Here is a 72,089-nt window from a genome sequence, read left to right as displayed (position 1 = left end):
TCTGTATTAATGGGATAGTCTGGCCTGAGGTCTATAGTAAGAGAATAGTCTGATCTGGGGTCTGTAGTTAGGGGAGTCTGGTTTGGGGTCTTTATTTGGGGGAGTGTTCTCTGCAGTCTATAGTAAGAAAATAGTCCGGTCTGGGGGTCTGTAGTTAGGGGAGTCTGGTTTGGGGTCTTTATTTAGGGAAGTCTCCTCTGTGGTCTATAGTAAGAGGATAGTCTGGTCTGAGGTCTGTAGTAAGAGAATAGTCAGGTCTGGGGTCTGTATTTAGTGGTAGTTTGGTCTGGGGTCTGTAGTAAGAGGATAGTCTGGCCTGAGGTCTATAGTAAGAGAATAGTCTGGTCTGGGGTCTGTAGTTAGGGGAGTCTGGTTTGGGGTCTTTATTTGGGGGAGTGTTCGTTGCTGTCTATAGTAAGAGAATAGTCTGGTCTGGGGGTCTTTAGTTAGGGTAGTCTGGTTTGGTGTCTTTATATGGGGGTGTCCTCTGCAGTCTATAGTAAGAAAATAGTCTGGTCTGGGGTCTGTAGTTAGGGGAGTCTGGTTTGGGGGTCTTTATTTAGGGGAGTGCTCTCTTCGGTCTATAGTAAGAGAATAGTCTGTACTGGGGCTCTGTAGTTAGGGTAGTCTGGTTTATGGTCTTTATTTGGGGGAGGGTTCTCTGCGGTCTATATTAAGAGGATAGTCTGGTCTGGGGTCTGTAGTTAGGGGAGTCTGGTTTGGGGTCTTTATTTAGGGGAGTCTCCTCTGCGGTCTATAGTAAGAGAATAGTCTGGTCTGGTGTCTGTAGTTAGGGGAGTCTGGTTTGGGGTCTTTTGTATGGGGGTGTCATTTGCGGTCTATAGTAAGAAAATAGTCTGGTCTGGGTTCTGTAGTTAGGGGAGTCTGGTTTGGGGGTCTTTATTTAGGGGAGTGCTCTCTTCGGTCTATAGTAAGAGAATTGTCTGTACTGGGGGTCTGTAGTTAGGGTAGTCTGGTTTGGGGTCTTTATTTAGGGGAGTGTTCTCTGCAGTCTATAGTAGGAGAATAGTCTGGTCTGGGGTCTGTAGTTAGGGGAGTCTGGTGTGGGGTCTGTATTTAGGGTAGTGTTCTCTGCGATCTATAGCAAGAGGATAGTCTGGTCTGGGGTCTGTAGTTAGGGGAGTCTGGTTTGGGGTCTTTATTTAGGGGAGTCTCCTCTGCGGTCTATAGTAAGAGAATAGTCAGGTCTGGGGTCTGTATTTAGTGGTAGTTTGGTTTGGGATCTGTATTAATGGGATAGTCTGGCCTGAGGTCTATAGTAAGAGAATAGTCTGGTCTGGGGGTCTGTAGTTAGGGGAGTCTGGTTTGGCGTCTTTATTTGGGGGAGTGTTCTCTGCAGTCTATAGTTGGAGAATAGTCTGGTCTGGGGGTCTGTAGTTAGGTGAGTCTGGTTTGGGCTCTTTATTTAGGGGGATTGTTCTCTGCGGTCTATAGTAAGAAAATAGTCCGGTCTGGGGGTCTGTAGTTAGGGGAGTCTGGTCTGGGGTCTGTTGTTAGGGGAGTGTTCTCTCTGGTCTATAGTAAGAGGATAGTCTTTTCTGGGGGTCTGTAGTTAGGGGTAGTTTGGTTTGGGATCTGTATTTAATGGGAAAGTCTGGCCTAAGGTCTGTAGTAAAAGAATAGTCTGGTCTGGGGTCTGTAGTTAGGGGGGAGTATGATTTGGGGTCTTTATTTAGGGGAGTGTTCTCTGCGGTCTATAGTAAGAGGATAGTCTGGTCTGCGGTCTATAGTAAGAGGATAGTCTGGTCTGGGGTCTGTAGTAAGAGGATGGTCTGGTCTGGGGTCTATAGTAAGAGGATAGTCTGGGGTCTGTATTAAGAGGATAGTCTGGTCTGGGGTCTGTAGTAAGAGGATAGTCTGGTCTGAGGTCTGTAGTAAGAGGATAGTCTGGTCTGAGGTCTGTAGTAAGAGGATAGTCTGGTCTGGGGTCTGTAGTAAGAGGATAGTCTGGTCTGGGGTCTGTAGTAAGAGGATAGTCTGGCCTGGGGTCTGTAGTAAGAGGATAGTCTGGCAGTGTTCATATATGTTGTATGTGGGGTGTTCGTGTTATTCTACCTAATGTTGATACAATAAAGTGCGGCTCCTCCTTCTGCGCCGGCGGCTGTGAATAATGGACGTTCAGGGAGGCGGAGCTTAATATATTCGGTCTTGATTCCTCGGCAAATATGAAAATATGTTGATCGGAGCCGAACTGTAAACAACACAAAGCATGAAAAATCACCCCAGATGCATTGTGATGTCACACTGGGGCCCAGGAGAATTGTGGGAAACAAAATGGCTGTGTTGCCTGTAGCAACCAATCACATTCATGTTTCCAGTGCAGTGTAGGACATGAAAGCTGTACTCTGATTGGTTGCTGTGCTTAACTCCACCCCCTTTTTGCCAGCACTAGTCCCAGTATGTTATAATAATAACAGCCATATTAATGATGATGATGATGAGGATGGTGATGATGATAAAATATACATATTTACTGGTGTAACAGGAGCTTCTCTATATCGGTCGTGGGAAGTGCAGGAGAAAAGCGTTGGGTGCCATGGCAACTAATTAGCTCTTATTTTCTCACAGACTCTTGGAAATTGAATGCAGCATCCTGATTGGTTTCTGCAGGTCACATGTCCACTTTTCCATTGCACTACTTCTGTGGAATCTCCCTATAAATGAGTGCCGACAAAAAGTGTGGGTTGTCCATAGCAATCAAGTGCTGGATTGCTATTGTTTGCTATGTTAACAGCAGTGCTGGATTGCTATTTGTTGCTATGGTAATAGCAGTGCTGGATTGCTGTTGGATGCTATGGTAACACCAGTGCTGTATTGCTGTGGGTTGCTATGGTAACACCAGTGCTGAATTTCTGTTGGTTGCTATGGTAAAAGCAGTGCTGGGTTGCTATTGGTTGCTATGGTAACAGCAGTGCTGGACTGCTATTGGTTGCTATGCTAACAGCAGTGCTGGATTGCTATCGGTTGCTATGGGAACACCAGCGCTGGATTCCTATTGGTTGCTATGTTAATCACCAGTGCTGGATTTCTGTTGGTTGCTATGGTAACACCAGTGCTGGGCTCCTATTGATTGCTATGGTAAAAGCAGTGCTGGGTTGCTATTGGTTGCTATGGTAACAGCAGTGCTGGACTGCTATTGGTTGCTATGGTAACAGCAGTGCTGGACTGCTATTGGTTGCTATGGTAACAGCAGTGCTGGACTGCTATTGGTTGCTATGGTAACAGCAGTGCTGCACTCCTATTGGTTGCTATGGTGACAGCAGTGCTGCACTCCTATTGGTTGCTATGGTAACAGCAGTGTTTGTCGTCCACACTGTATAATATATGATATAATGTATCTATGCGCTGATCATACAGATTCTATAATATATGACGGGATTATTACATATTAATAACATACAGCCCGTTATTCAAAGAGGGGATTCATTTACTACATGTTGTTCTATGTAATAAGCCCCTGTTATGTCCTTGGTGGGCACTATAGGGCAGCAATGCCCCCGACTATATGATACATATATCTTCTATACTACTGCGTCATGCTACAAGTCATGACATGGAGACAAGTGATACATAAAGCTGTGTTCACACCTGGCAGGACTTGTAATCGGCTCCATTGTGTTGTCTATCGTTTTCCTCTCAATAAATTTGGCGCATTTCATGCCGACCTGCTTCAGTTTACACCTGGCGTATGAAACCTACATGTATTTGGTCTTGTTTTTCTCAGAACATGTTGGGCTTTCATATTGTGAAAAAAAGGAGTGATATATTTAACTTTTTCAAAAAATTAAAAGGAAAAAAGGCAAATAAATTGAAAAAAAATGTGAATATGTGATTTTAGGTGACGTTTTCTGACATCTGGTGCAGCCACTGGGTAAACACCTGAATACAGATTTTCCTATGTAGTGCCCCCGACTGCATCACATTATGTCCTCCTATCCATAGATTTTCATCTCTTGGTATCTCAGTGACCACAGAGCCTTGTCTCCTAACCGATCTAACTGATGTGTTCACAAGCAATAATTCAAGTAGAGACCTTCTAAAGAACAAGGTGGAAAAGTTCCATCCATGTCTATCTTCAGTACATAAAAATCGATGTAATACCAACAGAAGGTCCCCAACCCGGTGAAAGTAATAAACTTATCAATTCGATTCCACCAGATCGGCAGTAGGTAGTGGGATCTTCCCTTATGGAGAGTTCGAAGGAGCAGTAAACCCAGAAAAGTGTGATAACCGTGAAGTGAAGAAAACCTTTCCCACCTTGTTTGTCAGTCTGTAGGATTTTCTGCCGCTCTTAGAACAGTCCTAAGAGCAATCTAAGTTCCTCCTGATCCTTGCAATTGTTGGTTGGCAAAATGAGTGACGTAGTCGAGCTTATCTTGTTCTATCAGAAAAACACTGTCCAAATCCCCGATTAGAGCATATGGACTTCATAGTGGGCACTATGGGCACCCTACTTTATGAGCCAAAGCGAATAGCCCTTAAGATACATTCACTCTCACTCTAGGAGACATTAGTTCTCTATTAAGGGCGGTCATATAGCCTGTGCAGTCTGGTCCATAGGGGTGAGAGGCTCAATCTTGCCATAGGGGGTACCCTAGACCACCAGGGATGTGATTATTAATCCATTCACTGCCCTAATCCACCAGGGATGTTACCTATCACTGAAAAAGACATGAAGACTATCTGGTGGTTTTCCAGAGGGACAGAGAATTAACAACTGTATGTTGTGCTATTCTTACCCTCAAAATGACAAACACCATGACCGATCCCTCACATACCGCTTTGTCAGTGAACGATGTCTATCGGGCGCCGGTGGTATTTCTCAGATGACAGATCCGGCACTGCGTTATGTGTTCTGTTATAAGCCGAAGTCATGACACACTTTTGAACAGTGCTATAGTTGTAGGTATGTTGGCGGAAGAGGGTCCTCATGCAGTTTTTTAACAGGATCCCTCAACTGTTGGTGCCCGCCCCTACCCTCTATGTATTACACGGCCAGCCGTTCATCTGCAGTGACTGTAAAGTAAATGCGTGGCTGGCCACGGATTCCCCCTGGCAAAATCATCTGTTTGCCAAGGATGCAGTGGCTCCCATTTTAAAGGGGTTGTCGGTGGTGAGACAACCCCTTTAAAGTGCTCCTATAGTTAGAAGTCAACATTTACAGTCATAGGGGCCCAGAAGAACAAAAAAGAGAAATATCACATCACAATATACAGTGATTAACTCATGGTGAGGCTCCTCCGGTGGGCCCAGCCTCTGACACAATAATGGCCCCTAATACAACAGGTCCGCAGAGCTCCAGGAGAAGACAACCCCATTTGAAGTCAATCACTTGCCACTAGGGTCTATTTTTTGGGGATTATTCACAAATGACCTATTACACCATCGTGTTCTGTGTGTACAATGATAACAGCACAGATTACGGTGAAATTAAAAGTGGACGGGCACATGTTCTGTATAGATGGAGGGTGGGTCATCTGAATAATTTCCTCTGCTGGGTTCAAGGTACCCCAGTTCAATAATGAGTTCACTGATTATATAATACACTATAGTTGTTATATAGTAAGTAAAAAAAAGTTTCTCACATTTACTTGTAATGTATCTGTCCAGGTTCCTCGATCAGTTTGTAGTGACTGCTGCCAACCTGGATTCAGGATCACTGCTAGAAGAGGACAACCTGCTTGCTGTTATGAATGTGTTTCCTGTTCTCCTTGAGAGATATTGAATCAGACAGGTACATAACAGACAGGAAAACAACTGATATCAACCATCAATCACTTTTGTGGTAATTCGCAAATTAGAAGATACCAATAATGAGAATGACCAAATGCCACCCCCTAGGTCAATCTCACTACGAGAGGCGGTATTTGGCAATCAGCACTCTATTGTCATGTTCTTATAAGCCGACCTTATTAACATGTTTGACTATTCCTAATGTCCCATATCATGGGCACAATATAAAAATGATCTTAGGTAACTCCCAGTCATACATTCTCTCACTGATCACTTTAAGATAACAGAGGTTACATCACGGGAATTCCCAAGGTCAATGACAGAAGAGTCAAGGACTGTAGCCCCTGCTTCTTATGCCTCTCTGCTCTAGAATTTGGTACAATCATATCAGGGAGATTAAAGGGGTCATCTCATCAAGACAACTTTATTACCAAAACTAGCCTTGTAATCAGCTAAAGAAACTCGAGGCGATCTGCTACTATGATCGGGTCAAGCTGCAGCCAGCCATACACTTCGGTTTAGGGGAAAATTAGTAGTACATGCCAGGCAATTTAAATGGACAACCACGTAATATATTGATGTGATGGGTCAACCAGAATGAGAGCCACTCGTTATGAGCACTGGTTAGTAAATTAGAGTGAGGGATCTCCCTCTATGACGTTCATATGCCCTAATAGGGTCTATGGAAGGGGTAACAACCCCTTTAACGGCAGCATGAGAATTTTAGCCCTGGCAAATAAACATATTTGAACAAATGAGTTTCATTCACCGTGAACTGAGAAAATATGTCAAAATATCAATCCTTTTTTTTTTAATTAGAGGAATCCTTTAAAAAAGTTTGGTATTTGTTGAAGTCTAGCTTAACTTTCTCAGAAATGACTGAGATTAAAAACAGGATCTTAATGACTCTCACTTTTTAGATTTTGTAAATTGCTTCAAGTGTCCTTGGGATCAGTGGCCAAACTTGCCAAAACCGAAATGTCTTCAAAAGGCCGTAGAGTATCTCTCCTATGAAGAACCACTTGGAGCAACATCCCATTCATATTCTGAAACTTTTGCCCAGTATAAAACAACACTGATAGTAAAAGCCAATAACTACTCTTTAAGTTGTCTTCTACAGATGTCCTTAGTCTTGTGTTTTGTCTGTACTTTGGCTTTTATCGGTTATCCACAAACTGAGACTCGTCTTTTACATTAAGTAGCATTTGGCCAAAACCATCATGGTTGTTTTTGCTTTCATGATGTCACTATCTGTGGGTATGTGGGATAGCAGGTGGCCAAACAGTGTACCAAGTAAAACAACAACCTAAAAAATGGAGTCAATACAGAGCTTTGACTGATAAAAAATAATTTTTATTGATACAAAACATAAAACATGAAGACAATCACATATTAAAATCAGAGATGACTGCCACAGTGTGGAAAAAATGGAAGCCAGACAGGTATGTATAACTATATAAATAGCAGTGTATAAATATAGGAGTATAGTACTCAGAAGGAAAACACCAGGAAGGACTTAGAAAACTACTCTAAATTATGTATGAAGTCCTGGGTCATGGTACACAGTTGTAAACATGAGGGCATAAAGAAGTGCCTAACCTACCCACATGATGATGTGGGAAGATACATAAGAGTAACATGTTAATGCCTTACCCATGGTGTATTATCCTGCTGTCTGGCGTCACACCCGACGCGCGTTTCGGCGGAAGAGCCTGAAACGGAGGAGAACCGTGGATTAAACCCAAAATTACAGAAAAAGGGGGAGACCCCTGACGAGTTACTGACCCGGTTATTAAGGGAAAATTCGGCGAGGGGAATGAATGAGACCCAATCATATTCACAGTCAGAGATAAAACACCTTAAATATTGTTCTAGAGACTGATTAGTCCTCTCAGTTTGGCCATTAGTTTCAGGATGGAAGGCAGAGGAGAAGGACAGATCAATCTCCAACTTTTTACAGAAGGCTCTCCAAAACAATGAAACAAATTGTACCCCTCTGTCCGAAACAATATTGACAGGGACCCCATGGAGACGCAGGATGTTTTTGACAAACAAGGTAGCTAACGTCTTAGCATTGGGTAGTTTCTTGAGGGGCACAAAGTGGCACATCTTACTGAAGCGGTCTACTACAACCCACACCACCGACTTGCCTTGAGATGGAGGCAAATCGGTGATAAAATCCATGGAGATATGGGTCCAAGGTCTCTGGGGAATGGGCAAAGAACGTAGTAAGCCCGCTGGTCGGGACCTGGGAGTCTTGGACCTAGCACAAACCTCACAAGTGGCGACGTAGGCCTTCTACCCTACGAAGAAGAAGCCAGCACCTACCGGAGAAGTAGAGGGGCGAATGTAACCCTTGGCCAGGCATTCCTGGATATACTCTCTCATGGCTTCACGTTCGGGACAAGAGAGATTAAATATCCTACCCTTAGGGAGCTTAGCTCCTGGTACCAAATCGATAGCGCAATCGTATTGTCTATGAGGAGGTAACACTTCGGAGGCCTCCTTAGAGAAAACATCAGCGAAGTCCTGAACAAACTCAGGTAGCGTGTTCACCTCCTCAGGGGGAGAAATAGAATTAACAGAAAAACATGACGTCAAGCATTTATTACCCCATTTGGTAAGCTCCCCAGTATTCCAGTCAAACGTGGGATTATGCAACTGCAACCAGGGAAGGCCTAAAACCAAATCGGACGATAATCCCTGCATCAACAGTACAGAGCACTGCTCCAAATGCATGGAGCCAACAAGGAGTTCAAAAACAGGGGTATGCTGTGTAAAATAACCATTAGCAATAGGAGTGGAGTCGATACCCACTACCGGGACAGGTTTAGGCAAATCAATCAAAGGCATAGCTAGAGACATAGCAAATTCCACAGACATGATATTAGCAGAAGACCCTGAATCCACGAAGGCACTGCCGGTAGCAGACCTACCACCAAAAGAGACCTGAAAGGGAAGCAAGATTTTATTACGTTTCATATTTACGGGAAATACCTGTGCGCCCATGTGACCTCCCCGATGATCACTTAGGCGCGGAAGTTTTCCGGCTGCTTATTCTTACGCCTAGGACAGGTGTTCACTTGATGCTTGTCATCCCCACAATAGAAGCAGAGACCATTCTTCCTGCGGAACTCTCTACGTTGTCGGGGGGACACGGAGGCCCCGAGTTGCATAGGTACCTCCGAGTCTTCCGTGGAAGAGCGAAGCAACGGGACCTCGGGAGGCATCATGGGGGAGTCAGAAGGTAAAAATCAAAAACGTTCAACTTGTCGTTCCCTGAGAAGTCGGTCAAGTCGTACCGCTAAAGCCATAACCTGGTCTAGGGAGTCAGAAGAGGGATAGCTAACTAGCAGGTCTTTCAGGGCGTTCGACAGACCCAACCTAAACTGGCAGCTTAAGGCAGGGTCATTCCACCGAGAAGCTACGCACCACTTCCTAAAGTCAGAACAATACTCCTCAACAGGTCTCTAACCCTGACGTAAGGTCACCAGCTGACTCTCGGCAAAGGCAGTCCTGTCAGTCTCGTCATAAATGAGTCCGAGAGCAGAAAAGAAAAGATCAACGGAGGAAAGTTCAGGGGCGTCAGGAGCCAAGGAGAAGGCCCATTCTTGGGGCCCTTCCTGGAGCCGGAACATAATTATACCCACCCGCTGGTTCTCAGAACCTGAGGAGTGAGGCTTTAAGCGAAAATAGAGCCTACAACTCTCCCGAAAGGAGAAAAAAGTCTTCCGGTCCCCTGAGAACCCGTGAGGTAACTTGAGGTGGGGTTCGAGAGGTGAGGTGAGGGGCACTACCATGGTAGCGTCAGGCTGGTTGACCCTCTGAGCCAGGGCCTGGACCTGTAGGGAGAGACCCTGCATTTGCTGAGCCAGGGTCTCAAGGGGGTCCATAGTAGTGTGAGGGACCAGGGTAGACTAGGTATATGGGCTTGTGATTATGTAATGATGGGGGTAGGGAAACAGACAAGTGAGCCCTAATCTACCCGCCACTCAGTCCCTGCCTACTTGCAACGACCCGCCCTAGGTGACAGGGTACAACTGGGCGACGTTCCCTACGCTCAGTAAGTGCACGACAGACAAACAGACAAGGGTACACAAAGCTAAGGGAAATGGGGCAGTTGCCCACGGCAACACCGTGAGCAACAAGAGTGGTGAACGAGCCGAGTCAAACCAGGAGTGTACGAGGTACCAAACGCAGAGCAGGAGAGTAGTGAACAAGCCGAGTCAAACCAGGAGTGTACGAGGTACCAAACGCAGAGCAGGAGAGTAGTCAGTAAGCCAGGGTCAGTATGAAGCAGGGTCAAATAGTTCAGAAGCTGCAGCAGGGCCAGGAAACCAAACGAGAAGAATCACAAGCAAGGAGGAAAATGAAAGGCAGGTATAAATAGACAGAGGGCGGGAGCTAGCTCCGTCTGGCCAGGCTGTGATAGGCTCTCCCACTCCTAAGCCTGCCATCCTGAGTGGTGGAAGATGGAGTCAGTCTCACAGACATAGAAGCAGGTGCAGACTGATTACCTATGGGCGTTGACACAGAAGCTGTGCCTGGCAGATCCTTTATACCTGGCCACGGGGTGGGGACGCGTCTGAAACCAGTTCAATGGGGCAGTCATAAGCCCAGTGTGGTGGGAGCGTCTCAGCCTTCTTCTTGCTGAAGACATCCGCAAATTGAGAGTACTGAAGAGACAATCCTGCTAATGACTGAGGCAAAGGAGATTACTTGTCAAAAGAACTGTGATAAGCTCCAACCTCACAGTTGAAATTGAAAGCATTACGAAACAACTCCTACCATACTGCAACCACCCAGATTTTTCTAAACTGGATATATCCACAAAAAATTCGACTGGATTGGTTTGACCATGACCTATTGTCCAAAAAAGCCCAAAAATTTAGAAGAGATAGATCAGATTATTTATCTAATAGAATAGGTGATTGGAGAGCAGGTGTTCGCTCCCTGGCTCCGTTGCCTTATCTTGCAGCTGGATCTGTTCCATCCGAACACTCTGAACCTTCCAACATTACCCAGACCTCCAGATGGCATTCACCGTTGCTTACCGCTAGCAAATTGGGACCTATTAGAAGAAACACTATCTTTAGAAGGAACATCAGTTCCATTAACTTGCACCAGCGCAAATATTCTATCTCTAATCCTGCCATCAGGTCAGACATTACCAAGTTTTCCTTTCCCTTCGACTGACACACACAATTCCCACAATAAGAAACCATCTATCTCTAGTTCTAAACCCTTAGGCTTAGTTCCAGCCAACACTTTCAAATCTTCTGAACTCAACACCCATCTCCAACGTTTAAACCTTCACATCACTTCCCCACCCATTCATTCTACAACATCGCCTCTCTTCAATGATTCCATAGAGATTACCAATTCCCAACATCCCTTCTTCTTTACTCCAGCTTTCTCTCCATGAGATACCTGATTCCATCCCAGACATTGACCAATCTATAATGAATACCTATTCAAGTATAGACCATGGGCATACGCCAAAGAATTATGCATTCACAAAACCAAAACTGAATACCTATGACGAAATGTGAGGACATATAATATATCCACAACTAGATAAACGACACACAGCACAAAATTTGTACCATGAAAATATAAAACAAACTTTATTGAAATGCACATAACAGCATATTGCCGATCAAAAGATAAAATCAATGATACAAGCAATTAAAAGGATAGTGTGGAGATACAACGAGGACATATCCAAATAACATGCTAATAAAATGTAAACATCATGTGATGTGGTAAGGTACAGAAATCTACATCCAAAAAAAGAGATATATCACAGGCAGTATTGTGAAAAGAAAGGTCATGAATGTACTATACACCTGACCAAAAGCACATAGAAATGTGCACAGATGTAACAATAAATAATCATAAGGAAGAGCCGAAGTCAAAGGCTCAGAGAACTGTACCAACCCGTGGATTGCATGGTACGTCACACAAAAGGTATCTCCACACTAAACGGATTGCACGTTCTTCTCATACTTTACATATTTGCAGTATCGGAACAGCGATTTCTAGAATTAGTGAACACATAACCAAAACAGGGTTATATCCCTTATGCAATACCTGTGCAGTCCATTTAATAGATTTGAGTTGAACAGACAGCCACTAGATCACTGCACAGCCATTAAGGGACTAGGGCACATTCATGTTGTTCACCAGCAATTTTGGTTTCCTCACACAACAGGCTCTTGATATACTCGGACTTTTTAGTCCGTAGTGCAGAAATAGGGGACATCTGCACTTCAAGGTTATATAACATTGGATTTTTAATTAAGTTAATTCATAAAAAATAAATTATTTTGTTTTTGTCAGAACTCCTCATCAGTCACATAATTTTTCCTCCTCTCTTTTCTCTCTCCCTCATATTTGTTAGGTCCGATTACACCAATGAATCTCTTAGGTTGTTAGCAGACACCTAGTTCTACGAAAAATTGGAAATAAACCCCCTTTCTTCATACACCATTACATATAAATCCCTTATAAAATTGGCCTTTAGTGATAACATCATTACCAAAAAAGAAAGGAATTTTTGGTCAGTTTCCTTTCCGACAATGCCTTTTATGTATCATTTGGCCAAACTACAGAAATACCGAAAAAGGCCATACTTACAAATGGACACAGCCAGGTCAGAAACGCTGATGAAGGAATGAGCAGGTGCTTTAAATAATAATAGCCACTCCCACTAGTCTTGAGGGGAGTGGTGTGTGGTGCATGGGATGTGTAGTAAGAAATAATAAATATCCCTCCATGTTTCACACACTTGCACCCCATTATCCATTTATTTCTATTGAGGCACTTCACTCATTACTGCCCCCTATATTTCACTTATAGTATTACTTATAGTATTACACTTGCACACACACTATTCATTTATTATTTCTTACTACACATCCCATGCACCACACACCACTCCCCTCAAGACTAGTGGGAGTGGCTATTATTATTTAAAGCACCTGCTCATTCCTTCATCAGCGTTTCTGACCTGGCTGTGTCCATTTGTAAGTATGGCCTTTTTCTGTGTTTTTGTATATATGTCCCCTTGTTTTTATCGGTTCTGTCAAAGTACAGAAATCACTAACCTCACCCTTTGGGCGCCCCATAATTGCAGGCGTAGGATCCCTCACTAGTAACCTCTACCACTTTGTAGATCTACACCTCCAACCGTTTGTCTTAAAGCTACCGTCTTATATAAAGGATTCAATGCAATTAGAGACTTGCATATACTCAACTCCGTACACAATTTGTCATCCCTCAGTTTTCTCACAGCGGATGTGTCTGCCTTGTACACCAACATCCCACATGACAAAGGCTTAAAGAGGCTCTGTCACCAGATTTTGCAACCCCTATCTGCTATTGCAGCAGATAGGCGCTGCAATGTAGATTACAGTAACGTTTTTATTTTTAAAAAACGAGCATTTTTGGCCAAGTTATGACCATTTTTGTATTTATTCAAATGAGGCTTGCAAAAGTATAACTGGGCGTGTTTAAAAGTAAAAGTACAACTGGGCGTGTATTATGTGCGTACATCGGGGCGTTTTTACTTCTTTTACTAGCTGGGCATTCTGACGAGAAATATCATCCACTTCTCTTCACAACGCCCAGCTTCTGGCAGTGCAGATCTGTGACGTCACTCACAGGTCCTGCATCGTGTCGGACGAGCGAGGACACATCGGCACCAGAGGCTACAGTTGATTCTGCAGCAGCATCGGTGTTTGCAGGTAAGTCGATGTAGCTACTTACCTGCAAACGCTGATGCTGCTGCAGAATCAACTGTAGCCTCTGGTGCCGATGTGGCCGACACGATGCAGGAAGTGAGTGACGTCACAGATCTGCACTGCCAGAAGCTGGGCGTTCTGAAGAGAAGTGGATGATACTTCTCGTCAGAACGCCCAGCTAGTAAAAGAAGTAAAAATGCCCCGATGTACGCACATAATACACACCCAGTTGTACTTTTACTTTTAAACACGCCCAGTTGTACTTTTGCAAGCCTCATTTGCATAAATACAAAAATGGTCATAACTTGGCCAAAAATGCTCGTTTTGAAAAAATAAAAACGTTACTGTAATCTACATTGCAGCGCCGATCTGCTGCAATAGCAGATAGGGGCTGCAAAATCTGGTGACAGAGCCTCTTTAAAGACCATTGAATTCTACTTACACTCCAATCGGAACATTCCTGAGAAACAAGCCTACTTTTTAACCAATTATATTGAATTTATATTGCATCATGATAATTTTACTTTTGACAAGAAATTTTACAAACAGATCAGGGGTTGTGCTATGGGGTCACGATTCTCTCCCTCTTATGCCAACCTCTACATGGGCGCTTTATATTTATGGAAATCACCTTTTTAAAGATATTTTATTCTTCAGACGCTGCATTGACGATTTATTTTTTTATTTGGGAAGGGGACGCGACCCTGGCCTGCCTCTTCATGGAATTTTTAAACTGTAACCAATTTGGATTAAACTTTACACATAACTTTTCAGCCACATCAATTGACTTTTTAGATCTCATTATCAGCAAGGATACCAATGGAAATCTGGTCACCAACACACATTTTAAGACAGTTGACGTGAATAGTTAACTGGATTTCAATAGCGCCCATTACCCTCCCTGGCTGAGAAACATTCCTTTCAGTCAATTCAGAAGAATTAGAAAATTAGTTCCAACCCAAAAATCTTTTTAATTCAGAATGTGATATTTAAAAAAAAAAAAATGATTCAAATAAATTTTTTTTTCCCAGTAGTTTGATTAAAGGGGTTCACATGACAGCTGCTAGCCTAACCCAAGAGGATTGTATACGACCAGTGGTTAGGACTATTGACACTGAAGAAACCAACCACAATTTTATCATGACTTTATGGGAAGTAAACGTATAACCTCTGTTTTGTGTAACCCCTCGAACATATTAAGAAAGGATCCATACCTGAAAGACATTTTACCAGACCTGCCAAAGATCACCTATAGAATATCTCATTATTCAGTAATAGTATGGGGGTATTATTCATTCACTATGTGGTTATAGTGTGGAGGTATTATTCAGTAACTGTTAAGGATCTGCCAGGCACAGCTTCTGTATCCACGCCCATAGGTAATCAGTCTGCACCTGCTTCTATGTCTGTGAGACTGACTCCATCTTCCACCACTCAGGATGGCAGGCTTAGGAGTGGGAGAGCCTTTCACAGCCTGGCCAGACGGAGCTAGCTCCAGCCCTCTGTCTATTTATACCTGCCTTTCCTGTTCCTCCTTGCTTGTGATTCTTCTCGTTTTGTTTCCTGGCCCTGCTGCAGCTTCTTGAACCATTTGACCCTGCTTCATATTGACCCTGCTTACTGACTACTCTCCAGCTCTGCGTTTGGTACCTCGTACACTCCTGGTTTGACTCGGCTTGTTCACTACTCTCCTGCTCTGCGTTTGGTACCTCGTACACTCCTGGTTTGACTCGGCTTGTTCACCACTCTTGTTGCTCACGGTGTTGCCGTGGGCAACTGCCCCTTTTCCCTTGCTTCTGTGTACCCTTGTCTGTTTGTCTGTCGTGCACTTATTGAGCGTAGGGACCGTCGCCCAGTTGTATCCCGTCGCCTAGGGCGGGTCGTTGCAAGTAGGCAGGGACTGAGTGGCGCGTAGATTAGGGCTCACTTGTCTGTTTCCTTACCCCCATCATTACAGTAACAGAAAGGGTGTATTATTCAGTCACTATGTGGTTATGGTGTGGCGGTATTATTCAGTAACTGTATGGGAGTATTATTCAGTCACTATGTGGTTATGGTGTGGTGGTATTATTCAGTAACAGTATGGGGGTATTATTCAGTCATGATGTGGTTATGGTGTGGCAGTATTATTCAGTAACAGTATGGGGGCATTAATCAGTAACAGTATGGGGGTATTATTCAGTCACTATATGGTTATTGTGTGGCAGCATTATTCAGTAATAGTATGTGGGTATTATTCAGTCAATATGTGGTTATAGTGTGGTGGTATTATTTAGTAACAGTATGGGGGTATTATTCAGTCATTATGTGGTTATGGTGTGGCAGTATTATTCAGTCAATATGTGGTTATAGTGTGGCGGTATTATTCAGTAACAGAATGGGGGTGCTATTCAGTCACTATGTGGTTATGGTGTGGAGGTATTATTCAGTAACAGTATGGGGGTATTATTCAGTCACTATGTGGTTATGGTGTGGAGGTATTATTCAGTAACAGTATGGGGATATTATTCAGTCACTATGTGGTTATGGTGTGGTGGTATTATTCAGTAACCGTATGGTGACATTATTCAGTCAATGTGGTTATTGTGTGGAGGTATTATTCAGGAACAGTATGGGTGTATTATTAATTTACTATGTGGTTATGGTGTGGTCTTATTATTCAGTAACAGTATGGAGGCATCATTCAGTAACTGTAAGGTGGTATTATTCAGTCACTGTGGTTATTGTATGGAGTTATTATTCACTAACATTATGGGGCTATTATTAATTTACTATGTGGTAATTGTGTGGCAGTATTATTCAGTAACAGTATGGGGGTTTTATTCAGTAACAGTATGAGGGTATTATTTAGTCACTATGTTGTTATGGTGTGGCAGTATTATTCAATAACATATTGGGGGTATTATTCAGTCACTATGTAGTTATGGTGTGGTGGTATTATTCAGTAACAGAATGGGAGTATTATTCAGTCACTATGTGTTTATGGTTTGGCAGTATTATTCAGTCACTATGGGGTTATTGTGTGGTACTATTTATTCAGTATCAGTATGGGGTATTTTTCAGTCACTATGTGTCTTTGGTGTGGCGGTATTATTCAGTTTCAGTTTGGGGGTATTATTCAGTCATTATGTGGTTACGGTGTGCAGTATTAATCAGTAACAGTATGGAAGTATTATTTAGAAACTATGTTGTTATGGTGTGGCGGTATTATTCAGTAACAGAATGGGGGTATTAATCAGTAACAGTATGGTGGTAGTATTCAGTCACTGTGGTTATAGTGTGGAGGTATTATTCACTAACAGTATTGGGGTATTATTCAGTCACTGTGTGGTTATGGTGTGGCAGTAATATTCACTTACAGTATAGAGGTATTATTCAGTCAATATGTGGTTATGGTGTGGCGGTATTATTTAGTAACAGTATGGGGGTATTATTAAGTCACTGTAGTTATTGTGTGGAGGTATTATTCACTAACAGTATAGGGGTATTATTCAGTCACCATGTGGCTATGCTGTCGCTGTAATATTCAGTAACAGTATGGTGTTATTATTTAGTCATTATGTGGTTATGGTGTGCGGTTTTATTCAGTAACAGTATGGGGTATTAATCAGTAACAGTATGGTGGTATTATTCAGTTACCTATTGTGTGGAGGTATTGTTCACTTACAGTATGCAGGTTTAATTAATTTACTATGTGGTAATAGTGTGGCAGTATTATTCCGTTTCAGAATGGGGGTATTCTTCAGTCACAATGTGGTTATGGTGTGGCAGTATTATTCACTAACAGTGTGGGGGTATTGTTCATTAACAGTATGTGGGTATTATTCAGTCACTATGGGGTTATTGTGTAGCTGTATTATTCAGTCACTTTGTGGTTATGGTGTGGCAGTATTATTCACTAACAGTGTGGGGGTATTGTTCATTAACAGTATGTGGGTATTATTCAGTCACTATGGGGTTATTGTGTAGCTGTATTATTCAGTCACAATGTGGTTATGGTGTGGCAGTATTATTCACTAACAGTGTGGGGGTATTGTTCATTAACAGTATGGGGGTATTATTCAGTCACTATGTGATTATGGTGTAGCTGTATTATTCAGTCACTATGTGGATATGGTGTGGCAGTATTATTCAGTAACAGCATGGGGTATTATTCAGTCACTATGTGGATATGTTGTTGCGGTATTATTCAGTCACTATGTGGTTATGGTGTGGCGATATTATCCAGTAACAGTATGCGGGTATTATTTAGTCACTATGTGGTTATGGTGTGGCAGTATTTTTTCAGTAAATGTATGTTGGTATTATTCAGTCACTATGTGGTTATGGTTTGGAGTTATTATTTAGTTATAGTATTGGGTTATTATTTAGTCACTATGTCATTATGGTGTGGTGGTATTATTCAGTAACATCATTGGGGTACTATTCAATCACTCTGTGGTTATTGTGCGGAGGTGTTATTCAGTAACAGTATGGAAGTATTATTCATTTACTATGTGGTTATGGTGTGGCGGTATTATTCAGTAATAGTATGGGTGTATTATTCAGCTACTATGTGGTTATGGTGTGGTGATAATATTTAGTAAAAATATGGGGGTATTATTCAGTTACTATATGGTTATGGTGTGTTGGTATTATTCGGTAACAGCATGGGGGTATTATTAAGTCACTATGTGGTTTTGGTGTGACTGTATTATTTGGTAACAGTATGGGGGTATTAATCAGTAACAGTATGTGGCTATTATTCAGTCACTATATGGTTATAGTGTGGGGTTATTATTCAGTAACAGTATGTGGGTGTTATTCAGTCACTATGTGGTTATGGTGTGGCAGTATAATTCAGTAAAAGTATGGGGATATCATTCAGTCACCATGTGGCTATGGTGTTGCTGTATTATTTAGTAACAGTATGGTGGTATTATTTAGTCATTATGTGGTTAGGGTGTGCGCCATTATTTAGTAACCGTATGATGATATTATTCAGTCACTATGTGGTTTTTGTGTGGAGGTATTATTCAGGAACAGTATGGGGGTATTATTAATTTACTATGTGGTTATGGTGTGGCAGTATTATTCAGTAACTGTATGGTGGTATTATTCAGTCACTGTGATTATTGTGTGAAGGTAACATTCACTAACAGTATGTGGGTATTATTTATTTACTATGTGGTAATGGTGTGGCAGTATTATTCAGTAACAGAATGGGGGTTTTATTCAGTCACTATGTGTCTTTGGTGTGGAGGTATTATTCACTTTCCGTTTGGGGGGTATTATTCAGTCATTATGTGGTTATGGTGTGCAGTATTAATCAGTAACAGTATGGAATTATTATTTAGAAACTATGTTGTTATGGTGTGGCAGTATTATTCAGTAACAGAATGGGGGTATTAATCAGTAACAGTATGGTGGTAGTATTCAGTCACTGTGGTTATAGTGTGGAGGTATTATTCAGTAACAGTATGGGGATATTATTCAGTCACTATGTGGTTATGGTGTGGCGGTATTATTCAGTAACAGTATGGGGGTATTATTTAGTCACTATGTGGTTATAGTGTGACAGTATTATTCAGTAACAGGCTGGGGGTATTATTCAATCACTATGTGGTTATGGTGTGCTGGTATTATTCAGTAACAGTATGGAGGTATTATTCAGTAACAGTATGGGGATATTATTCAGTCACTTAGGGATTATGATGTGGCGGTATTATTCAGTAACAGTATGGGGGTATTATTTAGTCACTATGTGGTTATGGTGTGGCGGTATTATTCAGTCACTGGTTATAGTGTAACAGTATTATTCAGTAACAGTATGAGGGTATCATTCAGTCACCATGTGGTTATGGTTTGGCAGTATTATTCAGTCACTATGTGGTTATAGTGTGCTGGTATTATTCAGTAACAGTATGGGGATATTATTCAGTCACTTAGTGGTTATAGTATGGTGGTATTATTCATTAACAGTACGGGGGTATTATTCAGTTACAGTATTGGGGTACTATTCAGTTACTATGTGCTTATGGTGTGGCGGTATTATTCAGTAACAGTATGGGGGTATTATTAAGTCACTATATGGTTATGGTGTGGCTGTATTATTTGGACCTTATATTGTGTTATTATTGGTAATATTGTTCTTATATTAGTGAGTTGTGTTCAGTATCAGTATGGGGTAATATTTCATCTTTTATAGTGGTATGGTTTAGTAATTGGATATATATATATAGATATTTTTTTATATCTAGGGGGACTTATGCTTTGGGGCTTGTAACACTCCTGGACACGCTAGAAATCAGTGATGCAGTTCTCTGCACGCCACCTACTTAATTGACTGCATTATTGATACAAAAAAATGACCATTAGCAAAATGACACAAAATTTACATTATTGCATTTATGATACCTCTACAACCACATACATACACATATAGAGTACTGGCCGGTAATAATACTGTAGATTACAAAGACACACATATAGAAAAAAATATATAATATAGATATACAGTTCAGACTAAACATGTATGCATCGGGTTAGAAGTAGAGATGAGTAAACTTTTGAAAAGTTTGCTTCGGCTGATTAGTGAAATTTGGCAAAAATTTGGGTTCTGACAAAATTAGTTCAAACTGAACACGAATTTCACCAACAGCCCTAAAACTCAGGTATAAGGCCCCATGCACACGACCGTAAAATCGCCCATAATTACGGGCCATTCGTTTTTAAGGCTAACAGACACCTTCCCGTATATTTACGGGAAGGTGTCCGTGCTGTAGGAACTTGCCGAAAAACATAGGACATATCCTAGTTTTATGCATCAGCAGTGGCACAGTATAAAACAATGGACGGGACAGGAGATCTATGGTTGCGTGGGCTTGGTAGTAGCAGGTGGCAACAGGGGTGGTGGACTGCTCGTAGTTGTAACGGGTGGATAGCAGAGGTGGTGGTAGAAATGGCTGTATCAGTATTGGCACTGTATTAAACAATGAATAGGACAGGGGATCTTGCCGCATCTTGCTGCACACTCAATAATTGCAAGGAGTGGCCCACCTTCTCCTCTATGTGATTGTGCAAGGCAGGAACGGCTTTCTTGGAGAAGTAATTGCGGCTAGGTATCCGCCACCTGAGCTGGGCTGAGTGCATGCCATCAATTGGCGAAAGGCGGTGGACTCAACCAGGTGGTATGGCAGCGACTGCAACTCCAACAGCTTGGCCAGGCGGGAGTTCAGCCGCATGAGAACTCGATGACTGGGCACATAGCGTTATTTGTTGGCCATAGATTCTGATATGAAGAATTGACGGTATGGAGGAAGCGGAGAAGCACTTGATGACAGTGATGATCACAAAAACGAGACTGTACTCCCAGTGGATGAGGCCTGGCTACTAGACAGATGTCAGGGATTCTGAGCAGCAGCAGCAGCAGCAGAAAGGTCTTGATCATGTTGTAGGGCAATTTGATTGTCCCACATGGCAATGTAGTACCTAGATTTGTGCCATGGTCACGCATTAATTTCTGCTTGCAGATCCGGCAGTGTGCCATGTATTGTTCCTCCGGGAAAGTACAAAAGAATTGCCACATGGCAGAGTACCGTAAAGAGCTAGTATTCCCACCACCACCCGAGCTTGATCCTCATCTGGCAAATTTTTTTTCTGGAGCCTATGCCGGCAGCAGCAGTGTCTACATCACTTGTTGCTGAGCTGACCATATAGGCCTACCCCTGGTAGGTTTTACAGATGTTCTGGCCCTACCTGTACTCGGCTCTTTCTCACCGCCAGTGCCGCCACTACCCTCCTCCCTTGACGATGTCAACCCCTCCTTGTTACCTGGTTCCCACATCCTGTCCAAAACCACATCATCATTATAGTCCTTCTCATCATTCCCGCCACTTCTCTCAGTCTTTTCTAATGTCTAATGGGCTCATTGCCCCCTCACCATATCCATGTCCATAACTCCTCCCACTACCCCCACAACTACCACCACCCCCACAGCTATGTGTCTCAACCACTACTTCCACCCCCTTCACAACACACTCCAAAAGCTGACTGTCCTCAAACAACTCCTCATCCTCACTATGTTGTTGAGTATCTTCCTTATCCGTAGCACCCAGGGTACTGGCGCTTAGGATAAAAAAGGTGGCGCCCCACTAGGAGGGGGTAGTTTAGACAGAGATGATTTAAGGGAAAAGTTTCTATTAGTGTGCCAAGTAACTGTAGAGGAGTAGGAATCCACCGAAACCTGGCTCAAACCATAGCTTCAGAGCCTTCCTCCTGAGATGACCGAGCGCGAGCCAACCAGTCCACAATGGTCGTATCCTCCAAAATAACATGCCCACTGGAGGCGATTGTCAACTCTGACTTGGTGATGCTGCTACTAGGACTGGGCCTTGGCACAGGACTGCTGCTATTAGTACTGGGCCTGGGCACATGGGTGATGCCGACAGGTACGGGCACAACCGGCCAAAGATTAAATTTCGCGCACAAAAAATTGATTTGAAAATGATTGGGTGAAGAACGGACAAAGAACGCTCTGACCACTGCTCTACAGCGTAATTGCCAATGACTATACTGAAATGACTGTAAACTTGTTTTGAAAAAAGCAGCTCTGCTGTGCGATGTAAATGTGATTTCAATTTGGATGCGATACACGGTCAGTAAATGCACAAAAGCCAGTCCATCCTAGCATAGCAGCAATGGTGCTGTACTGTATATCACACCCGCACTGTGTGACCCTGGCAGCTTGCTAACTCTCCCTCCAATTTCTAGCTCATTGTTTCACTGTTCTTCTCCCGCTCAGCACTGGTCCTCCCTATCTAGAAGTTTTGTGGATTGCGTTGTTCCTGTTGTCTCTCTGTCACAGAAATCTCCTTCATCTTCATCATCTTCATCATCATCTTCATCATTATTTTCATCATATTCATCATCATCATCTTCATCATCTTCATCATTATCTTCTTAATCATCTTCTTCTTCTTCTGAAGCTGAAGCATTGTGCACAGCCTTTTATACTGGCTCTGACCTCACAACTATACTGCCTCCTGATTGGCTGGGAAAGATGTTTGCAAGTTTGCGAGACATTATGGGCTGGCCTGAGGTCATGTGATTGTTCCTCCTCCACTCTGCCATGAGGCGGACGCCATCTTTAATATGAGAAATTTTGCCAGGTTCGGCCGAAACAAACCCCATTAGGTTCATGTTTGTGCCAAACCTATACAAAAGTTTGAACCAAAACAGAGTTCGGTTGTTTCGGTTCGCTCATCTCTAGTTAGAAGTATAGGACTCTCTCCAAATGTAGGCCAGATTGGGCCACGTGTTTGGGTAGATGAATATCCCCTTAGAGGCGAGGGAAAGATGTTTTGTGGAAACATGAAGTCCGCCCAGGATGAAACATGTCGGTGACATAGGATGCTCTAACCACGAGGTGGATGTCGGCCGTATTCTGCTATTTCTTTTATAGCCCATGCTGCGTGTTTTATATCTCGATCTGGATGTCCTATTAGTGATTGGGCCCCAACTCTGGATCACAGTGGAATAGTCCTGAATGGGGAATCCCCGGCTGATGTCGTTTGGATGATTGAGCCCTGATCTTGGATCGCAGTGGATCAGTGATCTGTGGTGGATAAAACATTCAGCTGCCGCTATCTCTCCCTGTCCTGCTGTTTGTTTGGAGTGTTGATGTCGAGGTGACCGTATGATGTCATCTGTATTGTGACCATGTGATGTCCTCTGCATTGTGACTGTGTGATGTCATCTGCATTGTGAACGTGTGATGTCATCTGCATTGTGACCGTGTGACGGCATCTGCATTGTGACCTTGTGACGTCATCTACATTGTGACCGTGTGACGTCATCTGCATTGTAACCATGTGACGTCATCTACATTGTGACCGTGTGATGTCATCTACATTGTGACCATGTGATGTCATCTACATCGTGACAGTGTGATGTGATGTCATCTGCATTGTGACCGTCTGACATCATCTGCATTGTGACCATGTGACGTCATCTGCATTGTGACCATGTGACGTCATCTGCATTGTGACCATGTGACGCCATCTGCATTGTGACCGTGTGACGTCATCTGCATTGTGACCGTGTGATGTCATCTGCATTGTAACCGTGTGATGTCATCTACATTGTGACCATGTGATGTCATCTGCCTTATGACCGTGTGACATCATCTATATTGTGACCATGTGATGTCATCTACATTGTGACCGTGTGATGTCATCTGCATTGTGACCGTGTTGTTCCATAAAACACCTTTCCCTCCCCTCTTAGGGGACATTCATCCACTCACACGTCAGCGGCTACTGACAGTTTGGGAATTATCTTCCCTTCTTCAAATATTGGGACATCCATTTTCTTTTTCCATCATTGCATTTGCGCGACTCTGCGAGAAATCTTGCTCCATATGCTCTTACTTCTATATGATCTCTCCCTGTCCTGCTGTTTGTTTGGAGTGTTGATGTCGAGGTGACCGTGTGATGTCATCTGTATTGTGACCATGTGATGTCATCGACATCGTGACCGTGTGATGTCATCTACATTGTGACTATGTGATGTCATCTACATCGTGACCGTGTGATGTCATCTGCATTGTGACCGACTGACATCATCTGCATTGTGACCATGTGACGTCATCTGCATTGTGACCATGTGACGTCATCTGCATTGTGACCGTGTGACGTCATCTGCATTGTGACCGTGTGATGTCATCTGCATTGTAACCGTGTGATGTCATCTACATTGTGACCATGTGATGGCATTTGCATTATGACCGTGTGACGTAATCTACATTGTGACCATGTGATGTCATCTACATTGTGACCGTGTGATGTCATCTGCATTGTGACCGTGTTGTTCCATAAAACACCTTTTCCTCCCCTCTTAGGGGACATTCATCCACTCACACGTCAGCGGCTACTGACAGTTTGGGAATTATCTTCCCTTTTTCAAATATTGGGACATCCATTTTCTTTTTCCATCATTGCATTTGCGCGACTCTGCGAGAAATCTTGCTCCATATGCTCTTACTTACCTGAGCTAATTGGATATTGGCCGATACTACCCGATGTATACATGTTTAGTCTGACCTAAATACATGTATTATATATTTTTTTTCTATATGAATCATTATATGTCTCTATGCTTCACCACAAATATATGAATTATCATTGCTATGATGATATGTATGAATATAAATAGCTATATTTATGCATTGAGAAGAGATACGTGTGTGTGTATATATATATATATATATATATATATATATATATATCTTTGTAATCTAGAATTACCGGCCAGTACTCTACATGTGTCTGGATGTGGTTATAGAGGTATCATGAATGCAGTCATGTCATTTTTGTGTCATTTTTTACCTAATTATGTCTTTTACTGAAGAAAATTGTATAATATATTTGCTAATACATCGTTCCAGTCTGAGATTTTATGGTTTAGGCTCAACTTCCTATTTTTTGTCTTCTTGATATATTTATTAGTTGAGTATTGGGCACCACTTTGAGAATTCTGACTGGTCCATTGAAGGACGGGGTAGACAGGCGGCCTCTGTAACTGTTTCTCAAGGGCCCTCATACATGTGGAGCCACCATGTGATTGGATAAAGATCCGGAGCCGCCCTGTGATTGGATAAACATCCGGATCCGCCCTGTAATTGTATATACCGTACAACCAGAGCCGCCCTGTGATTGGATACTTATTTAACCGATATAATTATTACTATTCATTTTATAATTAAAGGGATTGTCCAATTTCAGCAAATTAATATAATTTTTTGTATCATTAAAGGTTATACAATTTTCCAATATACTGTCTGTATTAATTTTTCATGGTTTTCAAGATCTCTGCTAGCTGTTATTTAGTAGGAACATTCATTGTTTACTTCCAGCTCGTTACACTTACAGTTTGTGTATCAGAGCCGTGTCTTATGGCGATACCAGCACCTCTTTGATCATCACATGACCATGGACAGAATGTTATCCACTGGAAGTAAACCATGAATGTTCCTACTGAATAACAGCAACCAGAGATCTTGAAAACCATGAGGAATTAATGCAGAGGTCCTACCTCTCTAACCATGACCATTATAACGGATAAGTACATTAGAAAATTGTATAACTTTTAATTATACAAAAAATAACATTCAATTACTTCAATCCGGACAATCCCTTTAAGTTAACATTTGCTTCCATTGTAAATTAGTGTAAAATAACTTTATAAATGAAATAACTTATCTTCTTAAAGGGGATGTCTCATCTTGACAAATCCTATCCATATGTCCTATTAGGGAACCCCCCAAAAGCCAAAGCGGAGAGCCGCTAACAAAGAGTGTCTCTCTCCCTGTTGGACCCAGTCTGTCCACATATTACATGGTGGGTCATTCTTTCGAAGGGCTGGTATGCAATAATACACTTCCCCTGCAGTGACCACTGGAAAGGAAATTCATAGGACCAGCAGTGATCAGTTCTCTCAAGATGAGACAATCCCTTTAAGCATTTATAGCCTCAGTCTTTGCCCTCCTCATGAGATATTCTCTGGAGTTCATCTCAGGTCTGAAGAGTATAATGAAACACTTCGGAAAGAACATGCAAAGCACCAGAGCCCAACTGGATGACAGGATAGCAAATATCTCCATAGCCACTGTGTACTTGCCCTGAGCACTGAGGGAGGCTGGGATATAAGATATCCAGACACTGAGAAAGGCCAACATACTGAAGGTAATAAATTGGGCCTCATTGAAGCTGTCGGGAAGTCTCCGTGCCAAGAAGGCCACAATGAAACTTATGGAGGCCAGAAGAAAGAGATAACCCAACATGATCCAGAAGGCAATGGGTGAACCCTCGTTACACTCAACAATGATTAGTGCGGCCTTGCTTTCTCTGTTGTATTGGGGGTATGGTGGAGCTAGGGACAACCATGAGATACATAAGATAAATTGTAACAAGGAACATGTAAGAATGATTGTGTAGGATACCCAAGGAGTAGTCCATTTCCTCATAACACTGCCTGGTCTTGTGGCCATAAAGGCAAACATCACCATGACAGTTTTAGCCAAAATGCAAGATACACAGAGGGCGAAGACCAGTCCAAAAGCAGCTTGACGTAGAAGACACTTCTCAGTCTGAGGATAACCAATAAAAGCCAACGAGCTCAGGAAACAAAAAGACAGTGAAACGAGAAGAAGACAACTTATGACGTAGCTGTTGGCCTTTACTATCGGAGTTGATTTATGTTGGATAAAAAGCTTTAGTATGAAGTTAGGAACGAAGGAGGAAACGATGGAAGAACCAGTTAAAGTTGCACCTAGTGGGTCATCATAGGAAAGGAAGTCTATGTTTTTTTGAAGGCATCTGGTCTTCTGTGGATTGGGCCATTCATTCCATGGGCATTTCAGACAATTGTTAGAATCTGAAACAAAAAAGAATTTCAGAATAAATTGACAAAAACAAGCAGTACAATGTGCACATTTGAAAGTAAATTAGTTGTTTTTTTTATTAAATCAATGTGTTTTGTGTTTTTAATCACTTTTCTGATGGGCTTTATTGTTTTTTTTTCCCCGTTTAACCGTGCAGCTTCTATGTATCCTGTACACATAGAAGCTGTATCGTTCCCTCTGAGCCGATTCCGTCAGTTCAGCTGAACTGTCGGCTCTGCGGGTCCTGTGTGTCTCTAACATACAGAATTCACCTAATATCGATCGTCTCTAACTTAAAAAAGAAGGGTTATACTTCCGAAACGCGTAGTTTGTTGTAGCTACAAATAAAGTGCTACTTCAAGAACATTCTTGAGGATTAGTTCTCATTATTCTTCGGATGTGCAGCATGAAAGTAGATCTTCTTTATCTTTCTGCTCCAGGATTAGACTCTGATGGGGATCCCCTAGCTGCTGCAATGACATTTCATAAACTTGTGCCTATATAGACAATAACCTTAGATAAGCAGAGCTCCTTTTTGGGCATTGAATTACCGTATTATGAGGGAACTGTATGCAATTATTTTGTGGGCTCTTTAAGGGAGTATTATTTGGTTACTGCATATTATTTGGATACTAATTGGCTGATTATTCAGCATTGAATTGCAGTGGTATATGGACATTATATGGTAGTATTATTTATATACTGTATTGAGGTATTATTTAGGCTTTGTGTATATTAGTTTATTGGAGTTGATATTAGTGGAATGAACCCACATTAGAGGTGCATTGCAATCTTGGGCATTTATGCTATATCCACAATGTCCGATAGATGCGGGTTCCACCTCTTGGACCCACACCAAACTCAAGAACGGGGCCCCCTGATCCGTTGCCTACCTCCTCCCCCTGTTGCTGGACTCCGGCCACTGAGTTACGAGGTGGCCGTGTGTACAGAAACATCTGAACTCCCCAAACTCTGGTGCTACAGAAACAGCGTAGCTTGTTGTGCCACGCTGCTTCCGTCACTCCCATCCACTGCTACGTATTGGAGTTACAAAAATAACATAGCTCGGCAGGCTTAGCTGTGTCTGTACTTTCTGCCACCTCATCACAGGGATGAGTGACAGCGGCAGAAGGAAGGATGGGGGTCAGTGGGCTCCGTTCTAGAGATGGGTCTATTTCTCAAAGGTGGTGTCTACATATGTTGTAAATTTATGGCATATCAATGTACCCCTTTAATCTAATGTGTTAACCAGTAAAGCTTAAGCAGGAAAATTAGGTGGGATAGTCTAAGAACCAAGGCAGACCAGCAAACAATTGTGGGAGCATCAAGGGATCAGAAGCAAGACCCTAAAACAGAGGTTGTCGTGGATGGGGTAGGAAAACATAGCCTTTTGTTGCATAGGTGGGATGTTTGCTTTGACATTTAACATTGTGCTTTGTATATTGTACCTCTTCTGTACCTGTATGATTGGAAATTTCTCCTTGTGGGCAGGGGACACATTGGAAGCAGCAGACAGGTTGTCCTCTAATGGAGACCTTCCTAAATCCTGGAGGACAACTTTCAGTACAAGCTGATATAGGTACCTGGGAAGATTTGTGGTAGATGTTCCAGAAGTTCATGATAGAACCAGATGATAAAATATGTGTATATGAATATGTATCAATTTAACTTGAGGTATCACATTCATGTTGTTACAATACAATGTTATAGCCTTTACAATGAAGATCTACGTCAGATTATCATTAAAGATGATTTCAGAGAATTGAAGTAGTATCAGAAACTTGGAGTGATCCTTCAAATTTCCTGCCAAATTGTTCACCATTGCCTTGTAGGGGCCATCAACAGAATATACAGTAGGTGCCATTATTACAATAATGCATCTCCACAATGGACAACTCAGAACCTCCTAAAAAGCCTCTGTGAGCAGTTTAGGTGACAAGACTCATATTAACGATGTCACTAGTCAATGTTCAAACCTACATGACTTGCCTGGACATATATGGGGCACCTATGGGCATAACTACCAGGGTAGAGGTATAGCAGCTGCTATAGTGACCAGCAACTAAGGGGCCCATCTCCATTCAGAGGAAAGGTGATGCATGTGGATCATGAACGGCAAGAATGTAGATGACTGGGAGACCAAAGAAGGGAGGATAAGACATAGGGGACAAGGGGAAAACCAAAATAATCAAAATACTTTTATGTCTCGATGGATCAGACTTCATTCCAAGTTTTGAATTGAGGCTCGATGGTTGCTTGTAATGCCCCTGATGCCATTTATGTCGCAGACAGAAACCGCAAACCCAAAGCTATCAATAGAAACAAGGGAAGAGCATGCAAACTCCATCATACCAAAGTTATAAAACATATTAAAATTGGTCCCACCATTTTCATCAGTAGTGATGAAGCTGATGACATCAATGACTTGCATGGGGCCATTTGCTTCTGGTTAAAATTCCTTGTGTTTTTGCTTGTTTTTGAATTATTTGTGAAATGTTTCTATTTTTTTTGGGTTAATAATTGTTTGTTTTTGATGTAGGCTATTAGGCTCTTTTGATACCATATATTCTTTGACTTCATTGCATTGTTCATATATGTATGTATAGGAGTCCCCAACAACATTCAGCTAGCCCTTGGGAACCCCAACTGCACTGGAGTGGTGTGAATTATAGCAGAAGGACCCACAAATTAACCAATGGTTACCTTGAGATATGTGTTTGGGTGGGTTCTCATTGTTATTAACTCAGCTGAATAGATTTTGGTATGCTTTTAATGGTTGAGAACATGGTAATAGTTGACTGAACTCTCAGTAATTTCTTACTCCATCTTTACAATGTGTGAACCCCAAATCCTCTACTCGATTGTCCTTGATCTGCATAAAACAGCGCAGTTGGTGTGGGTTTGAGTGAAATCATACCATGAGAATTGCCTTATAGTGGTCCAGAAATGGAAAAAATAGAGCACAATGGGTCATCTGTAATTACACTAATCCCATTGTTCTTTGTGTTCTTCTTGCAAAGGACAATAACTAGAAATGAGTGAATTGATTCTACATGTATCACATTCATTATAAATTTCCCAAAAGTATTGGATTTCGGCAAATCCAAAACTTTTGGGAATCGTCCCGCATGAATTGCTTAAAATGGTGGCTGCCATTTTACAGATTAGAAGAAGACAAGACAACAGAGAAGAAGGATCACATGACCTCAGGCGGCAGCCTGGCTAGCTTTTCCATAATGTCTTTCAGGCAGCACTCCCTCTAGCACAGCCAATCATGAGGGGTACAGGTGTGAGACACTGGTGACTCATTGGATATTAGGGATATAGATAGGAGAGAGAGGACGTCAGACAGAGTGTGAGAGATAGTAAAACTCAGAATATCAATAGATAGTGGATTAATGTCAGGAAGTGTGTTTCATAGTGAGGGGAAGAGAATAGAGTCAGTGTCATTGTGTTAGTTAGGCAGACATATGCAGCCATTGCTGTAAGTAGGTGCTGCTGCCTGCAGCTATACAATTCTTACTTTAATTTGTAAATCATCAATCCTTATCACATTATTCATAAATCTAAATCAATAATATGATTTCAATGTATCATACATGACTTTCAGGGTAAAAGGGTCAATTTGATTTGCAACAAATCAAATCTGACGTCTGCTTCAACAACCGGTTTGAACGATCTCTAACAATAACTAATTTGGAACTTCGTACCTGGTTGTCTTCAGTTGCCCAAAGCAATAAGCTTGAGTTGATGGTAAAAAGTTGCCCAACAGATGCTGTGGTGTCATAACTGCCAACTTTGACATGATGTATGGTATTGTTGAAACTTAGCTGCCAATTTACAATGTCATAGATTGCAGGTGGGTCTCCATTTTCATCAAAGTAAAGTTCTCTCTCATTACCTAATGAGATCCTTACGTTCTTCATATAATACAGGATCTATGGAAAATAAGACACTTTAGGATATCTGCTCGTAATATACATTATAATAAGAAAGCTATGATTCTTGAAACAGCTCAGCAATTCTAAAAACACTACCTCCAAAATTTGAATTACCTTCTTTCTCGTAAAAGGGGAAAATACAACTCTGAAACAGCATATTCGAAAATTCTAATAGTGAACATTTCTACTCCCACTTAAAAATGTTTTCTGGGATATACCATTAATGTCCTATCAATCAATCAATCAATCAATCAATCAATCAATCAATCAATCAATCAATCAATCAATCAATCAATCAATCAATCAATCAATCAATGTGTGAATAATTTGGTTTGACCCCTAGGACCATACTGAACAGCCCAGAGAAGGAGTTGTGGCGCTTGCTGCAGAACCTACTTGATGTTGCCACCACTTTAATCCATTTGAATTAAACTACTATATTATTTCCCCCCTATGCACAAGAATATAATTACTATATTATTACCCCCTATTAACCGGAATATAACTACTATAATACTGCCCCCTTATTAGCAAGAAGATAACTACTATAATACTGCCCCTTATGGACATGAATAAAACTACTATAATACTGCTTGTCACGGCTATGGGGATCCACTGGGCCGCTCCGCCGTAGTGGAGCGGCAGCTGTTTAAACAAAATGTCAATGATAGTCACTAGGTACCTGGGTTGCTGGCTTGTGCTGGATAATCAGAAGCAGGCTGGTGCCGGACTATCGAAGCTGGCTTGAGCCGGACTATCAGAACTTGTCTCGGATACTCGACTTGAACACAGAAGTCATCTTGGACAATGGACTTCAACACAGAAATCGTCTCAGACAATGGACTTGGCAAGGACACCGGACACAGATGGTTAAGTAATCTCGGACACTTGACTTGAACATAGAAGTCATCTCGGACAATGGACTTTTACACAGAAGTCATCTCGAACAATTGAACTTGAACACGGAAGTCATCTCGGACAAATGGACTTGAACACAGAAGTCGTCTCGAACAATGGACTCAGATACTGGATACAGGATACGGGATACAGGATACAGTATACAGCTAAGGAACCATTTGCATATTAAACACTGGGAAAACACAACATTGCTGAAGCAAAGTGGAAGTGGGCAGGATTGCTTTTAAAGTCCCGGGTATGCTGGTATTGGCTTGGGGTGAATTTCCTGGTGCGCGTGATGACCCTTTAAGACTGAGGACAAGCGTGCGTGCACACCCTACAGACAACAGCAGGAGGAGAGAGCAGTGTGTCCCACAGAGATACCGGCCAGAATCCAGAGACATGTGGCCGCAGCTGCAGGTAGGTGGGATTTGCCAGCGGTTAGCGATCACGGGCATAACAGTACCCCCCTTGCGCCCCCTCTACTTAAGTCCAAAGCATAGGGCGAATTTTTTTATGAGAGCTGGGGCATCCACATTATCTTCAAGCTCCCAAGACCTCTCCTCAGGACCAAAACTCTTCCAATCTACCAGGTCCTCCCTATTACCTTCTTGTAGTCTAGGATCTCCTTTATCTCAAAGACTACAGAAACACCACTAAGAGAAATTGCAGAGCCAGGAGATTTACTTTATCGGTTCAGAACCAGAGGCTTCAGGAGGGACACATGGAACGATTGGGAAAATTGAGAGTAGGGAAAGCCATAGCTTGTAAGACACAGGGTTGATTTGTTGTAGAATCTCAAAGGGACCAAGAAATCTGGTAGCAAATTTATAGGAGGGGATTTTCGGACAAATATTTTTTGAAGACAACCAGACTTTGACTTCGGGAAGAAATTGGGGAGGTGTTATTCTCTTCCTATCGACATATTTCTTCATGTGATTCACTACCTACAAGATCGCGGACTTCCAAAAAAAGAATTGGCTGCAGGCACTTGAGATGTTGCTGTAAACACCTGGATGTTGGCTGTAAACAATAAAGGATGGAGAAGAAGCAGTAGACTCACTCATGTGATAATTGTAAAATAATTCGGCCCATGGAAGAAGATACATCCAATTGTCGTGTTGAACAGATATAAAATCACAAAGATAACTTTCCAGTACTTGATTAGTCCTTTTAACTTGGCCGTTAGATTGATGGTTATAAGCAGCAGCAAAGTCCAATTTCACATTCAAAAGTCCACACAGGGCTCTCCAGAATTTAGACGTAAATTGTACACCCTGATCAGACACGTTATGAAGGGGTAGTCCGACAGACGAAAGATGTGTTGAATAAATACATTTGCCAAATGAGGAGCTGAGGGGAGAGGCCAAACAGAGGAACGAAATGTGCCATCTTAAAAAAAAGATCCACCACGACCCAGACAGTGGTACATCTAGCAGAAGAAAGAAGGTCAATAATAAAATCCATGGCAATGTGTTATCAGGGACCATCGGTTACAGGCAGAGATTGGAGCAGACAAGCAGGCCTGGAATGGCTATCCTTGTTTTAGGCAGAGTTGGTACAAGAAGAGACATAGTCCACAACATGTTTAGGCAGCGTGGGCCACCAGTAGTGACGAGAAACAGAGTCCTGAGTCTTACGGACACCAGAGTGTCCAGCCAACTTGGGACTATGACCCCAGATGAGGATTTTGTTCCTGTCAGCAGGAGGAACAAACATTTTTCCAGGGGGAATGTCTCTAATCTGCAGAGGGTTAACAGAAATAATCTTAGAAGGATCAATGATATGTTGAGGGTCCTCCTCTGAGTCATCTGTTTCAAATGACTGAGACAACGCATCGGCCTTTATATTCCTATCAGCAGGAATTAAGTGAAGTAGAAACTTGAATTTGTCAAAGAACAGTGATCATCTAAGCTTGATGAAAGTTCAGTCGTTGTGCAGACTCTAAATAAATGAGATTCTTGTGATCGGTGTAGATAATAATAGGATGAGCAGCCCCCTTTGGTAGGTGCCTCCACTCTTCTAAGGCTAATTTGACGGGAAGTAACTCATGGTCCCCAATAGAGTAGTTGCGTTCTACAGGAGAGAATAGTTTAGAGAAGAAGTCACAGGATACTGCCTTACACTTGGAGTTTCTTTGAAAGAGAAGTGCTCCAGCATCAATGGAAGAAGCGTCAACCTCCAATGAAAACTGCCGAGACACATCAGGATGGTGAAGAACGGAAGCTAAAGTGAAGGCTCTCTTGGGTTTGGTGAAGGCAGACCCTGCCTGAGGGGTCCAGACCTTAGCGTTCACTCTCTCCTTGGTGAGAGCTGAGATTGGAGCAATACAAGACGAGAAGTTTGAAGTGAATTGCCGGTAGAAATTTGCAAACCCAAGAAATCTCTGTAGTCTGTAGGACCTTTTTTACCTACCAGCATCCTAGGCGCGTTCTTAGAACCAGGGCCACACCATCATTGAGGTAAGATGAGCATCTTGCCTCAGGCGGCGCTCTCCTGCCTCTCTGAGGGGGCGGCGGCACCACTAAAACAAGCCGCCGCCACCCCCTCCTGAACTATAATTGTACCTGTGTGTATAGGACTCAGATACAATTACATCCATAAGCGCTGAATGGCGGGATATGTTCCGTGTCCCGCTATTCAGCGCCTTTCACTAACATAAGCGGCACAACATTAAAAGGCGCTGATTAGCCAGGCAAAATGACTTGCCCTGCCACTTAGCGCCTTTTGACGATGCAAGCGGCGTGATGACATAATCGCGCCGCTTTTGCCATTAAATGACAGGGCAAGGCAGCCTGCCAATCAGCCCGTTTGAACGATGGAAAGTTGAAAGGCGCTGATTGGCCGGGCAGAGTGACTTTCCCTGCCACACAACGCCGCATCGTTCAGCCCCAGCAGACCTGCATTGCAAGAAGACTGCACAGGAATGGGTTTAGGTGAGTATGTAAGGTTTTATTTTTTGGGGTAAAAGTGTGAGGGGCTATATGTGCAGCACTATCTACAGGGGGGTAGGGCTGTATGTGGGAGCTATATGTGCAGCACTATCTACAGGGGGTAGGGCTGTATGTAAGGGCCATATGTGCAGCATTATCTACAAGGGGGTAGGGCTGTATGTGGGGGCTATATGTGCAGCACTATCTACAAGGGTTAGGGCTGTATGTGGGGGGCTATATGTGCAGCATTATCTACAGTGGGTAGTGCTGTATGTGGGGGGCTGTATATGCAGCACTATCTTCAGGGGGAGGGCTGTATGTGGGGGCTTTATGTGTAGCACTATCTACAGGGGGTAGGGCTATATGTGCAGCATTATCTACAAGGGGGTAGACATGTATGTGGGGGGCTATATGTGCAGCACTATCTACATGGGGTAGGGCTGTATGTGGGGGAATATATGTGCAGCACTATCTACATGGGGTAGGGCTGTATGTGGGGGGCTATATGTGCAGCACTATCTACAGGGGGGTAGGGCTGTATGTGGGAGTTATATGTGCAGCACTATCTTGGGGGTAGGGCAGTATGTGGGGGCTATATGTGCAGCAATATCTAGAGGGGTAGGGCTGTTTTTGGGGGCTATATGTGCAGCACTATCTACAGGGGGTAGGGCTGTATGTGGGGGCTATATGTGCAACACTATCTACAGGGTCTCTAAGAGTGGCAGTATCTACAGGGGGCTATATGTGGGGCACTGTCTACAAGGGGCTCTATGCGGGGCACTATCTACAGGGGGCAATGTGTGTTTTTCTGTGGGACACACTGTATGGTACTATTATAATTAGAGGTGCAGTGTATGGCACTATTATATTTAGGGTCATAGTGTGTGGCACCATAAGGATTGTATCTTCGTTTATAGGTGCAGAAATGTTTGAAAAGTGAGAAGCTGAAGAAAGCTGAGCGGAAAACTTCAGAAATTGTCTGGGGCCGGGAGAAGTCATCATAGAGGTCTGGACCGGGTGGAGAAGAAAAGAGAAAAAGAACAAATAGAATCTGAGACATCACCGGTGAGTCACTTAATGGAAATATTTAATCTGCCTCTAATTAGTAATGTAGTCACTGTATGATCTGAAATGATGGGTGGTATGTTTTTTTTTGTGAGGCTGCTAGTGATGTAGCACAGGCTGGGGGGGGGAGGGGGGGTTGGGATAGGGGCACCATTTACATTTTTGGCTCAGGCAGCAAAAAAGCTAGTATCGGCCCTGCTTGGAATCTCATGTCGATCCGTGTAGCCAGAAGCATTAGGGCATCCAAGAAAGTTGGTAGATCTCGGGCCACCATCTCATCTTTAATTTGAGGAGCTAATCCTTGCCAGAAGGTTGCCACCAATGCCTCATTATTCCAGTCAAGCTCTTGCTGCCAAAGTACAAAACAACATAACGTACTCTCCTACCGTTGACTCCCCTTGGCGGAGAGTTAGAAGTGAAGCACCTACAGAAGACGTATGGCATGGTTCTTCAAACACAGTGCAAAGATTTTCCAGGAATAGCTGTAGATTGGAAGATTCTGGCCCCTCACGTTCCCAGATAGGTTAGCCCATGCCAGAACTTTGCCATAGAGGAGGGAGATCATAAGGCAACCTTGGTAAGATCAGAGGGGAAGGGGTGTGCGTGCAACTAGAAGTGGATCTTGCACTGGTTGAGTAAGCTCCTACATGTTGTTGCATCTCCATTGTAACAAGGTGGAAGTGGCAATGAAATTCCGGGCCCAGAACTGAGTGGAGAGCTTGCGGGCTGTGTAGTAGGTGGGGCAGCAACAGCAGCAAGTTGCAAGCATGCGGCAATAGCATTGACAACTAGCAGAAACTGATTGTGGCGTGCTTGGAGATCTTGCATATCTGCTTGCATTGCTTGGACCAGTGTCTTGGATTGGCCACCAGAGTCCATGGCCTAAGCAAACTGCCACAGCTATGGGGTATGTGGACCCACTGGGCTGCTCTACCGTAGAGGAGTAACAGCTGATCAAACAAAATGTCAATGACAGTCACTACGGAGAAAGTACCTGGGTTGCTGGCTTGTGCCGGATAATCAGAAGCAGGTTGGTGCCGGACTAACGGAAGCTGGCTTGTGCAGAACAATCGGAACTTGTCTCGGATACTCGACTTAAACACAGAAGTCATCTCGGCCAATGGACTTGAACACAGAAGTCGTCTCGAACAATGGACTTGGACATAGAAGTCGTCTTAGACAATGGACTTGAACACAGAAGTCGTCTCAGACAATTGGACTTGAACATAGAAGTCGTGTTGGACAAATGGACTTGAACACAGAAGTCAATGGATTTAGATACTGAATATACTGAATACGGGATACAGGATGCGGGATTCAGGATATAGCTAAGGAACCATTTGCATGGTAAACACTGGGAAAACACAACATTGCTCAGGCAAAATGGAGGTAGGCAGGGTTCCCTTTAAAGTCCCGGGTATGCTTCGATTGGCTTGGGGTGAATTTCCTTGTGCGCTGGCCCTTTAAGACCGAGGACGAACACGCGCTCGTACCCTACAGGCAACAGCATGAGGAGAGAGCAGTGTGTGTCGGCATCTCTTTGGGAGGAGATGCCGGCCAGGATCCAAAGACCTGCGGTCGAGGCTGCCGGTAGGAGGGATATGCCGGCGGTCAGCGACCGTGGGCATAACACTGCTCCTATCTACAAGAATATAAGTACCATAATACTGCCTCCTATGGACATGACTATAACTACTATAATACTGGCCACTATGTACAAGAATATAACTACTATAATACTGCTCCTATATACAAGAATATAACTACTATAATACTGCAACCTATGTACAAGAATATAACTACTATAATACTGCCACCTATATACAAGAATATAACTACTATAATACTGCCCCCTATATACAATAATATAACTACTATAATACTGCCCCCTATATACAAGAATATAATTACTATAATATTGCTCCTATATCCTAGAAAATAACTATTATAATACTGCCCCTTTATACAAGAATATAACTACTATAATACTGCCCCCTGTATACAAGAATATAACTACTATAATACTGCACCTATATACAAGAATGTAACTACTATAATATCGCCCCTATATACAAGAATATAACTACTATAATAATGCCCCTATATACAAGAATATAACTACTATAATACTGCCCCTATATACAAGAATATAACTACTATAATACTGCTCCTATATACAAGAATATAACTACTATAATACTGCCCCCTATATACAAGAATATAACTACTATAATACTGCCCCTATATACAAGAATATAACTACTATACTACTGTCCTATATACAAGAATATAACTACTATAATACTGCCTCCTATATACAAGAATATAACTACTATAATACTGCTCCTATATACAAGAATATAACTACTATAATCCTGCCCCCATGTACAAGAATATAACTACTATAATACTGCCCCCTATATACAAGAATATAACTACTATAATACTGCCCCTATATACAAGCATATAACTACTATAATACTGCCCCCTATATACAAGAATATAACTACTATAATACTACCCCTATATACAAGAATATAACTACTATAATACTGCTCCTATATACAAGAATATAACTATAATACTGCCTCCTATATACAAGAATATAACTACTATAATACTGCCCCTATATACCGTACAAGAATATAACTACTATAATACCGACCCCTATGTACAAGATTATAACTACAATAATACTGCCCCCTATGTTCAGGAACATAACTACTTTAATACTGCCCCTATATACAAGAATATAACTACTATAATACTGCCCCTATATACAAGAATATAGCTGCTATAATACTGCCACCTATGTACCACCCCTATGTACAAGAATATAACTACTATAATACTGCCCCCTATGTACAAGAATATAACTGCTATAATACTGCCCCCTATATACAAGAATATAACTGCTATAATACTGCCCCCTATGTTCAGGAACATAACTACTTTAATACTGCCCCTAAATACAAGAATATAACTACTATAATACTGCTCCTATGTACAAGAATATAACTACTATAATACTGACCCCTATATACAAGAATATAACTACTATAATACTGCTCCTATGTACAAGAATATAACTACTATAATACTGCCCCCTATATACAAGAATATAACTACTATTATACTGCCCCTATATACAAGAATATAACTACTATTATACTGCCCCTATATACAAGAATCTAACTACTATAATACTGCTTCTATATACAAGAATATAACTACTATAATACTGCCTCATATATACAAGAATATAACTACTATAATACTGCTCCTATGTACAAGAATATAACTACTATAATACTGCCCCTATATACAAGAATATAACTACTATAATACTGCCCCCTATATACAAGAATATAACTACTATAATACTGCCCCTATATACAAGAATATAACTACTATAATACTGCCCCCTATGTACAAGAATATAACTGCTATAATACTGCCCCCTATATACAAGAATATAACTGCTATAATACTGCCCCCTATGTTCAGGAACATAACTACTATTATGCTGCCCCTATATACAAGAATCTAACTACTATAATACTGCCCCCTATATACAGGAATATAACTTCTATTACCCTGAACTTTTTACCTGCCATGGAGAGAAGTCTTGTATATCTGCACATCTGCCTTGAATAAATGGACCTTTCCCCTTGCTGCATGTTTTAAGATCTTCCAAAGCTCTGGCCAAAACATGAACTGCAGTCTACGTAGATATTGTAAGAAACCCTCAAATTGGAGACATCATTGTAACTGTTCTTGATAATGTCGAGCCTTTCTGCCCCCGTGCACACTTTTTTGGGGGGTGCCAAGTTCATCTCATTTGCAAATGTACAATTGAAGGCTTCTTCCCAAAATGTCTTCACCAAGTAGCCTCCTAAAGTCATGTCAGGATGTATCTTATTGAGAAATTCTTGAAATCCCGGGATCAACCCATTGTAAAAAGCTAAGCCAACTGTGCCAAATAAGAGACGTGAAAAGCTTTCAATTTTCTGAAGACTAGTTACAGACCATCCTTCACTCGCAACAAATATTTTATCGTTGACGTTCTCCCTCATAATTTCAGTCAAGATGGGGAGCAAATCGAGCCCAGTAGCGAAAGTGATCACGACTCTTGCCATTGACTTCTTCATGACATTAACTATATGTGCGGCGTTGCGGTCTTGTCTGCTAGTCAAAATATACTCAGTGAAGGCCACACAGGCTCCAGCCTTGATAATCTCTTGATTGACCAACTGAATTCCTTGTTGTCCATAGTCATTGTCCACTCCAAGAAGTCCAACCCATGTCCAATTAAAGTGTAATACAAGTTTTGCAAGTCCTTTGGACTGGAAGGCATCACTGGGGACAGTCCTGAAGAAGGAAGGGAATTTCATCCGGTCCCTCAGGAGAGAACTTGTGGAATAATAACTGACCTGAAAAATATAAAATGAATAAAGTTATGAAAAAATAAGAGAAAGAATGAAGAGATCTCTGGTGCTCTTCTAAGTGATGTGTCCTTTCATCTCCTCGTCAGTTTTCCTCAGCTCTGCTTCTATACCTGTGTATGGGCCTTATACTGTCTTTGGATCGTATTAAGATTATTTACAAGAGCTAAAAGGAGCAGAATGCCCAGCAGAGCAGCACAGACCCTTCATTCTTGTGATTACTGGGGGTCTTAGCATCCTTACCCAACTAATACCATCATCTGACATGTCTCTATTTCCGAAGAGAAACCCTGCACAGGACCGACCTTGTATCATTTGGGCACTATATGGTAAGCATTAAAGGAGGCATTAATAGAAAATACTGCACAGGGCAACAGTTGACCTAAGGCCATCCCTGACCCTTCATATATAGTATGGTGGCTCCATATTTTGCTGGAGATGGTGGTAGACATATAATTTCTCTATATAAGAGAAAAAAAATAGAATTATATATTTAATATTAAAGCATTTGGTAAACTGGAAATTAAAGGGACTTGAGTATATGGGTGGATAGTAAGTGTAACATTAGTAATCAGTGTCAGGCAGCTGCTGCCAAGGCAAATAAAATTATTGGAGGCATCTATAGAGGGCTAGACGTATATATGATAAGAACATAGGTTTACCTCTTTACAATTCACTATTCAGACCACATGTTGTGTACAGTTTTAGGCAAATGTGTATTAGAAGGACAGAGCATATCCTCACTGTTGTCCTTTCTCCTGACGTCTGCTGCAGACAAAATACACAGGGTAGTGGGAGAAGTTTACTTACGAATAGCAGAGACCACAGCCTACTATCAATGTGACTGCCTGATTGAGAACTTGGACAGAGCTCTATCACGTACGTCATTTAACCATTGGGAACTGTTTGGTGGTAGTAAGCTTAGACCTTTTTATTCAGATGGTCCTGCTCTTTCCTTTGACACAAACAGAAGGCATATATGATGATATCTGATGACAGTCCAATGTAACGGTCAATAATATGGACCCACTATGTCACTATTAGATTTGTCCAGGCCTTATCCGGGGGTTAGAGTCAAAGGAATTTTGCAGTCTTGACCTTAATATGCCCCTTATGACAGTATGGACATTGTGCAGGTTATCCCCAGGCCACATCCTAACAGGATTGTCAACAGTCTGTAAATAGGGTTAGCGCAGCAAACTGAACCTTTTGCCCTAGGTGAGGGAAATCCTGGCTACACGTCTGGCATCGTCACACAAGAATCATACTTTATCCTTACCTGAGGGAACTTGTAGAGCCCCAGGATGTGGGCAACGGCTATAGACAATGTGGATGAGGAAGAACCTATGAATCCACTTAGAGGAGCATTGTGGAGCCATCTATAATTGGGGATGGCCGTCCTGTCTCCTGATAACAATTGCAATGTTGCGGCTATGTTTACAGGCATCACCCCAAAGGAAACATACCAATGAAATCCCAGGGTTATGTTGGGTAAGATGTTTTCATTTCTGTTGATCTCTTCTACAGCAAACAAGAGAGCTTGAAGTTGCTGGAAATAACCGAAGTGAAACCTTGGGAAGAAATAAAATGGCTTAGTCAGTGAACACATTCATAGAGAGCGTGATGTAAAAGGGATTTGTTATGACCAAGTAGACCTTACAATCCAATGTCCCTACCAAGGACACGTATAATACAGACACATATACTACATGTCTAAAAGTATGTGGACCCCCTCGTAATTATTGAGTTTGGATTTTCAGCCAACCTTTCTTCATATCTATTGCAAACAGGAGTATAAAATTTAGTACACAGCCAAAGAAAACCATTGCTAGTAGTATGGGTCATGCTGAAGAGCTCAATGACGTTACACGTGGCACTATCATAGGAGGACACCTTTGCCGATAGTTAATTTGTGAAATCTCTTACCTGCTTGATCTGCCCTGGTTTCCTATAAGTGTTATTATTATCTGCTAGATCTGCCCAAGTCACCTGTAAATATTATTATTATCTGATATATCTGCCCTGGTCATCTGTAAGTGTTATTATTATCTAAAAGATCTGCCCAGTCACCTGTAAGTGTTATTATTATCTGATAGATTTGCCCGGTCACCGTAAGTGTTATTATTATCTGATAGATTTGCCCTGTCACCTGCAAGTGTTATTATCTACTAGATCTGCCTCATCACCTGTAAGTGTTATTATTATCTTCTAGATGTGTCCCGGTCACCTGTAAGTGCTATTATTAACTACCAGATATCCCTTGTCACCTGTAAGTGTTATTATTATCTTCTACATCCTCCCATTACCTGTAAATGTTATTATCTGCTACATCTGCCCTGTCATCTATAAGTGTTATTATTATTTGCTAGACCTGCCCCAGTCACCTATAAGTACTATTATTATCTACCAGATCTCAACTGGTCACCTGTAAGTGCTATTATTATCTGCTAGACCTGCCCCAGTCACCTGTAAATGTTATTAGCTGCTAGATCTTCCCCCGGTCACCTGTAAGAGTTATTATTATCTGATAGATCTGCCCGGTCACCTGTAAATGTTATTATTATCTGCTATATCTGCCCCAGTCACCTGTAAGTGTTGTTATGATTAACTGCTAGATCTCTCCTGGTCATCTTTAAGTGTTATTATTACCTGCTAGATCTGCCCTAGTCACATGTTAGTGTTATTATTATCTGCTAGATCTGCCCCAGTGGGGTTATCTAGGAGTAACAACAGTGCAACCATGAAGCAGTAGAACACACAAACTCATAGAGCAGTCCCATAAATATTACCTATCCTCACGAAAGAGTTCCAAATACTCTGTAATCTGTATCCCTGACCCCTTCCTCTTGTAGAGGACTCTGGGACTTTGAAGGAACATGGGTGCCAATTTTAGAAGACAGAGTTATTATTTAGTCAAAGAGTTACCTAGGCTCCTTAGAAATGCATAGTCCCTCCTCTCTACAGCTGCTATAAAGTTTTACACTGAATAAGTGCAGTGCCTCCCCTGTGGGAGCTTGGAAGTGGAAGCTAAAAAACTCAGCTAAGACATTGATTGTAGTCATTGACCAGAACATTTTGGAGACGACTACACTTACGTTGTAAAGGTTCTTCTTTGGGGGGTTTCAGTAAAAGAAATCTGCTGGAAAATATCTGCCACACGAACTGGTAGCACTGCCCCGATTATTATATCTCCAGGCTGGTAAATCCCGTCAAGCCCCAAAACCTCCAGTTTACTTTGGTTGTCTACATTATAAGACGTTGTTATCAGGGAGGTAAGGATGAAGATCCAAACCAGGCCGTGTAGTGTGAGCATCATGGTCGAGATACCTAAACACACCAGAAATATATGTAGCACCATTGAGTAATATCAACATTATAATTTACACTTTATTATCCATAATACAACTGGTACTTAAAGAGTCTCTGTCACCACATTATAAGTGGCCCATCTTCTACATAATGTTATCAGCGCTGTAATGTAGATTACAACAGTGTTTTTTATTTAGAAATACGATCATTTTTGACGGAGTTATGATCTATTTTAGCTTTATGCTAATGACTTTCTTAATGACCAACTGGGCGTGTTTTACTTTTTGACCAAGTGGGCGTTGTACAGAGGAGTGTATGACGCTGACCAATCAGTGACCAATCAGCGTCATACACTTCTCTCCATTCATGTCCATCTGTACTCACAGCTTGCTGTCACTTACTTACACATTAACGTTACTGAAGTGTCCTGACAGTGAATAGACATCGCTACCAGCCAGGACGTGATGTCTATTCACAATCCTGACACTTCGGTAACATTTGTGTTGAACTTACAGCACAGCAAGTGTGATCTCACTGTAAATGACAGTTTACAGCGTAATCTCGCGAGATCACGTGTGCTGTGCTATAAGTCTCACACAAACGTTACCGAAGTGTCGAGTGTGAATAGACATCACGTCCTGGCTGGAGGTGATGTCTATTCATTGTCAGGACACTTGAGTAACGTTAATGTGTGTGTGTATGTGGCTGCACATAGTGATCTAGCAAGATCACTACGTACTGAAAAAATGAATGTAGAGAAATGTATGACGCTGATTGGTCACTGATTGGTCAGCGTCATACACTTCTCTCCACAACACCCACTTGGTCAAAAAGTAAAACACGCCCAGTTGGTCATTAAGAAACTCATTAGCATAAAGCTAAAATAGGTCATAACTCCGTCAAAAATTATCTTTTTTTAAATAAAAAACACTGCTGTGATCTACATTACAGCGCCGATCACATTTTGTACAAGATAGGCCACTTATAATGTGGTGACAGAGACTCTTTAATGATAAGATGGTTCTAAGATATATAAAATCTGACAATATAACAACACCGATAGATGACAGCATTGGTATATTCTGTATGATCTTTTTTTTTAATGTACGACATTTTTTTTCAATATTGCAGCTAATTATTAAAAATAATAAATTTTTTATTACATAGAGTGCATGTAGCCGGTTTGGGGTCACAGGGAGTCCCTACGTTTTCGTACTACTGGTGCCTCCATACAGTGCTGTATTACGGAGATATCCAGGTGCCTCAAGAGGACAATATCCTACAAAACAGAGTCCAAGGCAACATGGTCCATTTATTTTCTGTCAGATTCCCTATAAAAACCTCCAAAAGTCTATGGGCCCAGAAGTACAATGCGGAGGTTGTATGGAGCCGTAATATGTGCATGCAACCTGAAGGGACAAATAACGTGGCAAATCATTGGGTTAAGCAGAAAAAAACATGAAACAATTCTTAAAAAAAATATATACATATTATTATTAAACTTTTGAAAAATGTTTACAATTTTTAAAAAAAATAAAGAAAAATTACAGAAAATTTACAAAATTGCATCAATGAGGCACAATAACAAAAAATCCTAGTATTTTCTACTCACCGTCTGGTTCTCCTCTGGATTATGTGTGACATTTCTTATATATATAGAAGCTGCTACCTAATAAATACCATGAATTAACCCTACGTGTTCTGAAAGTCTGCACCGCACGGCATAAATCTTTCTATTATTTTTTTCTTAAAAGGATAAAGGATGAACTCTCTGTGGGCCAGTTGTTTGTGAGATGTGCGTTCATTCATGTCCTGGGAGAGATATAAGCCCTGTTGTGGTGCTGATTCCCAGTTGTGTTACTGTCAGTCAATAATGATAAAATATGGAACATTCTACATTTCTAAAGGTGGATAAATTATTAACGTCAAGTACATGGAAATATTTTACTTGGGCTATGGGGTCCGTAGGGTAAGGGTATGTTCACACGGCCTACTTACGGACGTAATTCGAGCTTTTTAACCCCCGAATTACGTCCGAAATTACGGCTTGAAAGCGTTGACAAACATCTGCCCATTGAAAGCACGTTTGTCTGTTCACACGAGGCGTATATTTACGCGTCGCTGTCAAAAGACGGCGTGTACATAGACGCCCGCGCCAAAGAAGTGTCATGTCTCTTCTTCAGAAGTAAATGGAGCTGTTTTCCATGGACTCCATGGAAAACCAGCTCCAGTTACGTCCGTAATGGACGCAGCGTTCAAGCGCCTGCACATGCCGTTACGGCTGAAATGACGGGGCTGTTTTCTCCTGGAAACAGCCCCGTAATTTCGGCCGTTACGGACGCTGCCGTGTGAACATACCCTAAGAAGTCCAGTATATCGACAACGGTATTCACATCACAATGGGGGCATTTTAAAAGGGTGTTTCAGACAGGGGCACGTCAAGCTCTCATGGTGCCCCACACAGGGGTTTCAAAATGTGCCTCCTTACCCTCAGTCCTTGAAGTTCAGTATGACAGCAGTCAGATGGTCAATCCTTCAGCCAGAGGTGTAACTCGAAAGCCCTGGACCCCAAAGAAAAATCTGCAACAGGAACCCCCATGTCCCATTTATAACACTGGTAACTTTTTATGTGGCAGAGCGGTTTTGGGGCCCCTTTTCAATAAAATGGTTAATGAGGGATTTATTTCAATAAAATATATATTTTTTTGTGTTGGTGTCTTTTTTTAACCCCTTAAGGACACGGACTAGTTTGCACGTTCAGGACGCAGCCCCATTTTTCAAATCTGACATGTGTGAATTTGTGTGGTAATAAAAGCGGAATGCTTTTACCTATCCAAGCAATTCTGAGATTGTTTTCTCGTGACACCTTGGACTTTAAGTTACTGGTAAAATTTGGTCGACACAGTCAGTATTTAATTGTGAAAAACAGCAACATTTAGCGAAAAATTAAAAAAATGTGCATTTTTCTAAATTTAAATATATCTGTTTGTCAGACAGATAGTAAGTAATACCACACAAAATAGTCACTAGTTACCATTCCCCATATGTCTACTTTATGTTTGCATCACTTTTTGAACATCCTTTTATTTTTCTAGGACGTTACACGGCTTAGAACTTTAGCAGCAATTTCTCACATTTTCGCGAAAATTTCAAAAGGCTATTTTTACAAGGACCAGTTCAGTTCTGAAGTGGCTTTGAGAGGCCCATACAATAAAAACCCTGATAAGTCACCCCATTTAAAAAACTGCACCCCTAAAAGTATTCAAAACAGCATTTAGAAAGTTTCTTAACTCTCTTTAGGCGTTTTCACAAGAATTAAAGCAAAGTAGGGCTGAAATTTAGAAATGTAATTTTTTTTAATCCTTTTTTTTTCTGTAACACAAAAGGTTTTACCAGAGAAATGCAAATCAATATATAATGCCCAGATTCTGCAGTTTTTAGAAATATCCCACATGTGACCCTAGTGTGGTAATAGACCGAAACACCGGCCTCAGAAGCAAAGGAGCACCTAGAGGATTTTGGGGACTCCTTCTTATTAGATAATATTTTAGTCACCATGTCAGGTTTGATGCGGTCTTGTCGTACCAAAACAAGGGAGACACCCAAAAAAAAAAACATTTTGGAAACTACACCCCTTGAGGAATTAATCTAGGGGTGTAGTGCGCATTTTGACCCCACAGGTGAGTCACAGATTTTATTCGAATTTGGATGTGAACATGAAAAAAATTAATTTTTTTCCAATAAGATGTTGTTTTAGCTAAAAAATAAAATCAATTAACACAAGGAATAACGTAAAATATAAAAAAAAACAACATTTGTTAAAGCAACTTCTCCAGAGTACCCCATATGTGTTCCTAAAATGCTGTTTGGGCACATGGCAGGGCTCAGCATGGAAGGAGCACCACTTGGCTTTTGAGCACAGATTTTGCTGGAATATTTGTTAAGCGCCATGTTGTGTTTGCAGAGCCCCTGAGGTACCAGTACAGTGGAAACCCCCAAGAAGTGACCCCATTTTGGAAACTACACCCCTCAAGGAATTTATCTAGGGGTGTATTCAGCATTTTGACATCACAGGAGTTTTACAGAATTTGATGCAAAGAGAGAAAAAGTAAAAATTTTTCACAATTATGCAATTTTAGTGTCCAATATGTTGTGCCCAGCTTGTGTTATTCGAGATTTCGATTTTGGTTTTTAGTATAAACGTTTGCATAAAATTTGTACTGAAAAGTTTATATAACTTCGTATAAATTTGCATCAAATTTGGATAAAGTTGGAAATCTGGATAGATTGGATAAAGTTTGAATAAAAGTCACTGATCAGCCACAGGAATACAGGACAAAAATATGTGCAGCTGTGTTCAGCTGGTCTTGTCGCATACGGCTTGAGCACACGGCAGTGCTAAGAAGGGAAAGAGTGGCATGCGGCATAATATTACTGTTGCTGTGCGAAGTACATCAGGGTAAATATAAAAGGCGGTTCAACAACAAGATCAGAATTTCAGCGACATATGGTATATTTTAAAACACTCCTTCATGCACAGTCGTGGCTTCTCGGGGCACGTGTTGCACTTATAGGTGGTATCTTTTCTTATGCCATTTTTAAAGCATAGCTTGCACCGTTTTTGGCTCTTTCCCTTCTTGCCAGTTTGGGGAACTTCACTGGAGAAATGTTGCCCCGATACAATGCATGTGGCCTTGCTTCCAGAAGTACTGGATCCCTGTATTGTTGTCAATATATGGACATCCCCCTTGTCCTTATACTTGACACACAATAAGTTGTCGCTGCATTGTGCCCTACTCTCACCTCTTCTGAGCTTTTGCCCGAGCAGCAACCTAGGGAGGCTTATCTGGTTCTTGTGAACTGTGCCGCATGCCACTGTACTTCTGGAAGCGAGTATAGTAATTATCCAGGTAGGGGTGCTAGCCCTCATCCAGCAGTGGATGCTCCAGATCCCACACTATCTTGCCGTTAACTCCCATGAAGGGGGGGCATTTTGGGGGATGAATAGTGGTGACCTTCCCTTCATATATTTTAAATTTATAGGTATAAACCTGATGTACTTTCACACAGCTTGTACGTCTTCACGCCATACTTTTCCCTCTTATTCGGCAGGTACTAGCGGAATCGAAGCCTCTCTTTATAATGAACTAGGGACTTGTCAAAAGCAATGCACTTCTTGGGGGTGTATACCTGGGCAAATTTGGCACTGAAATGGTCTAGTAGGGGTCTAATTTTAAATAGGCGGTCAAAGCTGGGGTCACCTTGGTGTGGGCACTGTGCATTATCGCAGTAATGCAAAAATCTGAGAATGATCTCAAAACGAATCCTGGCCATCGCCATTCGGTACATGGGGGTGTGGTACAGTATATCTGTGCTCCAGTATGTTCTTATGGAAGCCCCATACTGAGCACAATACCCCGGAACTTCGTCTTTTCCATGGTGTCTACAGGGGTCCACCTGTTGGGCTTGGCGTAACTAGATTAGGCATGCTGGGCGATAAACTGTTGGGCATATAGGTTTGTTTGGGTCACCATTAAGTCAATACATTCGTCAGTTAAATAAACTTGAAAAAACTATATTTCCTGTAACCCTGCCATTTCAAATTGAATCCCTGGGGTGCCTGTAAACCCAGGGACCTGGGGCTCGTAATTCTCAGGGATTGGGGTCCACATGCGGTCACTACTCTCAGGGGCTGGTGTAGTAGATGACCAGGGGCGACTTCTTGGTGGTTCTTCATCCTCACTTGATGAGAAAGAGGAGGAAGAGGAGAGATAAAAAACCCTGTAGCAAGGGTTTTGAACACTGATCAGCAACTTATTCAGCTATTGATCAACAGCAGCAACAAAAATCAAAGCACAGTGAAAGTAATCACTAGGGTGGGTGATCAGGGGGTAAAGGGTGGAGGATGGGGGTAGTGGTAGATAGATATAGTACTGTATATATGCAACAGCTCTTGGCACAACCGCTCTGCTCCCTCTCAAGAACTGCAATGAGGGATACAGAGCGGGATCATAATGAAAATGGTCACCACTGTAATATGATTTGTCTGTCACGACAGACAGACCAATCATCAGGGACCACTGCGATGGGGCCCTCAGCATTGAGCAGTGATAGTCTGCTGTCTAGGATAGCAGCTATCACTGCTCTAAACCTGTGTCTGGGGACACAGGTGCCTGTTAAAGACATGACGTAATAGTCCATCAGTTTGCGTTAACAGGACAACGCCTGTGACGGACTATTACGTCAAATAGCGGGAAGGGGTTAACTTCATTCCTACTGCCTTAGTAATAGTGGCTGTCTGATAGAGCCCAGTGAAGAGGCTAACATTAACCCCCTTCATTATTACCCGGGTACCCACCGCCATCATAGGTGCTGGGAAGAGCCGGGAACAATCCAGTACCCGACTATCCGCAGTGATGGTTGGGTCCTGGGGCGGCCACAGGCTGGTATTATTAGGTTGGAAAAGCCCAAAAACAATGGGCCTTCCCACCCTGGTAATGCTAGCCTGCTGCTGCTGTGTTGTATCTGGCTGGTTATGAAAAATGGGGGGACCCCATGTTTTTTTTTTTTCAATTATTTTATTTAATTTTTTTTAAAACTACATAGTGTCCCCCCCCCACTTTTCATTACAAGCCAGAAACAATAAAGCAGCCGCAGCCTAGCATTACCAGGATGGGAAGGCCCACTGTTTTTGGGCGTTCCCAGCCAAATAATACCAGTCACTGGCTGCTTTGTTCCAGAAACAACGCCACACTTGTCCATGAGTTGTTTCTGGTATTGCAGCTCAGCTCCATTGACGTGAATACTCTATTTACTGCAATACCACAATGAACCTGTGGACTTGTGTGGCGCTGTTTTTTATGATATCAGCCATGTATTTGTAATCCTGCACAACCCCTTAAATGTGAATGGACATTGTATAACACCACATAGGTATCTGCAGATAAATGAGCAGCCGTCCTCAGCTTCCCACAGCGATAAAGACTTTCATAGGCTCCTTTATTTTGCTGAATATCACCCCCTGCCCAATAACTGTGTGATAACAGCCACGATCAATGTGCGAGAAGCAGATATAATAAAATATTAGATTTTTTTTTTTTTAATAGTGATCCATATATGACAAAACGTTACCACAAAGCCCTGAAAGCTCCGCTAGATACTAAACTCCACCACATGCTGAGAATAAGGACACAGGAGACTTGTTATATGGAAGAAGAGTCATTTTATTATATGTATTTTATATGTATATTATTAATGTGAAGGACATCCCTACACCTAAAGCTGTTGATCCAGAAGAAGGCAAAAAACCCTGGACACGTTTGGCCAATTAGTATCACAGGGGGAAAATTCCTTCTTGACCCCAGAAAATGGCGATCAGTTATAAACCCTGGATCAAAGCCGCTAATACTATTACTAGATGTGATACAGGATCGTCTGTCCTAGATCTATCACCCTGACTGCTGGTTACTAAGGACTGTGAGTGGTTGTGGATGTCCTGACCTGTGGAACTGTGTTATATAATGGTGAGGTATTAGTGTATATATTATAGTGAGGTATTAGTGTATATATTATAGTGAGGTACTAATTATATATTATAATGAAGTATTAGAGATTATAATATAGTGAGGTATAGCTCTTGTCGCTTTCAAAAAAGTGGGTGTGGCTTAGCAAGAAGGGGCAGGGCCATCCCTGGCCGACAAATTTACTTTAATTTATGCCAGAAATTGTCTGAAATGATAGTAAAAATCAACACCAACCCGTAGCTGGCATAGATTTCAGATTGTAGCGCACATCACACCCATAGGCAGACAGACGCCTTTTAATAAATTTGCCACATCTTGCTCCAGGGCTCTTCTGTCAGAAAAGTGACTTATGAAAAAAACTGTATTAGTAAATCTGGGCCTTAGTATTTAGATTATAGTGAAGTCATAGAATATAAATACTAATATCTCACCATTATATTATAGTACAGTATTAACATTTATATTAGGGCCTATTCACATCACGTTTTTTCCTTCACTCGAAGGCATACGTCAGGAGGAGTCCCGAAGTATACATCCGACAGAAGGCACCAGCGTATCTCACTGTATAGATATATTGTGGGATAAGTCTCCTGAACTCACCGGGCACAGCACTACTTTTAGTGATGAGCCAGTTTAAGCCCCTGAAGTCACTGTCCATACATGGACAGTAATGTCAGGGGCTTTTAGCTATGAAGTCCCCGGCCAAAGCATCGCAAAAACACTCTGGCTGGGAAATCCTTTCCGTCACTGTTAATATATAAACAATGGCGTTAGGAGCTTAAAAACCAGAAATTCCACGGCCAGAGCGTGAGCAACTCTCTTGCCGGGGATTCCGCTCCTGAAGGAGTCCCTGAAGTCACTTTCCATGTATGGGAGAGTGACGTCAAAAGCTTTAAGATAGCAAAATCCTCGGCCAGAATGCCGGCAGCACTCTGGGCGGGAATTCCACTCCTGACGAAGCTTTAAGAAACCGGAATCCCTGGCCAAAGCGGTGGCGATGCTCTTGCCAAAATTTCACTCCTGGAGGCGTCCCTGACGTCACTGTCCATATATGGGAGAGTCATGCCAGGAGCTTTAGGATGCCGTATTCCTCGGCCAGATCGTCGGCAACGCTCAGGCCGGGAATTCCGCTCCTGTTAGAACCCCTGATGTCAGTTTCCGTTAATTAATGGACACTGACGTCAGGAGCTTTAAAGTGTAGCTAAACGTTTGACAAACTTCTGGTATGTCATAGTGACATGTCAGAAGTTTGTATTGGTGGGTGTCCGAGCATTGAGACCCCCACCAATCACTAGAACGAAGCAGCTGAAGCACTCGTGCGAGCGCTCAGCTGCTTCGTGTCTGTTCGGCTATTTCCAGAAATAAATGCATCGGTGAACGGACTCAATGGAAAGTCTATGAGCCCGTACTCCGATACATTGGCTTTCCGGAAAAAGCTGAACAGAAACGAAGCAGCTGAGCGCTCACACGAACGCTTCAGCTACTTCGTTCTAGCGATTGGTGGGGGTCATATGGGGGGGGGACATATGGACAGTGACGTCAGGAGCTTTATGATGCCGGAATCCAAAGCCAGAGTATTGGCAATGCTCTGGTTGAAGATTCCGCTCGTGAAGTAGTCCATGACATCACTGCCCATATATAGACAGTAACGCCGGGAGCTTTAAGATGTCAGAACCCCTTGAAAAAGCATCAGAAACGCTCTGGCCAGACATACCTCACCAGAAGGAGTCCATGATGTCATTATCCATATATGGAGAGTGACATCAGGAGCATTAAGATACCAGAATCCCCAGCCAGAGCGGCGGCAACGCTCTGGCTGTGGATTCCACTCCAGGAGGAATCTATAATAACATTGTCCATATATGGACAGTGGTGTCAGGAGCTTTAAGATGGCAAAATTTCCAGCCAGAGCATCGGCAATGCTCTGGCTGGAAGTTCCGCTCCTGTAGGAGTCAATGACGTCACTGTTCATAAATGGACAGTGACTTAAGGAGCTTTAAGATGCCAGAATTCCTGACCAGAGCATCGGCAACGCTCTGACCGGGAAATTCCGCTATTGAAAGTGTCCCTGACATCATTATCCATATATTGATAGTAATGTTAGGAGCTTGAAGATGTTGGAATCCGTGGTTGGGGATTTCACTCCCTTAGAAGCCCCAGATGTCACTGTCCACCGACTGATGTCGTGGGCTTTAAGGTATGAATTCCCCGTCTAGAGCATCAGAAATTGGAGGAGTCTGATTTGGGGTCTTTCTTTAACAGAGTATGGTCAGCAGCCTTTGTTTAGGGGCAGTCTGGTCTGCGGTCTGTTTTTATGAGGGTAATCGAGTCTTGGGTCTGTAATTAATGGTATTCTGGTCTGAGGTCTGTATTAAGAAGTAGTCTGGTCTAGGGTCTAGGGATAGTCTGGTCTGAAGTTTGTATTAGAGGGATAGTCTGGTCTGGGGTCTGTAATTAGGGGAAGTCTGGTCTAGGGTCCAGGGATAGTCTGGTCTGGGGTATGTATTTATGGGTAGTCTTGTTTGCAGTTTGCATTAGGAAGATAGTCTTGTCTGGGGTCTTCATTTAGGGGGACTGTCCTCTGCGGTCTGTATTAAGAAGTAATCTGGACTAGAGTCTAGAGATAGTCTGGGCTGGGGTCTGTATTTAAGGGTAGTCTTGTCTGCATTTTGTATTAGGAGGATAGTCTTGTCTGGGGTCTGTTGTTATGGGAGTCTGGTTTGGTTCTGTATTTATGGGTAGTCTTGTCTGCAGTTTGTACTATGAGGATAGTCTTGTCTGGGGTCTGTAGTTAGGGGAGTCTTGTTTGTGGTCTTTATTTAGGGGAGTGTTCTCTACGATGTATAGTAAGAGAATAGTCTGGTCTGGGGTCTGTATTTATGGGTAGTCTTGTCTGCAGTTTGTATTATGAGGATAGTCTTGTCTGGGGTCTGTAGTTATGGGAGTCTGGTTTGTGGTCTTTATTTAGGGGAGTATTCTCTGCAGTCTATAGTAAGAGAATAGTCTGGTTTGGGGGTCTGTAGTTAGGGGTAGTTTGGTTTGGGATCTGTATTATTTGTGATAGTCTGGCCTGAGGTCTGTATTTAAGGGTAGTATTGTCTGCAGTTTGTTTTAGGAGGATAGTCTTGTCTGTGGTCTGTAGTTAGGGGAGTCTGGTTTGGGGTCTGTATTTATGGGTAGTCTTGTTTGCATTAGGAGGATAGACTTGTCTGGGGTCTTCATTTAGGGGGAGTGTCCTCTGTAGTCTGTCTTAAGATGTAGTCTGGTCTAGGGTCTAGGGATAGTCTGGTCCATAGTTTGTAATAGAAGGTAGTCTTGTCTTGGGTCTGTAATTAAGGGTAGTCTGGTCTGAGGTCTGTATTAAAAAGTAGTCTGGTCTAGGGTGTAAGGATATTCTGGTCTGGGGTCTGTATTTATGGGTAGTCTTGTCTGCAGTTTGTTTTAGGAGGACAGTCTTTTCTGGGGGTCTTTATTTATGGGGTGTCTTCTCTGGGGTCTATAGTAAGAGAATAATCTGGTCTGGAGGCCTGTAGTTAGGGATAGTCTGGTCTGGAGTATGTATTTATGGGTGGTGTGACATGTCTGCAGTTTGTATCAGGAGGATAGTCTGGTCTGGGGGTCTGTAGTTAGGGGAGTCTGGTCTGGGGTCTTTATTTAGGGAAGTATTTTCTGCAATCTATAGTAAGAGAATAGTCTGGTCTGGGGGTCTGTAGTTAGAGGAGTCTGTTTGGGATCTTTATTTGGGGGGGTGTTCTCTGCGGGCTATAGTAAGAGAATATTCTGGTCTTGGGTCTGTAGTTAGGGGAGTCTGGTTTGGGGTCTTTATTTATGGGAGTGTTCTCTGCGGTCTATAGTAAGAGAATAGTCTGTTCGAGGGGTCTGTAGTTAGGGGAGTCTGGTTTGGGGTCTTTATTTAGGGGAGTCTTCTCTGCAGTCTATAGTTAGAGAATAGTTTGGTCTGGGGTCTGTAGTTAGGGGAGTCTGGTTTGGGGTCTTTATTTAGGGGAGTGTTCTCTGCGGTCTATAATAAGAGAATAGTCTGGTCTGGGGGTTTGTAGTTAGGGGAGTCTGGTTTGGGGTCTTTATTTAGGGGAGTGTTCTCTGGGGTCTGTAGTAAGAGAATAGACTGGTCTGTGGGTCTGTAGTTAGGGTAGTCTGGTTTTGGGGTCTTTATTTAGGGGTGTTCTCTGCGGTCTATAGCAAGAGAATAGTCTGGTCTGGGGTCTGTAGTTAGGGGAGTCTGGTTTGGGGTCTTTATTTAGGGGAGTATTCTCTGCGGTCTATAGTAAGAGAATAGTCTGTTCGAGGGGTCTGTAGTTAGGGGAGTCTGGTTTGGGGTCTTTATTTAGGGGCGTCTTCTCTGCAGTCTATAGTTAGAGAATAGTTTGGTCTGGGGTCTGTAGTTAGGGGAGTCTGGTTTGGTGTCTTTATTTAGGGGAGTGTTCTCTGCGGTCTATAATAAGAGAATAGTCTGGTCTGGGGGTTTGTAGTTAGGGGAGTCTGGTTTGGGGTCTTTATTTAGGGGAGTGTTCTCTGGGGTCTGTAGTAAGAGAATAGACTGGTCTGTGGGTCTGTAGTTAGGGTAGTCTGGTTTTGGGGTCTTTATTTAGGGGTGTTCTCTGCGGTCTATAGCAAGAGAATAGTCTGGTCTGGGGTCTGTAGTTAGGGGAGTCTGGTTTGGGGTCTTTATTTAGGGGAGTATTCTCTGTGGTCTATATTAAGAGAATGGTTTGATCTGGGGGTCTGTAGTTAGGGGAGTCTGGTTTGGGGGTTTTTATTTAGGGGGAGTGTTCTCTGTTGTCTATAGTAAGAGAATAGTCTGGTTTGGGGGTCTTTATTTAGGGGGAGTGTTCTCTGCGGTCTATAGTAAGAGAATAGTCTGGTTTGGGGTCTTTATTTAGCGGAGTGTTCTCTGCGGTCTATAGTAAGAAAATAGTCTGGTCTGGGGGTCTGTAGTTAGGGGAGTCTGGTTTGGGGTCTTTATTTAGGGGAGTGTTCCATGCGGTCTATATTAAGAGAATAGTTTGGTCTTGGAACTGTAGTTAGGGGAGTCTGTTTTGGGGTCTTTATTTAGCGGAGTGTTCTCTACGTTCTATAGTAAGAGAATAGTCTGGTCTGGGGGTCTGTAGTTAGGGGAGTCTGGTTTGGGGTCTTTATTTAGGGGAGTCTCCTCTGCGGTCTATAGTATGAGAACAGTCTGGTCTGGGGTCTGTAGTTAGGGAAGTTTGGTTTGGGGTCTTTATTTAGCGGAGTGTTCTCTTCGGTCTATAGTAAGAGAATAGTCTGGTCTGGGGTCTTTAGTTAGGGGAGTCTGGTTTGGGGTCTTTATTTAGCGGAGTGTTCTCTTCGGTCTATAGTAAGAGAATAGTCTGGTCTGGGGTCTGTAGTTAGGGGAGTCTGGTTTGGGGGTCTTTATTTAGGGGAGTGCTCTCTTCGGTCTATAGTAAGAGAATAGTCTGTACTGGGGGTCTGTAGTGAGGGTAGTCTGGTTTGAGGTCTTTATTTAGGGGAGGGTTCTCTACGGTCTATAGTAAGAGAATAGTCTGGTCTGGGGTCTGTAGTTAGGGGAGTCTGGTTTGGGGGTTTTTATTTAGGGGGAGTGTTCTCTGTTGTCTATAGTAAGAGAATAGTCTGGTCTGGAGGCCTGTAGTTAGGGATAGTCTGGTTTTGGGGTCTTTATTTAGGGGTGTTCTCTGCGGTCTATAGCAAGAGAATAGTCTGGTCTGGGGTCTGTAGTTAGGGGAGTCTGGTTTGGGGTCTTTATTTAGGGGAGTATTCTCTGCGGTCTATAGTAAGAGAATAGTCTGTTCGAGGGGTCTGTAGTTAGGGGAGTCTGGTTTGGGGTCTTTATTTAGGGGCGTCTTCTCTGCAGTCTATAGTTAGAGAATAGTTTGGTCTGGGGTCTGTAGTTAGGGGAGTCTGGTTTGGTGTCTTTATTTAGGGGAGTGTTCTCTGCGGTCTATAATAAGAGAATAGTCTGGTCTGGGGGTTTGTAGTTAGGGGAGTCTGGTTTGGGGTCTTTATTTAGGGGAGTGTTCTCTGGGGTCTGTAGTAAGAGAATAGACTGGTCTGTGGGTCTGTAGTTAGGGTAGTCTGGTTTTGGGGTCTTTATTTAGGGGTGTTCTCTGCGGTCTATAGCAAGAGAATAGTCTGGTCTGGGGTCTGTAGTTAGGGGAGTCTGGTTTGGGGTCTTTATTTAGGGGAGTATTCTCTGTGGTCTATATTAAGAGAATGGTTTGATCTGGGGGTCTGTAGTTAGGGGAGTCTGGTTTGGGGGTTTTTATTTAGGGGGAGTGTTCTCTGTTGTCTATAGTAAGAGAATAGTCTGGTTTGGGGGTCTTTATTTAGGGGGAGTGTTCTCTGCGGTCTATAGTAAGAGAATAGTCTGGTTTGGGGTCTTTATTTAGCGGAGTGTTCTCTGCGGTCTATAGTAAGAAAATAGTCTGGTCTGGGGGTCTGTAGTTAGGGGAGTCTGGTTTGGGGTCTTTATTTAGGGGAGTGTTCCATGCGGTCTATATTAAGAGAATAGTTTGGTCTTGGAACTGTAGTTAGGGGAGTCTGTTTTGGGGTCTTTATTTAGCGGAGTGTTCTCTACGTTCTATAGTAAGAGAATAGTCTGGTCTGGGGGTCTGTAGTTAGGGGAGTCTGGTTTGGGGTCTTTATTTAGGGGAGTCTCCTCTGCGGTCTATAGTATGAGAACAGTCTGGTCTGGGGTCTGTAGTTAGGGAAGTTTGGTTTGGGGTCTTTATTTAGCGGAGTGTTCTCTTCGGTCTATAGTAAGAGAATAGTCTGGTCTGGGGTCTTTAGTTAGGGGAGTCTGGTTTGGGGTCTTTATTTAGCGGAGTGTTCTCTTCGGTCTATAGTAAGAGAATAGTCTGGTCTGGGGTCTGTAGTTAGGGGAGTCTGGTTTGGGGGTCTTTATTTAGGGGAGTGCTCTCTTCGGTCTATAGTAAGAGAATAGTCTGTACTGGGGGTCTGTAGTGAGGGTAGTCTGGTTTGAGGTCTTTATTTAGGGGAGGGTTCTCTACGGTCTATAGTAAGAGAATAGTCTGGTCTGGGGTCTGTAGTTAGGGGAGTCTGGTTTGGGGGTTTTTATTTAGGGGGAGTGTTCTCTGTTGTCTATAGTAAGAGAATAGTCTGGTTTGGGGGTCTTTATTTAGGGGGAGTGTTCTCTGCGGTCTATAGTAAGAGAATAGTCTGGTTTGGGGTCTTTATTTAGCGGAGTTTTCTCTGCGGTCTATAGTAAGAAAATAGTCTGGTCTGGGGGTCTGTAGTTAGGGGAGTCTGGTTTGGGGTCTTTATTTAGGGGAGTGTTCCATGCGGTCTATATTAAGAGAATAGTTTGGTCTTGGAACTGTAGTTAGGGGAGTCTGTTTTGGGGTCTTTATTTGGGGGAGTGTTCTCTGTAGTCTATAGTAGGAGAATAGTCTGGTCTGGGGTCTGTAATTAGGGGAGTCCGGTTTGGGTTCTTTATTTAGGGGAGTGTTCGTTGCTGTCTATAGTAAGAAAACAGTCTGGTCTGGGGTCTGTAGTTAGGGGAGTTTGGTTTGGGGTCTTTATTTAGCGGAGTGTTCTCTGCGGTCTGTAGTAAGAGAACAGTCTGGTCTGGGGTCTGTAGTTAGGGGAGTCTGGTTTGGGGTCTTTATTTAGGGGAGACTTTTCTGGGGTCTATAGTGTGAGAATAGTCTGGTCTGGGAGTCTGTAGTTAGGGGAGTCTGGTTTGGGGTCTTTATATGGGGGTGTCCACTGCGGTCTATAGTAAGAAAATAGTCTGGTCTGGGGTCTGTAGTTAGGGGAGTCTGGTTTGGGGGTCTTTATTTAGGGGAGTGATCTCTTCGGTCTATAGTAAGAGAATAGTCTGGTCTGGGGTCTGTAGTTAGGGGAGTCTGGTTTGGGGTCTTTATTTAGTGTAATGTTCTCTGCGGTCTATAGTAAGAGAATAGTCTGGTCTGGGGTCTGTAGTTAGGGGAGTCTGGTTTGGGGGTCTTTATTTAGGGGAGTGCTCTCTTCGGTCTATAGTAAGAGAATAGTCTGTACTGGGGGTCTGTAGTTAGGGTAGTCTGGTTTGGGGTCTTTATTTAGGGGAGGGTTCTCTACTGTCTATAGTAAGAGAATAGTCTGGTCTGGGGTCTGTAGTTAGGGGAGTCTGGTGTGGGGTCTGTATTTAGGGGAGTGTTCTCTGCGGTCCATAGTAAGAGGATAGTCTGGTCTGGGGTCTGTAGTTAGGTGAGTCTGGTTTGGGGTCTTTATATAGGGAAGTCTCCTCTGCGGACTATAGTAAGAGAATAATCTGGTCTGGGGTCTATAGTAAGAGAATAGTCTGGTCTGGGGTCTGTAGTTAGGGGAGTCTGGTTTGGGGTCTTTATTTAGGGGAGTGTTCGTTGCTGTCTATAGTAAGAGGATAGTCTGGTCTGGGGTCTGTAGTTAGGGGAGTCTGGTTTGGGGGTCTTTATTTAGGGGAGTCTCATCTGCGGTCTATAGTAAGAGAATAGTCTGGTCTTTGGGTCTGTAGTTAGGGGAGTCCTGTTTGGGTTCTTTATTTAGGGGAATGTTCGTTACTGTCTATAGTAAGAAAACAGTCTGGTTTGGGGTCTTTATTTAGGGGAGTCTCCTCTGCGGTCTATAGTAAGAGAATAGTCTGGTCTGGGGTCTGTAGTTAGGGGAGTCTGGTTTGGGGTCTTTATTTAGGGGAGTGTTCGTTGCTGTCTATAATAAGAGAATAGTCTGGTCTGGGTGTCTTTAGTTAGGGTAGTCTGGTTTGGTGTCTTTATATGGGGGTGTCCTCTGCGGTCTATAGTAAGAGAATAGTCTGGTCTGGGGGTCTGTAGTTAGGGGAGTCTGGTTTGGGGTCTTTATTTAGGGGAGTCTCCTCTGCGGTCTATAGTATGAGAACAGTCTGGTCTGGGGTCTGTAGTTAGGGAAGTTTGGTTTGGGGTCTTTATTTAGCGGAGTGTTCTCTTCGGTCTATAGTAAGAGAATAGTCTGGTCTGGGAGTCTGTAGTTAGGGGAGTCTGGTTTGGGGGTCTTTATTTAGGGGAGTGCTCTCTTCGGTCTATAGTAAGAGAATAGTCTGTACTGGGGGTCTGTAGTGAGGGTAGTCTGGTTTGAGGTCTTTATTTAGGGGAGGGTTCTCTACGGTCTATAGTAAGAGAATAGTCTGGTCTGGGGTCTGTAGTTAGGGGAGTCTGGTGTGGGGTCTGTATTTAGGGTAGTGTTCTCTGCGGTCTATAGTAAGAGGATAGTCTGGTCTGGGGTCTGTAGTTAGAGGAGTCTGGTTTGGGGTCTTTATTTAGGGGAGTCTCCTCTGCGGTCTATAGTAAGAGAATAGTCTGGTCTGGGGTCTATAGTAAGAGAATAGTCTGGTCTGGGGGTCTTTAGTTAGGGTAGTCTGGTTTGGTGTCTTTATATGGGGGTGTCCTCTGCGGTCTATAGTAAGAAACTAGTCTGGTCTGGGGTCTGTAGTTAGGGTAGTCTGGTTTGGGGTCTTTATTTATGGGAGGGTTCTCTGCGGTCTATAGTAAAAGGATAGTCTGGTCTGGGGTCTGTAGTTAGGGGAGTGTGGTTTGGGGTCTTTATTTAGGGGAGTCTCATCTGCGGTCTATAGTAAGAGAATAGTCTGGTCTGGGGGTCTGTAGTTAGGGGAGTCCTGTTTGGGTTCTTTATTTAGGGGAATGTTCGTTGCTGTCTATAGTAAGAAAACAGTCTGGTCTGGGGTCTGTAGTTAGGGGAGTTTGGTTTGGGGTCTTTATTTTGCGGAGTGTTCTCTACGTTCTATAGTAAGAGATCCGTCTGGTCTGGGGTCTGTAGTTAGGGGAGTGTGGTTTGGGGTCTTTATTTAGGGGGAGTCTCCTCTGCGGTCTATAGTAAGAGAATAGTCAGGTCTGGGGTCTGTATTTAGTGGTAGTTTGGTTTGGGATCTGTATTAATGGGATAGTCTGGCCTGAGGTCTATAGTAAGAGAATAGTCTGGTCTGGGGTCTGTAGTTAGGGGAGTCTGGTTTGGGGTCTTTATTTGGGGGAGTGTTCTCTGCAGTCTATAGTAAGAAAATAGTCTGGTCTGGGGGTCTGTAGTTAGGGGAGTCTGGTTTGGGGTCTTTATTTAGGGAAGTCTCCTCTGTGGTCTATAGTAAGAGGATAGTCTGGTCTGAGGTCTGTAGTAAGAGAATAGTCAGGTCTGGGGTCTGTATTTAGTGGTGGTTTGGTTTGGGATCTGTAGTAAGAGGATAGTCTGGCCTGAGGTCTATAGTAAGAGAATAGTCTGGTCTGGGGTCTGTAGTTAGGGGAGTCTGGTTTGGGGTCTTTATTTGGGGGAGTGTTCTCTGCAGTCTATAGTAAGAAAATAGTCCGGTCTGGGGGTCTGTAGTTAGGGGAGTCTGGTCTGGGGTCTGTTGTTAGGGGAATGTTCTCTCTGGTCTATAGTAAGAGAATAGTCTTTTCTGGGGTTCTGTAGTTAGTGGTAGTTTGTTTTGGGATCTGTATTAATGGGAAAGTCTGGCCTAAGGTCTGTAGTCTGGTTTGGGGTCTTTATTTAGGGGAGAATTTTCTGGGGTCTATAGTGTGAGAATAGTCTGGTCTGGGGGTCTGTAGTTAGGGTAGTCTGGTTTGGGGTCTTTATTTAGTGGAATGTTCTCTGCGGTCTATAGTAAGAGTATAGTCTGGTCTGGGGTCTGTAGTTAGGGGAGTCTGGTATGGGGTCTTTATTTAGGGGAGTCTCCTCTGCGGTCTATAGTATGAGAACAGTCTGGTCTTTGGGTCTGTAATTAGGGGAGTCCTGTTTGGGTTCATTATTTAGGGGAGTTTTCGTTGCTGTCTATAGTAAGAAGACAGTCTGGTCTGGGGTCTGTAGTTAGGGGAGTCTGGTATGGGGTCTTTATTTAGGGGAGTCTCCTCTGCGGTCTATAGTATGAGAATAGTCTGGTCTGGGGGTCTGTAGTTTGGGGAGTTTGGTTTGGGGTCTTTATTTAGCGGAGTGTTCTCTACGGTCTATAGTATGAGAACAGTCTGGTCTGGGGTCTGTAGTTAGGGGAGTCTGGTTTGGGGTCTTTATTTAGGGGAGTCTCCTCTGCGGTCTATAGAATGAGAACAGTCTGGTCTGGGGTCTGTAGTTAGGGGAGTTTGATTTGGGGTCTTTATTTAGCGGAGTGTTCTCTTTGGTTTATAGTAAGAGAATAGTCTGGTCTGGGGGTCTGTAGTTAGAGGAGTCTGGTCTGGGGGTCTTTATTTAGGGGAGTGCTCTCTTCGGTCTATAGTAAGAGAATAGTCTGGTCTGGGGTCTGTAGTTAGGGGAGTCTGGTTTGGGGTCTTTATTTAGGGGAGGGTTCTCTACGGTCTATAGCAAGAGAATAGTCTGGTCTGGGGTCTGTAGTTAGGTTGAGTCTGGTGTGGGGTCTGTATTTAGGGGAGTCTGGTTTGGGGTCTTTATTTAGGGGAGTCTCCTCTGCGGTCTATAGTAAGAGAATAGTCTGGTCTGGGGTCTATAGTATGAGGATAGTCTGGTCTGGGGTCTGTAATTAGGGGAGTCTGGTTTGGGGTCTTTATTTAGGGGAGTCTCCTCTGCGGTCTATAGTAAGAGAATAGTCTGGTCTGGGGTCTATAGTAAGAGAATAGTCTGGTCTGGGGTCTGTAGTTAGGGGAGTCTGGTTTGTGGTCTTTATTTAGGGGAGTGTTCGTTGCTGTCTATAGTAAGAGAATAGTCTGATCTGGGGGTCTTTAGTTAGGGTAGTCTGGTTTGGTGTCTTTATATGGGGGTGTCCTCTGCGGTCTATAGTAAGAAAATAGTCTGGTCTGGGGTCTGTAGTTAGGGGAGTCTGATTTGGGGTCTTTATTTAGGGGAGTGCTCTCTTCGGTCTATAGTAAGAGAATAGTCTGTACTGGGGGTCTGTAGTTAGGGTAGTCTGGTTTATGGTCTTTATTTGGGGGAGGGTTCTCTACGGTCTATAGTAAGAGAATAGTCTGGTCTGGGGTCTGTATTTAGTGGTAGTTTGGTTTGGGATCTGTATTAATGGGATAGTCTGGCCTGAGGTCTGTAGTAGGAGAATAGTCTGGTCTGGGGTCTGTAGTTAGGGGAGTCTGGTTTGGGGTCGTTATTTAGGGGAGTGTTCTCTGCGGTCTATAGTAAGAGAATAGTCTGGACTGGGGGTCTGTAGTTAGGGGAGTCTGGTTTGGGCTCTTTATTTGGGGGAGTGTTCTCTGCAGTCTATAGTTGGAGAATAGTCTGGTCTTTGGGTCTGTAATTAGGGGAGTCCTGTTTGGGTTCTTTATTTAGGGGAGTTTTCGTTGCTGTCTATAGTAAGAAAACAGTCTGGTCTGGGGTCTGTAGTTAGGGGAGTTTGGTTTGGGGTCTTTATTTAGCGGAGTGTTCTCTACGTTCTATAGTAAGAGAACAGTCTGGTCTGGGGTCTGTAGTTAGGGGAGTCTGGTTTGGGGGTCTTTATTTAGGGGAGTGCTCTCTTCGGTCTATAGTAAGAGAATAAATAGTCTGTACTGGGGGTCTGTAGTTAGTGTAGTCTAGTTTGGGGTCTTTATTTAGGGGAGTGTTCTCTGCAGTCTATAGTAAGAGAATAGTCTGGTCTGGGGTCTGTAGTTAGGGGAGTCTGGTTTGGGGGTCTTTATTTAGGGGAGTCTTCTCTACGGTCTATAGTAGGAGAATAGTCTGGTCTGGGGTCTGTAGTTAGGGGAGTCTGGTTTGGGGTCTTTTGTATGGGGGTGTCCTCTGCGGTCTATAGTAAGAAAATAGTCTGGTCTGGGTTCTGTAGTTAGGGGAGTCTGGTTTGGGGGTCTTTATTTAGGGGAGTGCTCTCTTCGGTCTATAGTAAGAGAATTGTCTGTACTGGGGGTCTGTAGTTAGGGTAGTCTGGTTTGGGGTCTTTATTTAGGGGAGTGTTCTCTGCAGTCTATATTAGGAGAATAGTCTGGTCTGGGGTCTGTAGTTAAGGGAGTCTGGTGTGGGGTCGGTATTTAGGGGAGTGTTCTCTGCGGTCTATAGTAAGAGGATAGTCTGGTCTGGGGTCTGTAGTTAGGGGAGTCTGGTTTGGGGTCTTTATTTAGGGGAGTCTCCTCTGCGGTCTATAGTAAGAGAATAGTCTGGTCTGGGGTCTGTAGTTAGGGGAGTCTGGTTTGGGGTCTTTATTTAGGGGAGTCTCCTCTGTGGTCTATAGTATGAGAACAGTCTGGTCTGGTGTCTGTAGTTAGGGGAGTGTGGTGTGGGGTCTGTATTTAGGGGAGTGTTCTCTGCGGTCTATAGTAAGAGAACCGTCTGGTCTGGGGTCTGTAGTTAGGGGAGTGTGGTTTGGGGTCTTTATTTAGGGGAGTCTCCTCTGCGGTCTATAGTAAGAGAATAGTCAGGTCTGGGGTCTGTATTTAGTGGTAGTTTGGTTTGGGATCTGTATTAATGGGATAGTCTGGCCTGAGGTCTATAGTAAGAGAATAGTCTGGTCTGGGGTCTGTAGTTAGGGGAGTCTGGTTTGGGGTCTTTATTTGGGGGAGTGTTCTCTGCAGTCTATAGTAAGAAAATAGTCCGGTCTGGGGGTCTTTAGTTAGGGGAGTCTGGTTTGGGGGTCTTTATTTAGGGAAGTCTCCTCTGTGGTCTATAGTAAGAGGATAGTCTGGTCTGAGGTCTGTAGTAAGAGAATAGTCAGGTCTGGGGTCTGTATTTAGTGGTGGTTTGGTTTGGGATCTGTAGTAAGAGGATAGTCTGGCCTGAGGTCTATAGTAAGAGAATAGTCTGGTCTGGGGTCTGTAGTTAGGGGAGTCTGGTTTGGGGTCTTTATTTGGGGGAGTGTTCTCTGCAGTCTATAGTAGGAGAATAGTCTGGTCTGGGGGTCTGTAGTTAGGTGAGTCTGGTTTGGGGTCTTTATTTAGAGGGATTGTTCTCTGCGGTCTATAGTAAGAAAATAGTCCGGTCTGGGGGTCTGTAGTTTGGGGAGTCTGGTCTGGGGTCTGTTGTTAGGGGAATGTTCTCTCTGGTCTATAGTAAGAGAATAGTCTTTTCTGGGGTTCTGTAGTTAGTGGTAGTTTGTTTTGGGATCTGTATTAATGGGAAAGTCTGGCCTAAGGTCTGTAGTCTGGTTTGGGGTCTTTATTTAGGGGAGAATTTTCTGGGGTCTATAGTGTGAGAATAGTCTGGTCTGGGGGTCTGTAGTTAGGGTAGTCTGGTTTGGGGTCTTTATTTAGTGGAATGTTCTCTGCGGTCTATAGTAAGAGTATAGTCTGGTCTGGGGTCTGTAGTTAGGGGAGTCTGGTATGGGGTCTTTATTTAGGGGAGTCTCCTCTGCGGTCTATAGTATGAGAACAGTCTGGTCTTTGGGTCTGTAATTAGGGGAGTCCTGTTTGGGTTCATTATTTAGGGGAGTTTTCGTTGCTGTCTATAGTAAGAAGACAGTCTGGTCTGGGGTCTGTAGTTAGGGGAGTTTGGTTTGGGGTCTTTATTTAGCGGAGTGTTCTCTACGTTCTATAGTAAGAGAACAGTCTGGTCTGGGGTCTGTAGTTAGGGGAGTCTGGTTTGGGGGTCTTTATTTAGGGGAGTGCTCTCTTCGGTCTATAGTAAGAGAATAGTCTGTACTGGGGGTCTGTAGTTAGGGTAGTCTAGTTTGGGGTCTTTATTTAGGGGAGTGTTCTCTGCAGTCTATAGTAGGAGAATAGTCTGGTCTGGGGTCTGTAGTTAGGGGAGTCTGGTTTGGGGGTCTTTATTTAGGGGAGTCTTCTGTGCGGTCTATAGTAGGAGAATAGTCTGGTCTGGGGTCTGTAGTTAGGGGAGTCTGGTTTGGGGTCTTTATTTAGGGGAGTCTCCTCTGCGGTCTATAGTAAGAGAATAGTCTGGTCTGGTGTCTGTAGTTAGGGGAGTCTGGTTTGGGGTCTTTTGTATGGGGGTGTCCTCTGCGGTCTATAGTAAGAAAATAGTCTGGTCTGGGTTCTATAGTTAGGGGAGTCTGGTTTGGGGGTCTTTATTTAGGGGAGTGCTCTCTTCGGTCTATAGTAAGAGAATTGTCTGTACTGGGGGTCTGTAGTTAGAGGAGTCTGGTTTGGGGTCTTTATTTAGGGGAGTGTTCTCTGCAGTCTATATTAGGAGAATAGTCTGGTCTGGGGTCTGTAGTTAGGGGAGTCTGGTGTGGGGTCGGTATTTAGGGGAGTGTTCTCTGCGGTCTATAGTAAGAGGATAGTCTGGTCTGGGGTCTGTAGTTAGGGGAGTCTGGTTTGGGGTCTTTATTTAGGGGAGTCTCCTCTGCGGTCTATAGTAAGAAAATAGTCCGGTCTGGGGGTCTGTAGTTAGGGGAGTCTGGTCTGGGGTCTGTTGTTAGGGGAATGTTCTCTCTGGTCTATAGTAAGAGAATAGTCTTTTCTGGGGTTCTGTAGTTAGTGGTAGTTTGTTTTGGGATCTGTATTAATGGGAAAGTCTGGCCTAAGGTCTGTAGTCTGGTTTGGGGTCTTTATTTAGGGGAGAATTTTCTGGGGTCTATAGTGTGAGAATAGTCTGGTCTGGGGGTCTGTAGTTAAGGTAGTCTGGTTTGGGGTCTTTATTTAGTGGAATGTTCTCTGCGGTCTATAGTAAGAGTATAGTCTGGTCTGGGGTCTGTAGTTAGGGGAGTCTGGTTTGGGGGTCTTTATTAACGGGAGTATTCTCTGCGGTCTATAGTAGGAGAATAGTCTGGTCTGGGGTCTGTAGTTAGGGGAGTCTAGTTTGGGGTCTTTATTTAGGGGAGTCTCCTCTGCGGTCTATAGTAAGAGAATAGTCTGGTCTGGTGTCTGTAGTTAGGGGAGTCTGGTTTGGGGTCTTTTGTATGGGGGTGTCCTCTGCGGTTTATAGTAGGAGAATAGTCTGTTCGAGGGGTCTGTAGTTAGGGTAGTCTGGTTTGGGGTCTTTATTTAGGGGAGTGTTCTCTGCAGTCTATAGTAGGAGAATAGTCTGGTCTGGGGTCTGTAGTTAGGGGAGTTTGGTTTGGGGTCTTTATTTAGGGGAGACTTTTCTGGGGTCTATAGTGTGAGAATAGTCTGGTCTGGGGTCTGTAGTTAGGGGAGTCTGGTTTGGGGTCTTTATATGGGGGTGTCCTCTGCGGTCTATAGTAAAAAAATAGTCTGGTCTGGGGTCTGTAGTTAGGGGAGTCTGGTTTGGGGTCTTTATTTAGGGGAGTCTCCTCTGCGGTCTATAGTAAGAGAATAGTCTGGTCTGGGGTCTGTATTTAGTGGTAGTTTGGTTTGGGATCTGTATTAATGGGATAGTCTGGCCTGAGGTCTATAGTAAGAGAATAGTCTGATCTGGGGTCTGTAGTTAGGGGAGTCTGGTTTGGGGTCTTTATTTGGGGGAGTGTTCTCTGCAGTCTATAGTAAGAAAATAGTCCGGTCTGGGGGTCTGTAGTTAGGGGAGTCTGGTTTGGGGTCTTTATTTAGGGAAGTCTCCTCTGTGGTCTATAGTAAGAGGATAGTCTGGTCTGAGGTCTGTAGTAAGAGAATAGTCAGGTCTGGGGTCTGTATTTAGTGGTAGTTTGGTCTGGGGTCTGTAGTAAGAGGATAGTCTGGCCTGAGGTCTATAGTAAGAGAATAGTCTGGTCTGGGGTCTGTAGTTAGGGGAGTCTGGTTTGGGGTCTTTATTTGGGGGAGTGTTCGTTGCTGTCTATAGTAAGAGAATAGTCTGGTCTGGGGGTCTTTAGTTAGGGTAGTCTGGTTTGGTGTCTTTATATGGGGGTGTCCTCTGCAGTCTATAGTAAGAAAATAGTCTGGTCTGGGGTCTGTAGTTAGGGGAGTCTGGTTTGGGGGTCTTTATTTAGGGGAGTGCTCTCTTCGGTCTATAGTAAGAGAATAGTCTGTACTGGGGCTCTGTAGTTAGGGTAGTCTGGTTTATGGTCTTTATTTGGGGGAGGGTTCTCTGCGGTCTATATTAAGAGGATAGTCTGGTCTGGGGTCTGTAGTTAGGGGAGTCTGGTTTGGGGTCTTTATTTAGGGGAGTCTCCTCTGCGGTCTATAGTAAGAGAATAGTCTGGTCTGGTGTCTGTAGTTAGGGGAGTCTGGTTTGGGGTCTTTTGTATGGGGGTGTCATTTGCGGTCTATAGTAAGAAAATAGTCTGGTCTGGGTTCTGTAGTTAGGGGAGTCTGGTTTGGGGGTCTTTATTTAGGGGAGTGCTCTCTTCGGTCTATAGTAAGAGAATTGTCTGTACTGGGGGTCTGTAGTTAGGGTAGTCTGGTTTGGGGTCTTTATTTAGGGGAGTGTTCTCTGCAGTCTATAGTAGGAGAATAGTCTGGTCTGGGGTCTGTAGTTAGGGGAGTCTGGTGTGGGGTCTGTATTTAGGGTAGTGTTCTCTGCGATCTATAGCAAGAGGATAGTCTGGTCTGGGGTCTGTAGTTAGGGGAGTCTGGTTTGGGGTCTTTATTTAGGGGAGTCTCCTCTGCGGTCTATAGTAAGAGAATAGTCAGGTCTGGGGTCTGTATTTAGTGGTAGTTTGGTTTGGGATCTGTATTAATGGGATAGTCTGGCCTGAGGTCTATAGTAAGAGAATAGTCTGGTCTGGGGGTCTGTAGTTAGGGGAGTCTGGTTTGGCGTCTTTATTTGGGGGAGTGTTCTCTGCAGTCTATAGTTGGAGAATAGTCTGGTCTGGGGGTCTGTAGTTAGGTGAGTCTGGTTTGGGCTCTTTATTTAGGGGGATTGTTCTCTGCGGTCTATAGTAAGAAAATAGTCCGGTCTGGGGGTCTGTAGTTAGGGGAGTCTGGTCTGGGGTCTGTTGTTAGGGGAGTGTTCTCTCTGGTCTATAGTAAGAGGATAGTCTTTTCTGGGGGTCTGTAGTTAGGGGTAGTTTGGTTTGGGATCTGTATTTAATGGGAAAGTCTGGCCTAAGGTCTGTAGTAAAAGAATAGTCTGGTCTGGGGTCTGTAGTTAGGGGGGAGTATGATTTGGGGTCTTTATTTAGGGGAGTGTTCTCTGCGGTCTATAGTAAGAGGATAGTCTGGTCTGCGGTCTATAGTAAGAGGATAGTCTGGTCTGGGGTCTGTAGTAAGAGGATGGTCTGGTCTGGGGTCTATAGTAAGAGGATAGTCTGGGGTCTGTATTAAGAGGATAGTCTGGTCTGGGGTCTGTAGTAAGAGGATAGTCTGGTCTGAGGTCTGTAGTAAGAGGATAGTCTGGTCTGAGGTCTGTAGTAAGAGGATAGTCTGGTCTGGGGTCTGTAGTAAGAGGATAGTCTGGTCTGGGGTCTGTAGTAAGAGGATAGTCTGGTCTGAGGTCTGTAGTAAGAGGATAGTCTGGTCTGAGGTCTGTAGTAAGAGGATAGTCTGTTCTGGGGTCTGTAGTAAGAGGATAGTCTGGTCTGAGGTCTGTAGTAAGAGAATAGTCTGGTCTGGGGTCTGTGGTAAGAGGATAGTCTGGCGGTGTTAATATATTTTGTATGTGGGGTGTTCGTGTTATTCTACCTAATGTTGATACAATAAAGTGCGGCTCCTCCTTCTGCGCCGGCGGCTGTGAATAATGGACGTTCGGGGAGGCGGAGCTTCATATATTCGGTCTTGATTCCTCGGCAAATATGAAAATATGTTGATCGGAGCCGAACTGTAAACAACACAAAGCATGAAAAATCACCCCAGATGCATTGTGATGTCACACTGGGGCCCAGGAGAATTGTGGGAAACAAAATGGCTGTGTTGCCTGTAGCAACCAATCACATTCATGTTTCCAGTGCAGTGTAGGACATGAAAGCTGTACTCTGATTGGTTGCTGTGCTTAACTCCACCCCCTTTTTGCCAGCACTAGTCCCAGTATGTTATAATAATAACAGCCATATTAATGATGATGATGATGAGGATGGTGATGATGATAAAATATACATATTTACTGGTGTAACAGGAGCTTCTCTATATCGGTCGTGGGAAGTGCAGGAGAAAAGCGTTGGGTGCCATGGCAACTAATTAGCTCTTATTTTCTCACAGACTCTTGGAAATTGAATGCAGCATCCTGATTGGTTTCTGCAGGTCACATGTCCACTTTTCCATTGCACTACTTCTGTGGAATCTCCCTATAAATGAGTGCCGACAAAAAGTGTGGGTTGTCCATAGCAATCAAGTGCTGGATTGCTATTGTTTGCTATGTTAACAGCAGTGCTGGATTGCTATTTGTTGCTATGGTAATAGCAGTGCTGGATTGCTGTTGGATGCTATGGTAACACCAGTGCTGTATTGCTGTGGGTTGCTATGGTAACACCAGTGCTGAATTTCTGTTGGTTGCTATGGTAAAAGCAGTGCTGGGTTGCTATTGGTTGCTATGGTAACAGCAGTGCTGGACTGCTATTGGTTGCTATGCTAACAGCAGTGCTGGATTGCTATCGGTTGCTATGGGAACACCAGCGCTGGATTCCTATTGGTTGCTATGTTAATCACCAGTGCTGGATTTCTGTTGGTTGCTATGGTAACACCAGTGCTGGGCTCCTATTGATTGCTATGGTAAAAGCAGTGCTGGGTTGCTATTGGTTGCTATGGTAACAGCAGTGCTGGACTGCTATTGGTTGCTATGGTAACAGCAGTGCTGGACTGCTATTGGTTGCTATGGTAACAGCAGTGCTGGACTGCTATTGGTTGCTATGGTAACAGCAGTGCTGCACTCCTATTGGTTGCTATGGTGACAGCAGTGCTGCACTCCTATTGGTTGCTATGGTAACAGCAGTGTTTGTCGTCCACACTGTATAATATATGATATAATGTATCTATGCGCTGATCATACAGATTCTATAATATATGACGGGATTATTACATATTAATAACATACAGCCCGTTATTCAAAGAGGGGATTCATTTACTACATGTTGTTCTATGTAATAAGCCCCTGTAATGTCCTTGGTGGGCACTATAGGGCAGCAATGCCCCCGACTATATGATACATATATCTTCTATACTACTGCGTCATGCTACAAGTCATGACATGGAGACAAGTGATACATAAAGCTGTGTTCACACCTGGCAGGACTTGTAATCGGCTCCATTGTGTTGTCTATCGTTTTCCTCTCAATAAATTTGGCGCATTTCATGCCGACCTGCTTCAGTTTACACCTGGCGTATGAAACCTACATGTATTTGGTCTTGTTTTTCTCAGAACATGTTGGGCTTTCATATTGTGAAAAAAAGGAGTGATATATTTAACTTTTTCAAAAAATTAAAAGGAAAAAAGGCAAATAAATTGAAAAAAAATGTGAATATGTGATTTTAGGTGACGTTTTCTGACATCTGGTGCAGCCACTGGGTAAACACCTGAATACAGATTTTCCTATGTAGTGCCCCCGACTGCATCACATTATGTCCTCCTATCCATAGATTTTCATCTCTTGGTATCTCAGTGACCACAGAGCCTTGTCTCCTAACCGATCTAACTGATGTGTTCACAAGCAATAATTCAAGTAGAGACCTTCTAAAGAACAAGGTGGAAAAGTTCCATCCATGTCTATCTTCAGTACATAAAAATCGATGTAATACCAACAGAAGGTCCCCAACCCGGTGAAAGTAATAAACTTATCAATTCGATTCCACCAGATCGGCAGTAGGTAGTGGGATCTTCCCTTATGGAGAGTTCGAAGGAGCAGTAAACCCAGAAAAGTGTGATAACCGTGAAGTGAAGAAAACCTTTCCCACCTTGTTTGTCAGTCTGTAGGATTTTCTGTCGCTCTTAGAACAGTCCTAAGAGCAATCTAAGTTCCTCCTGATCCTTGCAATTGTTGGTTGGCAAAATGAGTGACGTAGTCGAGCTTATCTTGTTCTATCAGAAAAACACTGTCCAAATCCCCGATTAGAGCATATGGACTTCATAGTGGGCACTATGGGCACCCTACTTTATGAGCCAAAGCGAATAGCCCTTAAGATACATTCACTCTCACTCTAGGAGACATTAGTTCTCTATTAAGGGCGGTCATATAGCCTGTGCAGTCTGGTCCATAGGGGTGAGAGGCTCAATCTTGCCATAGGGGGTACCCTAGACCACCAGGGATGTGATTATTAATCCATTCACTGCCCTAATCCACCAGGGATGTTACCTATCACTGAAAAAGACATGAAGACTATCTGGTGGTTTTCCAGAGGGACAGAGAATTAACAACTG

General features: G+C 43.1%; 1 protein-coding gene across 1 annotated transcript; it reads right to left on the bottom strand.

Annotated features, from left to right (window-relative positions):
- Positions 1–25,992: 25,992 nt before the first annotated feature.
- Positions 25,993–43,516, bottom strand: LOC142750584 (extracellular calcium-sensing receptor-like). The gene is made up of 7 exons (XM_075859581.1): positions 43,296–43,516; positions 41,480–41,771; positions 39,568–40,188; positions 39,366–39,479; positions 30,630–30,857; positions 28,379–28,502; positions 25,993–26,912 (listed from the first exon to the last, which is right to left on the bottom strand). The coding sequence occupies exons 1-7, from the start codon at positions 43,514–43,516 to the stop codon at positions 25,993–25,995; spliced, it is 2,520 nt and encodes an 839-aa protein (XP_075715696.1).
- Positions 43,517–72,089: the final 28,573 nt, after the last annotated feature.

Source organism: Rhinoderma darwinii, chromosome 3 (genome assembly GCF_050947455.1).
Source record: "Rhinoderma darwinii isolate aRhiDar2 chromosome 3, aRhiDar2.hap1, whole genome shotgun sequence".
In the NCBI taxonomy this organism is placed as follows: domain Eukaryota; kingdom Metazoa; phylum Chordata; class Amphibia; order Anura; family Rhinodermatidae; genus Rhinoderma; species Rhinoderma darwinii.
This window is presented reverse-complemented; position numbering and strand designations above follow the sequence as displayed.

What these genes read in the sequence shown, in the direction of transcription:
- LOC142750584 (XM_075859581.1), bottom strand. Translation starts at nt 43,516, where the DNA reads ATGATGCTCACACTACACGGCCTGGTTTGGATCTTCATCCTTACCTCC. An exon ending in ACTTGGCACCCCCCAAAAAA is followed by an intron (nt 39,480 to 39,567) that starts GTGTGCACGGGG and finishes ATATCTACGTAG; the next exon opens with ACTGCAGTTCATGTTTTGGC. An exon ending in AGAAATTTCCAATCATACAG is followed by an intron (nt 26,913 to 28,378) that starts GTACAGAAGAGG and finishes TTTTTGTTTCAG; the next exon opens with ATTCTAACAATTGTCTGAAA.